The sequence below is a fragment of the Ixodes scapularis genome, unplaced genomic scaffold (assembly GCF_016920785.2).
Source record: "Ixodes scapularis isolate PalLabHiFi unplaced genomic scaffold, ASM1692078v2 PGA_scaffold9__187_contigs__length_104089568, whole genome shotgun sequence".
Lineage (NCBI taxonomy): Eukaryota > Metazoa > Arthropoda > Arachnida > Ixodida > Ixodidae > Ixodes > Ixodes scapularis.
In genome coordinates, this window is record NW_024609884.1 from 5,875,226 (window position 1) to 5,933,360 (window position 58,135).

Genomic DNA, 58,135 nt, shown 5'->3' on the forward strand with positions numbered 1-58,135 from the left:
AGGAAGAAGAGATCCAGGGGTTCCCTCTGAGGGAATATATTAATATCTTCTTGGCTCTCTTCCTTGTAATAAGTCGCAATATATATATATTTTTTTTATAAACATCATCGTTAGATGGCAAAAGTCACCGCCTGATTCAAATTAGGGCGTATTTTTAAAATTAATTTATAGAGTATACACAACGCAATATTGCTCTAATAGCATTGGATATATCCATTACGCTGCGATAAAACAATTATATAATATTATAAAATACCACTATCAAAATCTTAGGGCAGCAATGAAACGAAACCAAGTTATTAAGCTTAAAGATGGCTAGCGACGTGATGGTTGGCTGTTGAGCGCAGCGGCGCTAGGTTGTCCAGACCCTAGCAACGCAGCGACACATCGACAACAAGGTTACTGAATATGGTAGTAGATGGCGCTGTCATGCTTCAAAGCTTCAAATAATCGCGCTTCGTTTATTCTGCTCCGCTTATTCTGCTGCCGCTCGTTGACCGTAGTGGTACTGAATTTGTACGTGAGCTTGCACAAGATAATTTCATTTTCTTCCTTTGCTCAACCATGGAAAGCGGCGTGTTTCTAATTTCGAATCAATTAAAACATAGAAACTAATTCATTTTTTTTTTTTTTTACCGTTTGGGATACCCAAGAGGAAGTTTTGCAGGATCCTGAGACTGACGTCGAAGGTTAACGGGCGTGACGCGGCATGTACAATAAAACCCAAACCGTAATTGGTTCAGGCAGTGTTTAAATCAGGTTCAACTCAATGCTATGTCTGTTTTCTTGATCTGTCTTATTTCTTGCGCTGTCGGGTTACGCAGATGGCTGTGACACCAGCTCACATTGGAAACAAACATCGCGCAAAAACAGGGACAAAGTCAAATAACTACAACGTGCAATCGCATAACGCTCGACCTGCAGAAAAATTTGAATTCTTCGTTTATATTCGCGCTGTTTGTTTCAAATGTAGTGCAGTGTTTCTTGAGAACCGCCACCAATCGGCTGCGTCTCCCAAGGAAGACGGCGTTTGCTTGCGGTGGTCGCCTAACTTCGTTCTCCCCCCGACTCCACAAAACTAGCGCACAAGCGTAATTCAGCCTCCTCACAGCATCGGACCATCAACGACTGCGCGGCGCCCAGCATCGTCTGCGAAAGGCAGCAGTCTCGTCAAATTGCTGCTTTGCACCCAGCGCAGCAGCATTTTAATTTCGGAAAAACGACCGGACTTAATCACACGTCCTCAATTTTTTTATCATCGTGGCCCCAGTGCAGCAGCGGTACCGAAAGATTGACGTCGGAAACAGCCGCGAACGGTTGTTCATTTCTCCATCTTTTTCAGCTCCTCCGCTTGCTCCGCGTTTTCTTCCTCCTTCGTCTATGGCGCCACCTGTTGGAGCTCTATGCGCATGCGCGGGCCGCTCCGTCGACTTCCTGTGTGCACACATCATGTCTCACCCGCATCCCTGATTTTTTTTTTTCCCCTACGAAGGTAGGTGGTTGTCGAGCGATCCCCGCACCGCCTTGTTTTTTGCCACTGTGTGCCTTAAACGTCGCGATCGAATGCCGAGCAACGACAATCGACCACCGACGACCACGATCAGCAACGGGATCGCGGTAAGCCTTTTCGTTTCCTCGCTCAGTCGACGGGCCGTTTCCAACTTTTGTGTGGAAGGAATCCTCCCTTCGTTCTCGGTGATGGCGTCGGAGCCGAGAGGGGTTTGTGTTTTCGCCTCGGCCGCGCTGTATGGGATCCGAACCGGGAGTTCCGGGTTCTTTGTTTGGCACCAGCGCATCTCGAAAGGAAAGAAGACGACATCCGCCGCGTCTTCTTCCCAGTGCGTGCGAATCGCGACGAGCTGCGCTCGGAGGCGTACCCGGGCATCTGTTGGTCATCCTCTCGCTTTTCGGAGCGGGGTGACTCCTGCTCGAGCTTTATCCCCGGAGGTCTTTGTTGCTCTTGCGATCACCGATGGCGAGGGGACCGTGTTCCTTCGCGACGGGCTCCTGGTCGCGTTGACGCGGCGCGAACGACAGCAGCGAGAGCAGCCGGAGGGTTCTCCGTTCCGAAGGCGTGAATCAACAAGTGGCCGTCGATTCGGTTGGGGGTGGGCTCCCGTTCGTCCGCTGCGCCTCCGCTAACCCAGAGACGTAGCGGTGTGTGCGGGTGAAAGCTCGTGCCGGGAAAAGTGAGGTCGCCTTCTCTCGGCTATCTGGGGCAGGCCGAAGACTTCAGGGCAGGCAAATCGGGCGGCCCGGAGAGGAACGGCGAGAGACGAAATGTCCGAATGACATCACCTCCTTGTGCACGTTGCGGCTGTTGATTCGGGCCCCGCAGGCAGTCAGGCTTCTATCGCCGCGATTGACTGAGTATTTGGGTTCATTGCAGGGCTCCCATTGTCTCCTCCCTTTATCTGTCCGCTCCGCGCTTGCAACGGCTCCGAATCCGCGTGTGTGCCGGAGCTGCCTTTCGTGCCGTTGTTCTTTTGTTTTGTGCTTTTCACTCCCTTTCGCAGTTTCCCGGAAAGTGGCGAGGGTTCCTTGGCGGAGCTGTCCGCATTGTTGTTGATAGGCTGTTCATCTTGCGCCGGACGATATTTCGCGGAGGCGGGTAGGGCTGCCTGCTGTTGCCGCGATATTTCGTGTACCCCGGGGCGGCGCAGATTAGCGGCGCTATCCCGCGCCCGTCCGCCCGCCAGCCACCCCCTCCGGAGCCGACCGGGGAAGTTGCTCCCATTTTCGGCGTCGAGCATCTCTGCACACTCCTCGTCCTCTCTTGACGGGCTGTCGAGTGCCGCGCGAGCGTTTCGCCGCGCCGGAGGCTGGTGGTGCAATCGCAACAGGTGCTTTGACTGTGCTTGTGCTAGCGGTGACGCGGACCGAACATCGCAGGCTGACCACGAGCGATTTTCGGTTCGCAAGATCTGTATCGATGACTCGAGTTATGACACCTCGCAAATGTGTGAAGTTCAAACCCGTGCCTGCCCTTAGCTTGCGGGATTTTATCCGCGTAACATAGAACGTCGAGGACACGCCCGTGAACACGTATTACGCGTAGATTTTCTTCAGGCTCGACTCCCGAATACTTTGGCGAGCATGTTTACGTGCTTAGTCGACGAAACGTTGTCCACAAAACCTAATTCCACAAAACGTAACTGCACGAAACGATAGGGGTCCCTCTACATTTGCGAAACAAGATAGGCGAATTGCAAAAAGAGTAAGTACGCATTCGAGCTGATGGCCGCGAGGACGCTCCTCCTCAGTTACTCCTGGCGCCTGCCAACAGCAGAGCGCCTCCGATTGACGTCATCGAATTGTGCTTCCCCCATCTTGCGAAGGATGCCTGATGTGCGATGCTGCATTGCGCCCGTTGCTTGTGAGAGTCCGTCTATACTCCGTTCCCCCTGAATTGAGCTGGGACTAGAAGCTCCGCCTTCAGCGCGAAGTGCTTCCAAAGTGCTTTGGTTGCGCGTGCCTGCGCGTTCACCCTTGTGTTAGCAAGGGCAGAAAGCTGGCGCTGAAGGCGGAGCTTCTAGTCGCATCGTGAACGGAGTATAATAGTTCCTTCCTTGCACGCGCCACACCGCGCATCTCTTTGCTTCGCTACAGCTGTTAGGAGAAGGCGTGTGGTTTTATCTTGTTTTGTATTTTTTTACCTTTCCTAATGCGTCGCAGGCACGGTGGTCGCAGGTTTCTCTTTCGTTCGGAATCGAAGGCACTATCGCACTTCTGGATTTCATACCTTGGTTCCTTGTGACAGCTGCGGAATATGGATTTCACGTTTCATGGTGCAACTGTGTGTGCAGCTGAGTGCATATCATCCTTGAGGTGTAAACGCATTTATAGTTCAGGGGAAGCTCCTGGCCACCTCTTTTCACTTTAGCAGAGCGAACGCTGTGCGAAAGTGGAAAGCATTCACTCTACTAAACTGGAAAGAGGTGGGAGGAGCTTATTGACGAAGTGAGCGATCGAAAGCGTCGCTGTGGTCGGCCTGCTACGATTGACCGAATGCTGACTATGACGTCAGCAAAGAATTTCTCATCGATGGGAATAAGAGGACTGTAGGCACTTCAATTTTGACGGTGTTAGCAGAGTTGCTTTAAGAGCCCAATGATTTAAAGCTTCCACCGCGCTAATTAAAAACACCATCGAACTTGTTGTTCGCAAGGTAATGAAGTCACGTAAGGTAACCACGGGAGGCGGCGTCGCAACTATTCAAGAGAGGGGGAGGGGGGATTTTCCTGCCCCTGGGGCTCCGTATTATTTACGCTAACATTTTAAAATGTCGGAAAGAGAAAAAGGGACCCTGCTTCACCTTCCCTGTTCCGGCGCCACTGCATTAACCTAAATAATTCAACAGAGCACGCAATAGCAAACACAGAAGAAAAAAATGCAGATAAAAGGAAAACCTAAAAACGTGGCTACTCGGAAAAAAAAAATGCTATTGGAGTTTTTTTGTTTTTTTTATGTGTTAGTACAATAACTTAGAATGGTACCATCGCGTGCAGGGAGTCGTAATTCTACGAGCACGTTTTCAACCAAAATCGTCATTTTTCCATATTTCTTTTTCATATCAAGTTTTTCCAAACTAACGTTTACTGTTACAAAAGAAAAAAAAAATCTTTGGATCAAATGTACCGGTGCAATATTAGGAAACTAAGAGGGGTGCATTTCAATTGTTTTGTTGTTATTTCTTTTTTTCTTTTTTTTATTTCTCGTGAGAGAAAAAGGTTGTAGCTTTAGATTGTAGTTTATTTGTGCCTTTTTGATTTTCGGTTATTTGCCCCTCCTCGTTGGTCGGTTAGTAAAAAAAAACAAAAAAACGTTTAGTAGTTTAACAGTGGAAATGCTCGAAAGGTTGCCGCCGGCTATGAGCGACGGCGGCAAGCGGGCAACCACTCTGCACAGCTACCGCCATCTGTGAGCGACGGCGGCAACTAGAGTTTTGTGTCGACATTTCTTTGCGGGGGACACGATCCTGGGGAAACTAGCCCCTTACAGCTACGCTGTAAAAAAAAAAAAAAAAGAAAAAAGAAAAAAAAAGAGTTATATTAACACCTCTTGGTTAGTGTGGGAATGAACGGCTTGAGGATCTTTTAGAAGGAGTGACTTCAGTAGATTCTTTCCGAAAAAAAAAACAAAAAACAAAAAAAAAACGTGAGGAAACAAAGCGCGACGAAAGCCGAAAAAGTTGGGAAAGTCAAGGGGAACGGCACCGCTTTTTGTCGCGCCTTTTTTGACGCCCAACCCAAACGTTTCCTACCGGGGTTCACCTGAGCACCTTTCGATGGACCTCGGCCCTCGAGCTACATAGAGCGTGTGCCTGGGAGGAACCCACGCCGATCAGAATCGCGACATCTTTGAGGATCGTCTGAAAGGCACGGGGCGGGCCAGTGCTCCGCGAGTGACGAGAAAAACGAATGTCAGCATACGGGATGTTTTACAGATTTTATAAACAGGCGGAATAGCTACGTATTTTGCCATAGTTGTCATGAATGGCCATCAAACTCGTAAAGTTTACCTGTTTAATGCCCCCCCCCCCTGTCCCTCCTTCCCTCCCTCCCTCCCCTTCCAAAATTTTTAACACCCCAAAGAGTCTTGGACAAACTGCTGCCGTGGCGATGTTTAGCTAACATAGTTTTTGCAGTCCCGATACCTCACATGGCGAATGGCATGCATCCAAGTGACAAGGCGTGCGAGCAACCGATACCACTATGACTGCCCCTTCGAAGGCTCCGGATCGAAACTTTCGAGTCGGCCTAACGCTGGGTTCTCTTTGCCAACGTTCCAGTCTCTCGCCGACCTTTGAAGCATTGCTGTTCGCGCGCGCGCCTACCACGTTGCTCTCTGCACACCCCAGCGAGACGCCGGTTCGGCAAAAACTTGCCGACTGCGCGAGGGCCAAGTCCGCTCATCGAACGACATTCGTTGCTACATCAAGATTTTTGTGGTTGCTATTTTTTGATTGCGTGACAAAAATGACTTCTAGGTTTTCGATTTTTTTTCTCTTTGGGGGGGGGGGGGGGGGGGGGGGAGGGGGAGGGGGAGGGGGAGGGGGAGGGGGGCTTTCATTATAATTCACCCGTTATTTAATCGAAGCGGTGAGTTAACGGGGCGTGATCGCAGTCTCGAACGACGCGGAATGGTTCGAAGCCACTGCTGCAGAGTCCAGACGCGGTGCAGCGCGGCGCAGTCTCCCTCGGGGCTGCATCCGGACGGGTGTTTATGTGCGGCGGACTCTGCGGTGCGTCGTTCCGAGACATGGTTCAGACAGACGCGCTAAAGGGTACACAGCGAGTGCTCCGGCACAAACACCCACGTCATCGGGGACACCTGTACCTCACGGCGAGACAGCGCGAGAGTGACGTCGGCTCTGTTTCGCATCTTACTATTGGCGATCTCCAAATTTTACCTCTCGAGTTGAAGCTCCTAATCAGCGCCTTTCACCGCACAAGTAGTTTTAATAACGACCTTTATAGCTCGTTGTGTCGCGCCCTGCACATGCGGTTTTGTCTGGATGGACGTTTCAAGTAGGCTCGAAATTACAATTGGTTCAGATGTTTCGGTTGGGCTGGCAGAAACTTCCGGTTTATCCCAACTTGCAGTCGAATTGAGCTGTAATATATCCTTTCCCCCCTTTCCCCCGCCTCCCACGAGAACTCGAGGGAGAGAGAAGGAAGGGGAACCTGCCTAAAGCGCGAATCGACAACATTACTACCCCTTCGGGCAGGAAGACACATTTTCGGCGCTGGCGTGACGATCTCTCCAGAGTGTGTACGGAAGCGACTCCTTGGCCGAACGATAAATCGGTCCGTGTCAATCGAATCCTCGAAGGGACGACGGTTGCCGCGGTGACGGCGAAAGTCGGTTCCTTTTACGATTGAGCGTCGTTTTCTTTTTTCTTTCGCAGGAAGGGTTGATTATCGGCTGTTTTGTTCTCTCTTTTTGTGTTCCAGATTCGAATGTTTGCCTTAATCATTGCCCTGTTGTGCGCGCCTCGTGTTTTCCCCGAACGCAAAGCCAAGGCTTTCGTTATTTCGGAGTGTTCTCTCCCATTGCCTCCGAAGTGAATGAATGATAGGGTAGGCTCGAAAAGGTTGCTCGTTCGAAACTGTAGTACGGTCGAGAGTTCGAAATGAACGGTAAACGAAGCCGCTTAAGTGAAGGGGAGTGGACAGAAACCTTCTCTGTCTCCACTTCACTTATTCGTCCAGCGTCTTTTAGTGCTGTTTATTCTTTTTTTTAAATATACTTATATACATATACCGAAACTGATGTGTAGTTATGATAGGCGGCCAATTGAAGGTGATCGTCTGTCGAGTGATTAGCGAAGGGTGCCAGGCTTCCGGGATATGCCTGTTAGCGGCACCCGCGGTGCAGACAGCCTGTGCTTCGGTGTCGCCAGTCTGTGCACCCCCTCCGCCCCCCATCAACGACGCCCCGCATTGAACGCCCCTCTGTGTTGGGGGTGCCGTCTCCGGGGCAACGCTGATCCCTTTTCCTTTCGCTCGGGGGACGCGGCAGTCAGCAAGGGCGCGACATCACCGGCCTTGCTGGGGCTGCTCTCGCTCGAAGCGGCTAACGACGTTTTCTCGCGCCGTCTTTGTTGCCCGGGGAGACCGGCGGAGTTGGGGCGCAGTCGCAGGTGTTCGCCATCGTCGGCGACCCGGTGCGATTGGCCGTGTCGCACAGCGCGCGCGCGCGCCTGCGTTCTTTCCCAAGCGCATCTATCGCGCTCGTTTTTTTTTTTTTTCCTCTTTTTTTGGTAGTCGCACCTCGCGGTCTCGTCCGTTGAGGCTGCCGTTACACGAGTCTGGCGTGGCGAGCGGGCGAACTCTGCCGCCCTCCCTCCCTCCTTTCGTCACGCGCACACGCGTCTCGTATCACCACGGACGCGCGGGTGTTGACAGAAATTACGATAAAGGCGGAAGGAGAGCGCCTCATTCATCAAGCGCCGAGAAGAATGATCGAGTGGCTAATCTTTTTGTGTTGTCGAATTGGAGAAACAATTGCAACAAAGAAAGCGCGGTCAACTTCGAGCCATACGTCCGAGGCCCACTTCATCCGTTTATCCTGCGTTGGACACGAACTGATGATAGTGCACCTCTTGTTTCAACTTTTAAGCGGGGGAAAAGTCTTTTCGGATGGCGGAAGACCACGTATTCTCCTAAACGTGGTTTGAAGTGCCGGAATAATATTAAAACGCTCTCTGTCCACTTTTCTTTTTTTTTTTTTTTTTTTTTTTTTTTTTTTGTCTCTTCTACCGTGTCTGAGTTTCCTTCCCAGTCTCAGACCGCGCCCATAGGCCACCGATCACCGGTGACCGGCGGTTTCGAAGCGCCGTCAAGGAATTAAATTTAGTGCGGAGAATTACCTCCCACAATCTCGTGGATAGCCGAAGAAACTGTAGTTTCAATTTCAACGTAGGTTTAAGCTTTATCACAAGCTGCTGAGCTGTCAGATGTAGTCCTAGGAACGGTGGTTGCACTTGTCTAGCACGGCTAACTGCTCGCATCAGTTTTCGTAACAAAGATGGCATTATTTACATAATTCAACTGTATTGCGGCATATTTTTTTAGACCTCAACAGCTCTGGTAAGCATCACTACACTTTCCAATGCTGTCCTGCGCCGGCGAGCACGTTGTACGTTCCCAACAAGGAGGACAAGAATGGTAATACGAAAGAACTGCAGTCGAGGCTGTGACAAAACCAAGGTGGAACACAAGAAAGCATTCTGCTTAGGATGTGGGGTCTAGTATCTGTGTTTCACCAATATATGCATCCCTCCGTCGAAAAGCCCACCTGTTACGGAGGCTAACTCTCCGACGAATCAAAAATAGACGACGCCAGTTACAGTACACTAACTTTCAGAAATAATTGCCGTGGGTGTGGCGCATATTTTGTATATTCTGAAACTTTTTATTCTTTTTAATCTGAATAGTTGTAGACGCTTTGGCGTTTATAATACGCTTTCCACGCGTACATTGTATTTTCAAACATTAAGATTTTTAAATCTTTCCGCCACATTATACCAAACTCAGTTGTTCTTTTTTTTTTTTTTTTTTGAAAGAACAACTAATTGGCCACAATTTCATGTGTCATATTGCTCCATACGCAAATTAGTTAAGAAAATAAAAGCGTCTGCACGGCCTTTGAAAATTGCTAGTTTTCCAGTGGTCAGGAGATTTAAAGATCGTGAATAATACGCTACAGCTCGCCTGCATTTTGACCACTTTTTTACGCACAAGCTCGCCTGCACTTTGACCTTGTTTTTTTTTTTGTGTTTTTTGTTGTTTTTTTTAATTGGCGGCGGTTTTAGAGGTTAAGCACCTCTGCGGCTCCTGTGCAGTCTCCTAGGCGTTACCGGCTTACGTTGCCCCAAAATAAAATGACCGCGTTACCGATAAAAGGTAACGAACGCTAATGATTATTATTTACGAATTAAAACGTTTTACTGTTTTGACGTTACAGTTTTGCATTAGTGTCATATTTCAAGAAACATTTATGTCCATGCCGAAACGTATATAATTACCTTTCTTTTTTTTGGCGGTTCCACTGTAATGTTTACGAAGAAAAACGCAAACGCAAACTGAGTTACGGCATGTTTGCTCGAAGCTCGGTCTTGACCGACAGAACTGGAGAGAAGCCGGATTAAAGGGATGCTGCATGAACCGAAATTTTGGCCTCAGAAAACAACGCAGAAGCGCTAGGCAGGACACTACAAACCCGAAAGCATCACTCATAAAGCGATATCTCCAGCGGATGGTCGTATTTTTGTGAAAGAAGATTGCGCTTGAACAAGGCCAAAAAGGCCCGTGACGTCGCGATTCTCGTTTGCTCCTCTTCTCGCTTTGACCCTGCGAGGACGCGAAGAGGGAAGAAAGCAAGGCCGTTTCCCCTCCTCCTCAACTATTCTGCAGGAAGCGTGACGTCACCGTTCTCACTCAATCGCATCCTTATTTTACAAAAATACAGCCATCCGTTCGATATATCGCTTTAGAGTGATGTTTTTGGGTTTGTGGCGGCCCGGCTGAACACTCCTGCTACCTTATATTATGAAATCCAAATTTCGGTTCAGCATCCCTTTAATGCCCCGTCAGGATATTAAAAGTTGACCTCCCTGGTGAACGCATATGATCAAATAAGTTCATATTAGAGCATACAAGAACCTTATAAGAACAGTAATATATTATATATAAGAAGTTATAAGAAATTTCTTATATCTTCTTATATAATCTTATATGTTCTTCTAAGGTTTTTGTATGCTCTTATTTGATCGTCTGCGTTTATTGGACGAAGAAATTTCTTATACGGTTTGGATGGCGTCTATCCACCCTGCTCGACGGCGACAGCGTTTTTGACACTGGGACATAAGGCGTGGGTGTTTGGGTTTCCCTAAAGTAGGAGTGTTTGCGTGGAGAAAAGGGAAGCAAGATTTTGAAGGTATGTGGGATGAGTTCACGAGTTCATGACTCGGCGCCTTTAAACACGAAAAATATTAAAATATACCCCTTTTTTAACTTTTGGGAAGATGTAACAAGTAACGTAACTACGTTACCCGTTACTCGAAATATGTAACGTGCCTGTCGGGAGCAAAAGTTTGGATAACACCGGGGCGCCGACCGAACAGACCTTTCGCCAAACTAACCAAGCAATAAAAAGAATGCCGGGAACGTAGGTACGCGCGCTGTGCGTGCTGGCGTTTTCGGCTCTAACTGTTCGAGAGCTTGGTGTTGTTGAATTATGTTTTTTGATGAGATGAGTTATTCGGCTGTCTGGGTGGGGTGGCCTGAGACAGGAAAAGGGGGGGGGGGGGGGAGGGGGGGGACCTGGGGGTTTAGGGGGAAAGGGAGCAAAAATCGAAAACAAATGGCACTTCGCGAGCGCGTTCTACGGTCGCTTTATTTTGACTATTTACTTCGAATCTTTTCGGCAGGGAAGGCGAGCACATGCAGCGCGTTTACCTTCATTCCCAACGTTCCCTTTGATGCTTGGGTAATTTAGCGAGAGGCCTATTGCATCGCCGCGCTCCCTGACGGCGCGTCGCCTGCTGCCGAGACCCGCGCAGTGCGCACGCGCGTCTTTTCTTATCTGCTGGCCTGCTCGTTTGCTCGCTTCACAGGGACGCGCTCCGGCCTGATTGAAACGGCGATAGACGCCACTCCGGCAGCCATGACTCCACAACCTTTGCCCATTGCTCTGGACAGCAACCGAGCTCGCTTGCTCTGCGGCACGGGCATACAGTTGACGCGACTCTCGCGCGCGACTCGGTGACGCGTTAAACACAATCGTTTCCTTTTGCGTTACTTTCAACGCTTCCCATCCGCGATCGACCAATCTCACCAGCCAGTATCGCTTAAAAAAAAAATCACGTTATCCAGCAGTTTTGTTTATCATGCAGTGGTGTCCATTCTCTCCAAAATTACGCAGATCTCAGCTACGGGTCAGCGCATGCGAGTCGCCGCCGTAACTATATAGAGTATTCACTGGACGCCATATTTGTGGGTGATGTTTAGAGCGCATGCTCAGAACGAGCTCACATCAGTAGGCTGCTAAGACCGGCAATCTTGAGGGTGCGGAATGCACGTTACAAAAGAACTGTGGAAGCTCGCCATCAGTGCGTGCTCAGCAGTCGTGCACACAGCTATGGCCGCTAGTGAATAATCTCTATAGTTCACAGGATGCGGCTGGCAGCTCACAAGACCGCGTCTCGTGCTTTACCCCCACAGAGCCACAGCAGGGCTGGTCGACGTGCAAAGAAAACCACGATCCATAGAGGCTGCGGTGGCATAACGAAACTGGCTAGTGAAGTGAGGTCGTTTCATTGCAAATATGAAAGAGTTAATAATAACACAAAAGAAAAAAAGAAGGAAACGATTGTTTATAGCGCGTAGCCGAGTCGCGCGGGGGAGTCACTTGAGCTGCCCGTGCTGTGCAGGGCACGCGAGCTCGGTCGCTCGGCCGCTGTCCATGCGTGAAGATGTAGAATCGCGTAAGAATCGCGGCTGCTGGAGCGGCGTACATTGCCGTTTTAAGGAGGAGAGCAAGTCGTCTGCTTTCTGCGCAGGAGTTGCGGTGACGTCAGAACGACGCCGAGCTCTGATTGGCTGAAAGAAAAAAAAAAATAGGGGGTAGATCTCAATGCTAGATGCTTTGAAGTCGTCAAGGAGCGCGGCGATACAACTCGGTCGGTGCTCCGGTGTTATCCAAACTTTTGCTCCCGACATTACGGACGTTATTCGTTATTGTTCTGAAAATACGTAACCAGTAAATTACTACGTTACGGGAAAAAAAAAAAAAAAAGTAACGCGTTCAACAATGCTGCTGTGCGAATGGGCTTGATTAGAAATCTCACCGGCTGACGATGCTCGACCATGTTTTTTTTTGTTTTTTTTATAGTATCTTGTACGCAAGACCGCAAACGGGGCGAGCCATCTTCGCGCCCTTTTCCATTTCATGAGTCTCCTTTCGCTTATTCCAGGTAGCCTCGTAGCTGCGAGTCGCGATGATAATCGACGAATGCTCACTCTCGAGTGCACAACAAACGCCCACCGGCGCTCGCGTCATCCCCGTGTCTCAATTTAACCCATTCCGGTCTCCGCATTCCGGTGGTCGCGAGGCATTCGATGGACAGGCAGAGGTAGCTTCTTCACTCTAATGCCTGTTTTCTGGTTGTGTTCCTCGTGGGGCGACGTATTCTTCGTGGGGCGAGGTAACGACTGGACGCTCACATCATAGTCGGAACGTGGATGCGAAGGCGTAGCTTTGGACTGCAAGAGAGAGTAAGTTTGCGCCCTTTCAGCAACCTTCGGAGCCTTCGGAGGGCTACGCTGAACTCGTGAGGACGACAGGCGTGGTTCCCAATTTATGTCAGGACCGAATCGATAGGTTGGTCCGTTCGTGAATGTAGCTCTCCAGTCCCGGCTCATCGCGATTCCGATGTCCAGCGCGAAAAATTAACTTTCCCTGCAAAAAAATAAAAAGAAAAAAAAAAGAAAAAAAGTGTTTTTGCGCGCGATGGGGGTCTGTTCGTCCGTCCGCTGTTTCCCGAGAAGCGCTTGGAAGCCGGCGGTGTTTCCCCTTCTGGCACCTTCAGCCGAGAGGCCTTGCTGCACATGTGCGGGAGCTGGGATTTTTTTTTTTTTTTTTTAATTGAGGAGAGACGCAACTCGAGGAAGGTTGGGGCCGGGGAAAACAAAGAAGGCAACCTGCTGAGGATGTGGAGGACGGCTTTTCGGCGAGACGCTCCTGTCTCTCTCTCTCTCTCTCGTTCTTTACGCACTTCTATTCTGGACCGGGGAAAGCCGATGAACGCTGCGGCCGCAACGCGCGCGGACCTCTCTCGGCTACCGCCGCGATGGTCCTTCGCGCGTCGCGCGCGCGTCCGGCGTTCTAAAGTTGGGCGAGTATTCCGCTGTACTGACTGTGGGGAGGACCAACTTTACCGAAGGGAGCGGGTTTGATGGAGTGTGGCGGAAACGGCGACTGGTCTTTCTTCCGGGCCCGTTTTGAACTTTGGAAGACGCTCGTGCCGGCGTTTTTAGCGCACGACTACAGCTTTGGCGTCACGCACTGCTTCTTGCTACGCGTAAAGGGGCGACCAGAAGCGTTGCTGGACAGTCGAGAAGTGTTCGTGGTGGAGCGCTGGCTGGCAGAGGCCGGTTCTGCATCAGCGGTTGTGTACGTAAAGTGACGCGGCTGCGGGCTCTGCGCCGTCCAAGTTCGCCGGTTCCTCTCGAGGGCTGTGCGGGCTGCGGCGTGCCAGCCGCCTCCCGGACGGTCGTCTCGAGCGTCTGTGCCCCTGTGGTGGTCTCGGCTTGTTCGTGGACGCCGTCGCGACTGCTCCCGAACGAGAGGCTGATCATCCAGTTGTCTCTCCCACGCTCGCCAGAAAAGCTTGGACGCAGGCCGAAACTGCGTGTGGCGTGGGTGATCCGCCCACTGCTGCGTTCCCCGCGGTCGGGATGCGGGAGCACGCCTCCTCCTCCGGTCAAAGACTCGGAGGACTCCAAGCTGTCGGTCGGTTCCGACTGTTGCGCGTCAACTTCGAATGTACGCCTGCGCGGCGGGATTTTAGACGGAATTGTAATAAGTGATATGTAGGAACGCGACGATCTACGAGTCAAGGACAAAACGCGCTCGCAACTATAACCGTCCGCTTCATGTGGACCTAGCGGCGAATACTTTGTCTCTAAGCAAGTCCTCCACGCTGCACTGACAACTATCTGCAGAGCAAATTGGAGCACACGTTTATCGCTCCAAATACACTGGACCCGCATCCCTCCGTTTAAAATCAACGCAAATGTAAGGGGGGGAGGGGGGGGGGGACACACAAACAGGGAGATTTATTGGTGTACTCTTAGGGAATGGGTTAGCATGACCCTTGGAAACGTCACACGTCTACCTTTGGACTTTCTCTTTTCCTTGCTCTATTTTTGCTGCCTTTTTTTTTTTGGCCTTGTTTACGGGGTCAGTGTTAGCGTTTCCCAAATAGGGACATGTGTGTCGTTTCCCAAGGGTCATGCTAATGAATTCCCTAAAAAATCTACCAGTGTATCTTATCGTAATTTTTTTTTTTTTTGGCCCCCTTTTCTGTATTCTGTCACGCCGACGCGCTTGGATACGGTCATCCATATCACTCGTGAAAAGTACCACAGTCAAACCACTCGTGGAGGGAACCGCATCCATCGTTTTAATTACACACACACATAACAGCCCACGCACCGCTACTACGGAAACCCAGAGCGAAGAACACCGGCGGCGGCAGAGTGGCAACTGAGCACGCCCACATTCCACCGCGCCGCGGCGCAACGCCTCCCAGGTAACAAAGACGTAGTGCTGACTGATATGACGTCATCAGAGAAGGCCAACGCTGGGCACATATTGGACACGACGATTGCGTCGACGTTCGGCTCAGGAGCGCAGCACTCGTTTCCAATCTGTGTCCAGCGTTGACCTTTTCTGATGAAGCCATCTCATTCAGCAGTTCGGCTTTGTTATCTTGGGAGGTGTTCCACCGCGGCGCCTCCTCCTCTCTGGCCCCGCACGAGCTGTGCGCGTGAATTTGACCATGAAGAAAGGGCTCGTTTTGACGAACACCCGGCGGTGTCTGTCAGTTTGTCAGCGTTGGGGAAAGAGGGAGAGTTTGACGCGTGCTCACGTGAGCGCTTCGGACCATTGGGAGCGTCGCACGCGTCACCCTCTCCTCCTCCTCCTCCCTCTCTTCCCGGCGCTGCCAAACGAAAGGCACCGCAGGATTTTCGTCAAAACGAGCGTTCTAATACGCATAAACAAACACACACACACACACACATTGGTCGTGGGATGAATATAAGGTTTGTGAAAAACACTTCTTGATTGCAAGAAAGTTTATTTGTATCAAGGAAATCCCCCGTATTTCGATAATCGAACAATGTTACCATATTCTGAACTGGTTATAAAAACAATTCTCTCAAATTTTATTTATTTATTTATTTATTTATTTATTTTTTTTTTTTTGGCAGCATTGCGCGTTGTGGCACAACGCGGGGCCATGTGCCGTGTTGCAGCCGAGGGTGGTCATTTGACGAGGAAGTGACAAACCGAAGGACGTGCGCACACGGAGCGTGAGATTAGAAGGTAAAGACCGCCAGGCGAGGAGTCAAGAAGGTAGGAGAAGCTCCTCCCACAAGCGTGATGCGCCCGTTTCAAATCTCTCCGCAGTCGAAAGAAGAGTTCACTGGAAACGCTCCTTGTTCCGCTTCAATGGATTCCCACTTGTCTCCGATCCCACTTTTTAAGAAAGCGACCTTTGTATTCATCGGAGAGGGAACCGAGCCCCTGAAAGCAGCCTTTGTATCCATCGGGAAGGAAGCTAATCCCCGAAAGTCGTATTTGTTTCCGTCGGTGGGGGAGAACTCTAATCTCCCTCTCGTGGCTTCCACAATGCTAAGTCAAAGCCGAAAGATAAAGCAAATATGTACAAAAAGGCAAGACCCTCCTCGCGCGTTGGCCGCGACGTCACGGAAACGGTGGGACGCTATTGGATGCGGAGGTGGCGGAGGGATATCTGATTCCCTTTGAGGGGCATTTGCCGCTACCTTCTTAACCTGTAACTGACTATAGGCCGGTACGCCCGCCGACGTGCAAGGGCAGTAAGGGCATCGAATCCTCTCGGGCTGTGTTCGAATACACAGCTAACGGCCGACCGAGTGTATGAATCCAGCGTAAAGAGGACAGACGTCTCTCTGCACTCCGCCCTGCTTCGTACACCTGCAGCTCTGTGCAGGACGCAACCGGGACCGTGCACGCCGCTCGGAAATTCCCTCTGCGAGGGCAAGTCGCTACGGCGTCACTCCCGCTATCAACCTCACGGTCGTCGGCTTACGGGGAGGCGTTATCGTCGACCGGCTGAACTCGCTGAGATATCCCGACGGATGAACGTACCGCGTGCTTTTGATTTAATGAGGCGTCTGGCTCGGATGCCTATGAAAGTATGAATCACATAACCCGATGACTCTTGGCGAGTGTGATGAATTATTTTCTTCCTCGTCATCGGTATTTGGAGCATTCCGAATTTTCTTTCGCTGCCGCGTGTTGTTCGGGGGTTCAGTGGTCCCGTGTCTTAGCGAAACAGAGCTCGGAGCACATGAAGCTCGGGCTGCAGAACCTAGGAACCCTGGTCTCCATCCCCACCCCTGCCCGGTCTGGATGAGCACCGTTAGTGTACTAGTACTGTCCCAGGTTGGCAGTCGTACTGCGTTGGCTAAATCTCCTGTCTACCGCGTGCCTCACGCTCTATAAGCATCTAGCGTTTAATTTGTTGTTGTTTTCGCCTTCTGGTCGTGCTGTAACGGGGTACCTCGGGCCCCTGGTCGCGTACTTTCAAATGTATCCAATGGCAAAACGTCAAACGGAACCGAGGAATCAAGCGTATACGTTGGCGTTGCCTTCCTTCTCTCTTTGTGTCTGCCTCAAAAACCTGATTTAAAAAAAAAAGAAAAAAAAGAGACGACGAAGAACGTATTTTGCGCACAGAGATGCACACCAACAAGTATTCGAGGGTACGGTCTCACGCTTTCTTGGGCCGTCAGCCACTATGGTACATTGACAAGCGAACGAGCTTTTTGCTTTGTAAGACAATATCGACGAGTAATTGATCGAAGCGTCGCTGGATCCGTCATGAAGGCGCGTGGTCACTTTCACACTTCAAGTTGCCAGTCCAGGCAGCAGGTTCTCAGGCGCTGTCGTGATCGGAGAAGTCCCTCTGTAACCATTGTATGTGCTTTGACAGCGGACGGGATGGAACTGTCTTTTCAGGAACGTAATCACAAACCAAACGTCGCCCGTGATGAGAACAGTGCGGGAACTTTGGCTGACGTCAACATGGAGTGCGCATTGATTGATCTAACTGTTAATCTCGGTCGTCATCAGATAGATGGTCGGCCGCTTGACCGCTTCGACTCGGTGGCTCTTGGAATCAAATCCGTGAATCCTAATCTCATTTTGTTTCAAAATATGGGAAATTCCCGACGCATAATGTGAATATCATTTACAGGCATTTTACCTCGTGCCAATCACCCGTGCCAGATCTTTTTTTCCGTTTTCACTCGTCACCATGTCTTGTTGAACCGCGTTCGTTCCGCGGCGCACACCGCTCTATGTCCTCTGGAGACGGCCGGGCATGTTCATCGGGCGAACTATATGAAGGCACTATACGCATTGGCTGGTAAATCTTCTGTGTCTGTGTCGCGATATCATGTCGTGTGGAATAAAGGCCACTCGGATCTCTTAATCATCCATCAAGTTTACGCGTTTTTTTGTGTGTGTGTGTGTGAGTGATAATGGTAATTAAACATTGCTAATACGGGGACCTTTGCGGGTTTCACGATGTTGTCCTATATAGAAAGCACTTGTGGTGAGTTTTAACTAACGCACCAGTGGGAGGTATTCTCTTGTGTGCACGTTTAGGTTGCGGGAGGTCACTGCCCCTATAGGGGCGTCGGATGTCTCGTCTGTAAGTGCGACCGCTGGCCTGGCATATTTTGTACGATGCTCATCCAGAAAGAAACTGGCAGGTACGTGAATCGAGCACAAGGCTCTTGGGTGCGGACTCCAAGCTGCGGTGAATTGCAAGCTGGTGTGCGTGATCCGCGTGATCACATGACAAGACAATCCTAAACCAAACAGATAATCTCACAAATTATTTCACTCGAAGCATAAAACAAAAAAAAAAAAACAAAAAAAAAATGGGAGAGGGTAGCTTCCGTTGGCGAGATCAACTCCGCCTAGAAGACAAGGCCTTCGTGCTGACTTTTTTTGCGTCATCAGAGAAGGCCAACACTAGACGCAGATTGGAAACGAGCGCTGCGTCAGCGCTCGGCTTCGAGTTTGAGTCGAACGTTGACCCAATCGTCGTGTCCAATCTGTGACCAGCGTTGGTCTTCGCCGATGACATCTCATTCAGCACTACGGCTTTGGCGAGATGCTTCTGGCCACCAGAAAGAGGGGCGGACTGATGTCAACTGCGAGCCATTGCCGCGTTCCCTTCCCCTCCCTGATCGGCACCCCAGTCCCCGATTTTGTCGTGGGCGCCATTTTGGTGCCTATTGCAGAGCGAGCGCAGCTGGCAATCGTTATAATTCGAAAATGCGACTTCCTGGGATTTAAATACTGTGTCCGGAAACTCGGGTGATATTAGTTTGCTTTGTCGCGAACTGTTACCCTTTCTGGAGGACGGAAAAACCGTTTTCTGCGATTTCCGATTGCGCTTCAGACAACTGGCGAGAATGATTTGAAGCCGCGAGATGACTCGAGTGTGGCTCCTCTGGGGCTTCGCTTCTGTAGTCGTAGGTGTTCTGGGAACGGAGGCGGCGTCGTTCGCTCCCGCGGCTGCTGGGAGAAGCGGATGCAGGCGGCGCATCGCTGCTCGCCGTCGTCGTCGGCTCCGCTGTCGCCATGCCCGCAGGTTGCGTGGCGGCGTGCGCGCCTTGGCCTCTTTTGTGCCTGCTGCTGCGCGCCATCCCGCCGTGGGAGGATGCGGGCCCGCCTGGCCCGCCGCCCTCTCCCGCCGTCGGTCCCCGCCACCAGCCAGCGTGGCCGCGCTTCGTGACGTCGTGGGCTCTCTCGCCGCAGTCGGGACCCCCCGTCCGCACCCGCATCGCTCCGCGCTGCTGAGCGCTTTGCTCGTTCCAAACGAGGGATGATGGGGGGGGACTTCTGGTTTGCTTGACCGAAGAACACCTGCTTGATCGAAACCGAGCAGCTGATCGCGAGCTGACTGGCTTGTAGCCGCTTCGTGCAACGTCCCGCATCGAACTGGTGACGAAGCGCGCCGAATGCTGGCTCAGTTTATTAATTTATTTATGCGAGCAAATTGATGTGCCGCGCTGCTTTCCTCCCAGTGCCGTTTCGCGGGGGAATTGTGTACTCCTACTCCGCTGCGTGCCATTCGCTTCGCTGAGGCTGGCTTCAGCGTCGCATACTTCTATTATAACGGCCATCCACGTGTCGGAAATTTTTCTCCCGGCGCCTGACCTGCAAGGGCGTCTTTTCTGTCTTTTTCATTATTCCGGTTGGTATCTCTTCCTCTCCAAGAACTAGCGTGTCTCTTGCTCAGGCTACTCTTGCTTCGAGCGGCGGGGGGCACCCGCTGTTCCCAGGACAGCGGCGCGACGCGTTGCGTAGAACGTGACGATGGATCGGACGGCACGCGGCGGCGATCTGTTTTTCAACGACCAACGTCGTTGACCCCGCGTGTGAGAGCTGAGCTGTCCGCGCGCTATGCAGGAAGGATTGTTGTGCCTCTCGATATCGGCATGCCGAACATTTCTCCGCGAAGACGCGTTCTGCCTTGCCCAACAACTTCGAACGACTGGCCGTGACATTTGCCTGCATCGCGACACGACGCGTCGAATTCTTCCTCCTCCGTGGAGAGCGCTCTCGGTGCGTCAACGAAATTCCGCCGCCTCGCCCATTGCTCTCCGGCGCGTGCTTGCGTTTCCCCTTCAGCGCCGTTTCCAAAAGAGCGAGAACGCGGGCCTCCGTCGATTCCAGGGCGAGAGCGGCGTGTGTACTCCAGCCGCGCCTTGTGGACCTGCTCTTGGCACCACAGCTGGGCTGCCTGCCGCATGTCCGCGTAAAGCTCCCGAGTGTGTTTATTCAAAGAAACCACCCGCAGTACCTCGGAATGGCAGCCTACGTTTCGCCGACTTTGCTTCTCAGCTCTGCGACATGGCGCGCGCGACCGCGATTGCTGGAGAAAAAATCCGCTGTACAACGCGGCTCGTCTACGTCATCACCCAGCCTCCCCGTCTTCTCTTTCTCTCGTGTGCTCTTTCGTCGGCCGCTGCGCTCATTTCTGGCTCATTCTAATTTCTCCCCCTCCTCCTCCCATTGAGTGAGAGAGAGACAAGCGCAATACCGCGATTACGAGCGAAGATCCACGATCGCTACACCCCGCGATCTTGGAAACGTTCCAGGCAAGGAAACAAACATCAAGTAACGTGTATTCCCATCGCCAACGGCCACCGCATACATTCGGCCGCAGCTTTCTCTCGCGATCTAGTCACGCTCGCGAGAGCACGGACAACTTTCGTTCTGACGACACGCCGTTTTGTTCCCGGGTCCTCTCTCCGTGTTTTTCGTGGCGCATCGCGCGTAGGATTCTTTTTTCTTTTCTTTTTTTTTCTCTCTCTCTCTCCCCGGCTGAGCAAATGTCTTCGTACGCGTCAGCCCGCCTTTCGCGCTTGTTTTCGTAGCCAGCGCGAAAGTTGTCATTGCAGTCGGATGGGAGAGGTGACCTTCCCGATTGCCGAAGATGGTGAAAACCGAAGTGCCGCCACCCCGTCGATTCTATCTGGTCTTCCTCTCGCTTCGCCGCACGGGGAGTTTCCTCCGCATCGTGGCGGTTGGGACAAGCAAGTAGGCGGTTTTTCGGTCCCCTCTCCGCAGTTGTGGCGGCCAGTAGAGACGAGAGGCAAAGAACGGGGAAAAGCTCGTCCAGATAGCCTTCTATCGCCTTGCTGAGCGAGCGGGGGACTGGGGAGAGGGAAGTGGGGGAAGCACATGGTGCATGCCATCTCGTCTCTTCCGAATGAGCGTCAAGCGTGGTGGCGGTGCGATGAGGACTTGGACAGGCTTGCCCTAATCAGCTCTGCTCCAAGAGTCCCCTGTCTCCGAGATGGTGATGACAGCCGAACTCTGGTATTTGATCCAAGTTAGCGTCACCCGCCCTTTCTCTTTCTTTTTTTTTTCTGCCCGACGACCGTGGTATTTTTTGTTTTGTTTAATATTTAATTATACTACGTGGCACAGTGAGGGCCGTGATAGGAGAGGCATAGCATAACATCGTTGAAACATTGCAACATAGGATGGCAAGATTTTTCAAGACGTTTACAAATTTAACCAAAAATAAACTCGGTTTAATTAGGAAAGGAAGCTGTGATTCCACCAATGAGATAGTTACACGAGTGAATTTGTTAACGATGTAAACAATTTGTATCATTCATAATCAATCCAAGAAAAGAAGAATACTTGAATTTGTTGTTGATTTTTTCGCGTTTCGCTGGGAGGCGTGCGTCTCAGATTCTCGGGGATGCGTTTTTCGCTTTCGGCGCTGCTCGGTTGAGGACGTTAACTCATCCGGTCGGCTTCGCTTGGACTCGTTTAGATGGACACGAAAAGGAAATATAACAGCGAAAAGACGACCTTCAACGTCGGCGTCTTGTGTAAACAGCTTGGAGCGCTGTTGCAGTCCGTTTTGGCTCGTTCGCGTTTACTGTTCACCCTTTCCTCTCCCAGAGCTGTATACTGTAATTAAGGCGAAGAGCTCCATTTAACTTATTATTGAGGTCCGATAAAGGGAGAATTTCGGAGAACACTACGATGTTTGAAGCGGGACCCTGGTCGCTTTCAGTCCGCCTGCGAGTCGCTTTGGAAGAGACGGCACCGTTGGTGCTTGTGTGCGCGCGCCCTATGCGGAGAGCACGTCGTCTGCTTCCTGCGCAGGAGTTGCGGTTACGTCAGAACGACGCCGAACTCTCATTGGCTTTGATTGAGAGGACAGTGGGTAGACCTCAATGCTAGATGCATAGAGGTCTACCTACCCACTATTTTTTTCAATCAGCCAATAAGAGCTCACCGATCTGACGTCATCGCAACCCATGTGCAAGAAGCAGACGAACTTGTGCCCCGCTACACCTCCTGCCCGGGCGAGCGGCGCGCAGGCGTATCCCGGCGTCACCGGCGCACGCTCTTCTCGGGGATCGGGGTTGCGGAAAACACGCTCGGTTGCGACGCGTGTTTTCGTCCTCCGCCCGATTTCAGAGGAGAACGGGGTAAAACGAACCACACACACACAAAAAAAGGAACTACTGTCCAAGTACCCGCCGGCAGGAGCGGTCGCATCCGGGGACTCCCTGGGCGGATGTGACGCCACGTTCGGCTCCGACGACGCCAGCCGACACTTCCGGCGTTTGTTCCCCTGTGCCCCTTCGCTGGGTGGGATCTAATAGCGGGATCCGGGGACGGCCAACGTCGGTTGCCCCGTGTCGCTCGGGGATCGCTCTATCTGCGAAGACGGTGGGGACGCCGAAATGGGCGCGCCTTCGACGGATGCCGGAAGAGGAGGACTTTCCTCGTGGCCGCGATGTCGGCGACCCGCGGGACCGGGCGACTCGAGCGTTCGCGTCGCCCCGCCACCGACGCCGCTGATCCGCCCGCCCATTCCCGACCGTATCCTCCGCGTGCTCTATTGAGCGGGCTCGACCGGCCATACGCGACGACGCCGTCGCCTGACCGCTGTCCGTCGCAGAGGGGGCAGCGCGTCGTAGCGCGACCGCGCGACGACGGCATCGGGGCGGTCACGTGCACCGAGGGCCTTCGGGGAAAGGGGTGCTTCCCGAGGGGGCGAGAGCGCGGTGTGTCATGGCGGCGGCCCAGGTGATGTCGTCTGCAGCATTCCATCAGCGGGCGCCGTAGGACATCGATCCGATCATCCAGGGATCCGGCCGCGGTGCGCAGGTGGGGAGGGAGCACTCTGTGTACAGGATGGTCTCCCGGGCAACGGGCAGGCTGCCTTCCCGGCCGCGGGCGGGCGAGACCCCGCAGAGGGGGCAGGGAGACCGTACGGCGGCGCCGCGCCGACCCAGCTCCTCCGACTCGCGGTCTGGCCAGCAGCCCGCCGGACACACCCGAGGTGAGCGGCCACAGCGCCCGTGCACCGCGCGCTCCGCGAGGGCTGCTCCGCGCGGTCTCCGCTTCTCCGGGACGCCATCCGTCCCCGTTGCGTGCCGGCGATGGGAGAACGGTCGGGAGGGGAGAGGGGGAGAAGAAAGTGCTTTTCTTGGATGCATTTGAGGTTTTGGGGTCTCCTGGCTGGAGGATAACTTTCCAGAACGGGTTTTTTGGGGTCCGCGGCGATGAGATCAGATCCGGACCGAATGGCTTTCGCTTTCTCTTCGTTTTCTTCTGGAGGTATTCCGATTCCCAGGAAGGGAACACTTCCGGCGAAATGTGTTCGGACGTCATCTCGGTCGCAGGTGCTCGCACATGTCTCCTTCTGGCAGATCTGGGTGTGTCTCTTTCGAAGAGCACGGTGAAAACGGCCGTGCGTTGCACGAGCATCATGCCGCTGACTGCCTCTTGCGCTTCTTTCGCCCTTTCGAGAGTTGTTACTATAATTGATATCAATTGCCTGATCTGCCTTGACGTTTTGTTCGGACCGTTGTTCTTCGAACCTTTTGGAACAGCTATGTCGAAACAGCGGGGAATCCGTCCCACATTACGTCACGTCCCTCGTTGTTCGACCCGATAGGGTAAATAAAATCGGGATTACTACGTTCCGTCCTTATTTGGTGCTCTGCCGGATTCTTTTTATTACAGTACCTCGTTGAATGAGCTCAATAACTCAGCCATATTTACGTGGGTTTTAGCTAGTGTCTCATTGCCGGTTATTGCCGTGTGTTCGAGTAAAGTTGGGAGCGCCGTTGGTCTTCCACGTTACAAGTGTGAATGATGAAATTGCACGATGATTTAGAACGGCCAAGGCCAACATTCGGTGGCGGCAAGGAACAGAGACATGGCACGGCTGGTTCCGTTCCAAAACACCAACTGAGGAACCACGTGGGCCACCGTTTAATGTATAGAGCCGCCATTTCATGATCGCATTACACTTGGCCACCAGGGAATCCGGTGGTGCTACATGCCGGCCGGTCATGCCGTTGTAAGACAGTTTGGAAGATTTCTTCGGACGTGTGTTTTTTTAGGAGGTGTCTTCATACAAGTCCTTGGCTGCCTTTGGTGCCTGTAATCATAAATAACTTCTTGTCCTGATATGTAATTTAATGATTTACTATTAGAACTTACGATAAGATTTTTTTTTATTATTATTTTACGCGCATTGCTAATTTGCGGCCATTTAACCTAAACGCGCAGGCGAGCTGGTGTAAGTCCATCGTGATGTTAAAATCCGAAGCTGGGATGTAAGAAGAAAATCATACCGTGGAAGCGACGCTGTCTGTCCTCACTTTTCTGACCCTTCCACCGTGTGTTTTCTTTTTCCACCCCCTGAGTCGGGCCTTGCCATCGGCACTTTTTGAGCTCTACATTGGAAATTCACCGTACCGACGATGGTAGAAAGCCGATTAAATTGACGCGTGTAGTTCGTAACGCGAGGCATTAATCCGTTCCTAATTCGTGTCACGAATGACACGCGGAAATTGAAAAATGTATTCGCAAAGAGAGAGAGAGAGCGAAAAAAAAGAAAAATAGAAGCTAACACAAAGCATTAAGGTCGGACTTTGACGAGGTACATCTACGTGGAACCCCGTCTCATTCTGTTTTGACTTGTTGGCCGAATATTAGCGTAGATTTGACTGCTAGAGGTGCGAGCCAACACAGAACGGTGCTGCGCCTCATGCAACAAACCAGGGAAAAGACATCCATGTTTTGTTTGTTTTTAGTGTGTGTTTCTTTATTTTCAGTTTTCCTTCCGATACTAACGCATGCCACTTTTTCCCTCTTGTCCAAGTATTCTTCCTTTACACCAAAAACTATACCGACTGCGCATGTTTTTCTTTTATTCTCTTTGCGCATTTATCCCGGAGTTTAATTGTAGGCGAGGCACGCAGCCAGCTTTAAAAGTGGAAGACTTCTCTTCATGATTGGTTCAGCAACGATAGAACACGTCCAGAAACACCTTTTGACGCTGCCTCATTGGTGCCATCACCTCGTAGCGTCGGCTGCGTCTAAAAAAAAGAGTGTAGGGATGTGCGACTACTGCTTCGAATAGCTCAGCGTCATGCCTATGTAGAGCCATAGCCTCCTCAACACTCACAAAGCCTGGCAGTTCGACGGCAGAGCCATAGAGCACCTGGTCGTAGATTTGGAGCGGAACCCAGCGCACAGCTTCTGCAGCGGCGAGGACCCGAAACATGGTTTTCAAACACGACGAGAATAGAAGCGGTAGCGCGTGGGACGCGAGGAGCACGAGCGGACATTCCATCGCTCGGGACACGTGTGTTTCGGCGTCTCGCCGCAGCGGGGCGCCCGTCACCTGGCTCTCCTCTCATCCGTTGTCTGCTGCTCTACCTTTTCAATTTCGGCGGCCGCGTCTCGTGGCGATCTGCCAGGCTTTGTCAGTATAGAGGAGGCTATGGTGCAGCGCAAGTTCGTCTGCTCCTTGAGCAGGGGTTGCGGTGACGTCAGAACGCCAAGCTTGCCTCGAGGTCTACCCACTATCCTTCAATCGGAGCCAATCAGAGCTCGGCGTTCTGACGTCACCGCAACCCTTGCTTAAGAAGCAGACGAACTTGCGCTCCGCTATGCTTCAACGCTGTAAAAAGAATCGGCATGCCGTGGGCCGCTCTAGAACTGCAAGGTGTATAAATGACACGGCGCTGTTCCATTCGAACACTATTCGCTCACCCTTGGCAATAATGAGCCGATAAGATGGCCGGAGAAAAATGAGGGACGCAGTGACGTTGCACTTTCGGTGCTGGTTGATTAACTCCATTGTAGCTTTCGCTGTGCGAAGAGTGGAGACTGCATGTGGCGGGCAAAGCCCTATTCGATTCAGACAACCTTCAAAACTAAACAAGAGAAGAAAACAGCTGGAGTAATACGTAAACAGCGTTTATTGTTTGCATTGTTCAAGCAATCTACTAACCTAATCTCTCGTTCTGTGTTTTTTTTTTTCTTTTTTTTTTTTATGAAGGAATTGGCTGTCGGCTTTTAGTGTTCCTCGTTAATTCGTTTTTAACAGTGCCGACGTAAGCATTCGTAAGAGCCATAATAAGATTAAAAAATAGTACACCAGTCTCGGAGAGTCTTCTCGCATCTCGGCTTTTTTTTTTTTGACCTGCTACCTGTGTTAAATTTAGGTTTGCTCCTCAAAGGTGAAGAGGTCACTTCCGAGGTGGAGCTATTAACCGAGCCCTTTGTATTCTTTTTATACAAAATGTAGCCTCCAAATTAAAAAAAAAAAAAAGAAAAAAAGATTGTGATACAGTTTTTTTTTTTTTTTTTTTTCTTGTCCGGGTGCTTAATACGCTCTCAGTGATGATTGATTGGTGGAACACGAAAAATAGGGATGTGATGGAAGTGTGTGGAGGATATGATGCAAGTGTTCAATGGAGGAGCCCCAGCACGGCAAACATCGGCCGTCTGTAGCCGCCGGAGTTTGGCTGATGTCGCAGATGCGTGCACCGTTTCGGGTTGACGCTGCGCGAGCGATTTCGACGGAGGTGCAGGGTTGTAAAGGTCACTCCAGAAATGTACCTCAGATGCAGTTATAGTTCCCGACGTACATCGCCGATGGTTGGGTCGCTGCCGTGTTTCTTGCGCGCGGTGGCTTTTTTTTTTTTTTTTTTTTTTCTCGCTCGAATGGTTTTTGTTTAGTTGATTTTGTCAACACTTTTTATAGTTCCTTTGTGAAACCTCTGACATGAACAAGGTAAGATTTAGTTGAGACTTCAAGCATTCAATGAACCAGGAACGGTAGTAAGCCAGAAACGCAAGCAGAAACCCTTTCTTTGCATTTGAGTAAGTTCTGTCATTTTCTCATTTGAGGCGAAAATGATAGACCTTTCTATCAAAAACCGAAAACGGTAAAACTAAATAGTACAGTGTAAAAAAGACTATAACTACTTCGTCTAGCAAAACTTCCCTGGAAACCGTTGCTGGGCTATCCCGAGACGTTGAGTCTTGAAAAACCGCAAGGCGCGTTTAACCAATGAGAGCATCTCTTGAACCTGGCAACAAATTAAGTTTGATACCTTTAGAATAGTCAGAACTGCAGGCCTCGAGAGGACTAGACTGGCTCTTTCGTTCGCTTGCGATGCCTAAGAAACCTTCAGTCGCATTTTATCTAACATTTTCTGGTATGGTACTCCATTATAGTGCGGTGAAGTGGGAAAGCAAGACACGGCAGCTCTTGTTTCAGTAACATTGTCTCGTGTGTTGGTATCTTTTTTTCCGATGATGGTAGACGAGTGCGAGCTACGATGACATCCCGGAATCACGTGACTGGTCAAAGCGATCCCGCGCTGTCGCGTTTTTGTCGACGCCACGGTCGTTACGCCGGAGAACGCGGTCGGTGCATCGCGAGCCCGAGAGTCGCAGGCCCCGAAGGCAGCCCGAGTGGGCGAATGCCTTGAAAGCATGACTTTGGAAGCTAGGACACCGAGGAGTCCGCACTCTAATCCGGTTCGAAGGGCGACGCTGCGGCGCATGCGGGGAGGGGAGATGGGGCGGGGGCTTCTCGGGAGCAAATCTGCGGCCGTCGCGGAGGGGGAGGGAAGTGATCTGCGGTCGGTTGGCCGTAGCAGCCATTTCTTTCTTCCCGCGCCGGATCAATAGGCCGGGAACGAAGAAGACTGTTCGCGGGAGTCATGGCGACGGGAAGACAACACAGGAAGGACCCGGGCCCCGCGGCCTTCGCGAAGGTTCGGAAAAACGGACCCCCCCCCCCCCCCCCCCCCCCCCTCCCTCCCTCCCTCCCCTTCCGGCGGTCACGTCAGGACGGCCAAGGTACGGTCCCCCCAGTAGACACGCCGGGAAAGGCTGCCGCCGCCGTTGCAGTGGGGCGCATCCCGAACCGGGAGAAAACGAGCGGAGCTTGGACAGTCACGGGGGAGATACGGAAGGTCGCCTGTTTCGTCGGTCTTTCAACAGAGAGTTTTAGTAGATCGTTCTGATGACTCCGATAACGATACCCGATACTCCGCACCTGCCTTTGCGCATGCGTCGTGTCGTTATCGGGGATATTGCAACGATCTACTGAAACTCCCCGATGGGGCGCTGAAGGGGTTAACGTTTGGATTAGAGTGCCTGGAACGCGTTTCCGACCGCGTTCCAAAAGAGTGGTCCCTCGATTTCCGCCTGATGACGCCATACGAGTGTCATGCGGTCGCCGGTCGCGATCCTGGCGGTGTCCCCGGTGCTGGATGTGGCAGACGAATGTTCCCCTGCAGGTCGCTCTTCAGTGTGGCAGTCCAAGGAAGCTACGGCAGCCGGAAGTTAGGACGCCGCGACGACAGCGACACTCGCCTTCGCTCGTGCTTCTCGCCACCATTTCTATGACCAACCGCCAGGATCGCGACATCCAACTGCATGACATTGCGGCTTCTATGACGTCATTTGTTGCCACTTCGGGACCGCTCTTGATATATGGGCGGGATAGGACGCGCCAGTCGGAGACGCGCTGCAGGCACCATAGTTTGGATTCGGGTGCGTACCCGCCTCGAAGAGATGGATCGATTCCCTCGGAGTCGGAAGCCCCTCATCTAGGTCTCATCTCGATTCTTTTAGTTGACTGGGCTGGTGCGATTGAGGGTTAGCGTGTTGTGTACGATGCGACTGCAACTTTCCCGCCTTGTAACAACAACAAAAAAAAGTTATAGATTTACGAGGTTGTACCCTTTTCTTCTCTTCCGCTCAGTTTATTTTTTCAGCTCGAACACTAAGCTTAAGAGACTATTCTGATCGCGCTCTTTGTGATTGATTCTTTGACGGTCTCTTCGGCAGAGGCCGCAGTCTGACTGCGGAGCAATGATTACTGCGTTTCCGAGGCTGTTGAAGTTCTCATCTCCTTACTAACCGGTCCTAAATTTGAACAGAATCATTAAAGAGGGGTGCAACGATTTCCGGTCTTCGCTCAAGTGTTTGTGGAAGTTGCCCTCTGACACTTGTAAAGGTTCCCGTGTGCTCTCTCGGAGGACGCTTCATCTCCCTCTCTCTGATGACATTAGCGGGCGTTATTCTGCAGCCTGGAGCCGAGGGAGGTCAGGTAATCTTCTCGCCGTAGTTCCTTCGGCTGCCACTCGCGGCTGCAGGTAGGGGAAAAGCTCGACTTTGGGTTTGCAATTATGCAGCGGAATCGCCGCATTTTTTAACGAAGGAGTTGTTTTTCTCTGTCCTCCGGGACACGATAAGCAACTTAAAAGTGACGAGATGCAAATTCTTTTCATCTTAACGTTGTTGCGCCCCCCCCCCCCCCCCCCCTCCCTTTAAAAGCGATCGCTTAAAAATACACTATAAAAAAAAATTATGCGATCTGCGCAGGTGAGTTGTACGGCCAGGGGGACATGATACGGAGGACCAAATGTCGCGATATCTAATAATTAACTAAAATGTGTTGATTATGCTTGAATTATTGGAAATAAACACTGTTTTAATAAAAAGGAAAAAAAAAAAAAAAAACTTGTCGTCTGAAACCACCACGATTTGGAGTACCTGATAGGCACGGGAGTGCGCTAAGGTTTCCACTCGTCTCGTGCAACAGGCGCAATGCTGGCGGTCTGAAAACGCGGTTGATAAGCTTTTCATACTTGTTAATGAGCGCGTTGGTTATGATGTAACTTCAGAAAGAGTCTGTCTAAAGTTTCATCACCTTTTCATCCGCGTTTTCGGACTGCCAGCGTTGTGCTTGTTCCACGAGTGGAGACTTCATTTGCGGACCTCCGCGCTTACCACGTGCTTCGAATCTTCATACGAGTGACTGATTCTCAGTGGTTTCAAGTGACGCTAATCAAGTTTTTGATTGGAACCATGTGTTTCCTTTTACTAATTAAGGTCTCGGAGACGGTAAGGTGCCGTGACACGCGTGCCGGTCAGGTGACCAACCGTTCTTTCGAGTCTTCCGGATGGAGCTCGACGAGGTCCTTCTCCGTTCGCCGATGTCTTCTCGTTGGAAGAAGCTTAAAGGAAAGCGACGCTCCAAAAGGGACACGTTGATGATGAACTGCGGAATCGATTCTGGGCGAGGAAGACAGCGCCCGATTGATCTAGATTTGGGCGGGAGAGGGGGCGGCTGCCCAACTTTCCATGTGCGAGCGCGAGGTGACAGTTGAGAGTTTTCTCCCCTTTATCCCCGCATGCGCGCGCGCCCGCTTCCTCGTCGATAACTGATGATCCTCTTCGGAGGGTCGATGGTCCGTTCTTGGTGAAGCAAAACCGCCGCCGTCGCCCGCTCCGGAGCGTTTGGTGGAAGCCCTATGTTTGACGCGCCCTCTCGGGTTATTGACTGCCAGTTTTACGTTCTCGGAAAATTAGGTGAAAAGAAATAAAATAATAAGCTATTGCTTTTTTTTTTTTTTTTTTTTTTGGCTAGGCCTGGAAATTTTGTTTCGGCCTTGAGTTGCGTCCGTACTCGGACGCGGTAGTTCGTGACACGTAATTTTTATGGCCCGTCCGAACGCGGAGATAGAGTTCGCCGTGCAGCTTCGGTTTCTCCCGCCCGGTGTCTTGGCCAACACGGGTCGGCACCCTGATTGTGCCCGTGCTCCGGTGCGTGGCGCAGGGATGTTCCGCGGCCCAGAGCTCTGCCGCGGTCTAACGAACGCGGCTGTTCGTATCGCCAGCAGCACTCTATTCAACTTGCTCCCTCGACGTAACAAACAAAAAGAGAGCACCATTGCCCCACGTGGCCGTATTAGTAATGTCTTCGAGCATCGGCGTCACAGATTCCCTTTTCTCGCGTTTTCGCGCGAAGCATCCGCGGCTCGCCGTGGGAACCGGGCTGGCTTCGTCGAAACGAGCGCAACAACAAGCGGGAGTGACGCGTGCATGCAGTATTCGGAAGAGCCCTGCCGCCGCGACGATCGTCGGGCGAACGGGGCGCTGTGTTTATCCGTTGCCAGAGCGACGGGATGTGAAGGCGGAGCGGACGAGGGGGAGGGAAGAGCAGCTCGGAGGGGATGATACCTGCGCCGAGGTTCGCCCCTCTCCGCGCGTGCCGCCGGGTGCGTCCGACGAAAACGGTTTCGATCCGGCGGCGGTCTCTGCTATCGAAGCATCTGCGGTCAAAGACTCAGTTTGCCTGCCTGGTCGGACGCTGGCTCACTCTCGCCGTAGACGGGGGTTGCGCTCGCGTCCTTTTGTCCGCCGCGCCGGTGGTTTACCCTACGCGAGCCTTGCTTCCCTCTACCGTGTTAGTATTACGCCGTAGGAGTGCGAGATCGAGGCACGCAATACGCGGCAGTAACCACCGGAATGGCTGGATGACATCACGTGCAAGCCATATCTGGCGACACACGCTGACACAGTTGACGGCTGTCCCTCGGAATTGATGCCTGTTGCTCCTGTTCGGGTTTCTCGCGGAAGGGGCGGTAGTTCGCCTGCTTTTGGGTTCACAAACAAAGTATCCCCACCCAGTTTTAGATTTACCAAAGCGGTCCAGTTTTCTGTACAGTTGCAATACAAATGGTCGGGTTGATTGATTGGTTTGGTTAAAAGAAAATAAGAAACTGATAGCTGAGACTGCACAGCAGCAAAACTTGCCCACTGCACATTATCTCTTTTGTTGGATAGACAGACTTGTTTGTTTTCTCGGGGAGGCAGTGTTGAGACAACTGCCATTGAGCGCCTACGGTTTACGGAACATTAATCGGCAGCGTTGTGAGACGAGAGTTGATGTGTGCTATTCTCCAAAAAACTGCTGAGTAAGAGGAGACATTTTACTTGCACTTGCAGGCCTATTGCAAGATCCCGGTCGACCTGAAACTACCAAGTGCCTTGCTGCAACATCGAGGACCAAGGATGCTCGGAGATTGCTGAGTGTCTCCGATGAGATATGAATGGAGGCCCGGAGAAATCGCCTCCCGCATGGGATCCCGAAGAAAGCAATGTGGTAGATTCAAAGAGAGGTACCCTATCTTAGCTGGCTCAAATTTTGGACGCTTCTGATTCCATTTTTGCATTGCCTTTGGTTGGCTGTAAAGGTTCTTATGCCCGAGAAAATGGTGATGAGACCTTAAAGGGCAACTCCGCTTCTTTTTCGGTAGTGCAAAACAATACAGTTCTCTTTGTTATCATCCACAAAGCCCACACGGCAAATATTACGACGGAATTCCGCCTAGAAATTAATTAAAATCGCTGTCAAAGTTTGACAAGCGTGAATCCGCTGGTCTTGGATGAGATGTGCGGACGGACAACATTGCCCGGCTGCATTTCCGCTTCCTCCAAATTCCTTCTCCCAGCATGTCCGTGACGTCAACAAGCATGTACAGTTTTTTTTGTTGTTTTTTTTCCCGGGCAGAGCACGGGTGTCGCCATGCATGGGTGTCGCGAGAGACATGAGCGACACGCTCGGCCGGCTCGGCGCTCGACTATTGATACCCTACTGAAAGGCCCACAACCTCGTGGAGCGCGGCTTGTGTGTTCAGTGCGTATTGACGTGCGATGGCACATGCTTTGCAGACGACGCGACGATGACTGCGAAGCGCATGTCCGCGCGATAGATTACGTGACCCCTTGTATATCACATGGGTGTACATGCTTAGTGATGCCGAAGATACTAGGTTGTCCGGATTATCCACCGTTTCGGTTTCGGTTTGCGATAATGGCTAGAGTAAAATTGCACGAAAAATATTTTATTTTTTGCAAAACAAAAGATTGGGGATTGTTTTTGATTTCCTCTCAAAGCAAAATTGGCCACTATCTCGAAATTTTCAAAATTGAGCGAAGTTGCCCTTTAACAATCACGAACCTGTTGATTTTGTTTTGAAAGAGGTCGAGCAGGAATTTTCCTTATGTTGTCCATCTTTTAAAGATGTCTCGATACACAGCAGTTCATTTTATCCTCAAGTTCCAGCCAATGAGCGGGGTGATGGATTTGAATGACGCCTAAAAAATGCCGTGTCCCCCCGCAGACGAAGCTGCTGACGACGAGACTTTGCTGGCCAACCAGACGACCTGTTCGAGCGGATCCAACGATGCACCTTCGAAACCTGACAGCGAAAGCGGCACTGGCTCCACCGAGCTCTCTGCCAACGAAAGCCAGGAGGGCCTGCACGATGAGGATGGCCAGCGTGATGCTGGACTGACCAGGAGGAAGTCTGCCTTGGTCAGTCAGCTGTCATTACTATTTGCATTCAAACATGCACCATGGCTGGCCTTACCAGCATGCAGTAAAAAAAAAAAATACACACTCTAGAATCGTCTAGACAGAAAGGAATGACATTGTGCTTTGGAATTTTGCTCGGAGGTATTTAATATGTCTCATACATATGAACAGCGCTAAAATGAGCCAGAAACGACGCGTCTAACGAGCAGGAAATTTTCGTCAAAGGCATCTTTAGTGGTCAGTTTTACTCAATCTACATGCTCCACAACACCTAAAAAATCAAGTGAACCACTTTCATATTCCACTTAAATAAGAAGTTTGATTAAGGATTCATCACCGAATATGCAAAGGAAGGAGTGGATGGAAGAAGCTGAGATGGTAAGGATTTGTGTCGGAGGTAGCACTAATCCTTGTCTTTGTGGCGTTGACACGTCATCAGAGTAAGTAATGAACAGCGACTATTTCAGCTGCAAGAGAAGATAGCAATCGGTTAAGGCTAGTGCTTAAAAAGGCACTGACATCCCAAAGGTCGTTTTTTTTTTATTGTCTAAACCGATGCAAGTTGTATTCATAGACACAAAAAAAAAAAAAAAAAAATCATTGCGAAAAAAAGTTTTTTTACGGGTGCGCGCACCTTTTTATTTTTGCCGCACTTCTCTCCCGCTCCTCATCTCCTCGCTTCGGGTCGCGGTAGTTTGGAGCGGAGGTGCGAAAGAAAGTCGACTCGCAGGAGATTGCAAAATTTGACGTCACTGCACTTGCACGGATCATGCGGTAGCTTCAAATTCGGCATTTGGAAATTGTTTTTTACTTCATAAATACTGAATTCCCAAGTTTCGAAGTTTGAGGGTAATGTCCCGGCATCGTTTTCAATCGTTTCAGATAATAAAAAAAATATATGATTTTGATGTGTCTGTACCTTTTTAAAGTCTCCTGTAAGTTGGGGGGGGGGGGGGGGGGGGGGGCATCTGGGCTTTTATTACATGTACACAAAACTGACTTGATTAAAACATGTGTAACCTGGCATGGTGCTCAGGAAACAAAACCGACCGACAATGTGAATCTGATTATTTTTCTCGTGAAGAATCGATAGTGTTCCTGAAACATCAGTCATTTTGCTCCACACGAAATCGACATGGCTACTCACAACATAATTTTTTTCTCTAAGGGGTTGGGTACTTAACAGAACTTGAATGGGGAAAATCCTACATTTCTGGTTACAGGATTGAGTACTTATGATTGTGTTTTCTCTATCACCAGAGCTCCCTCGAGATGCCCCTGACTGTTAGCACTGGTTAAAGAGGCACTGACAGGTCAAAATCATATTTTTCTTTATTATCCAAAACAGTTGAAAATGATGCCTGGACATTACCGTCAAAATTCAAAGCTTAGGAAATCAGATTTGTGAAGTAAAAAAAAAAAAAACAATTTCCAATAATTTGAAGTTCCTGCACGATCTGTGCCAGTGCCGTGACGTCAAAGATTGAGTCGTCCTGTAACTCGAGTTTCTCTCCCGCCTCCGTGATCAACTGCGCTTCTCCGTGCGTGCCACATATCGCTGTGAGCAGACGACGCTTCACTTTCGAGTTTGAAGTTCTTTTAGGGGTCTTTTAGCGATCTCGAATTCTTTCGAACGGTGTGAGGTCTAAGAGGACGCGCAGTGGACTTTTGTGAGAAACGTGAGGGGCTACGTCGCGCCGGTGCTGGCGTGAAACGCTGCCCCAGCGGAGTCGTAACCAAAATTATGGTGCTCGGGCAGCGAACCCAGTTGTTTGGACTGTCGTCGGGCGCCGAAAAGAGAACTTTGTCCAATTCCCTGACTCCCGATCATCCTCTGTGCTATATGTGCCAAGCGCCGCCATGTTTTTCGAAGGAGGATAAAAGGGCAAGAGGCGACATCATTTCCGGACTTTGATTTTCAATATTTCAAAACAAGGGGCATAATGCATTCGCAATTGCATTAAAATATGTGCTTTACGAATGCAGTTATTAAATATTATAAAAATATCGCTTACAGAGCTTTTAAATTTCGTAATCAATTACGTCACAGATAAAAAGAAGTGAGGAGATGAGAAGAGGAAGAGAAACGCACCAAAAATAGAAGGGTGCGTGCATTGGAAATTTTATTTTGCATTGTGGTATTTTTTGGCGTGTCTAGACAACTGGCATCAGTCTAGACAAAAAAAAAATGACCTCTGGGGTGTCAGTGTTCATGATTGACGGGAGGCCGTGGGCACCATCCAACAGCTTTGCTTTTCTGCCTCTCAGGGTCGAATTAGGGTGAGGGGGGCAGGGGCAGGGGGCAGCTGCCCCCTAAGCGTCCCAACGTCAGCTTTTTTTTTTTTTTAATTAAAAAGTCACCATTTACTAACTATTTTAGGAAAAATGTTTAGTTTTTGGTGAAATAGCAAATTTTAGATCTACCAAATAGACCTGGGCGATGTTTCACCTGTGATGTCGTCTTTCTGCAAACCCCCCGCCCCCCCCCCCCCCCTTCCCAAGCCTGACCCATAAATCTGCCCCTGCCGCCTCTTGACAGAAAAGTGGTATGAATGTTTAATTGCAATTTTGATAAGGGAGCAGGGCATGAATGGAAATATTTTATAGATTTTCTAAAGAATTGTTGGAGCACATAAATCAAGTTAGCGGCTTAAAAGGCCCCTGCAAAGGAAAAAAAAAATTTTTTAACGATCTGGTTGGGACACGCGTGCAAAATAATGTTTAGAGGAATATTGACGACAACGATCACCTCCTTTCCACTTGTTTTCTCTCGGAATTTCGGGTGCGTGGAGGAGAGGTGGATTGGCTTTGCCTTCACATTGAGGTGGAAGGAGCGAAAAACCGAGATGGTCATTCCGTAATGACCCGTGACATCATGGACTTTGCACGCAGAATTTCAAATAAATCTCTCACCGTCAATATTTCTCTATAATTTTTTTTTTCACTTGAAATTTATTTTTTGACATGCGTGTTTCAGTCAGATTGTTATAAAAACACATTTATTTTCTGTTTAGGGGCCCTTTAACGAGTGAAAGTCCAAAGCCCCTTTGGTGTGCTTTTAAGTGAGGGTCAAAAGGAAGGTGAATTTTTTGGAGACATGAGATTTATAGGTTTGTGCAGTTATAAAAACCTGTTTCTTTGTTACCATTTTGTAGGGATGTGCGAATAGTAGCTCGAATTGATTGGCACTGCATCATTCATAGCATTCACAGAGCTAGGGAAACCCATGACATACTGGATCCTTCTGTAGTGCTGAAGTTAAGTATGGTTATGTGGTTGGAAGCGGTATTCGCACACCCCTACTATTTGTCCTGCTATAAATGCTCCAGAAATCTGCCAGTTCTTCTTTTATTATAATAGTTCTTTAAGTGTGAGCAGTACTTTGATCTACATCATAGACATTTTTTTACAAGTGAGAAGGTAGCGGAGATTTCGCATTTTCTATACATGTGCAGGTAGAGATGGGAGCATTGTTGTTGCCTTATGCATTCACATTGAGGTACCCTTACGAGGCCTTATTTTCGGGGAATTCTGTAATGCGTTTTAAGCAAGTGTGTGAATGACCTTGGACCTGCAGATCGAGGCGGTGCGCAACCAGCGAGGCGACTACGTCTGCCCTGTGTGTGACGAGGTGACGGACTCGTCGCACGCCTTCACGCTGCACATCCGGCAGCACAACCCGACGGACCACTCGCACACATGCCGGCTGTGTGGCAAGACGCTGAGCTCGGCCAGTTCGCTCGACCGGCACATGTTGGTGCACTCGGGCGAGCGGCCCTTCAAGTGCGCCGTCTGCCACATGGCCTTCACGACCAATGGCAACATGCACCGCCACATGCGCACCCATTCGGTGCCCGAGGAGGCGGCCGACACCCTGCGCTCCCCCAAGGTGCCACTCAAGCGCAAGCCCTCCGTGGAAGTGGACACGCCCCCCCTGTCACCCAAGGTCCCCTGCACCGCCGACGTGAGCGATGCCGTGCCTTGCGAGGAGATTTGCTGCCCCGTGTGTGGCAAGTCGTTTCTTTGTCGCTCGGGCTTGGCAAACCACATGAGCACACACCCCAACGACCCGATTCAATGTAAGAAGTGCTGTGAGGTGACGGCCAACTATGGCGCGTACGTTGACCACCGCTGCGACGGTGCCACAGACCCAAAGGCGGCTGCGGAGGACGGCGAGGCCGTCGCCAAGCCTGGGCCGCCGACCGGGTTCCACGACCTGACGTTTGTGGACTTCTCGACGGGCAAGTTCTCGCTGATCGCCAAGGCAGTGTGCGAGAGCAAGGTCCGTCGCCCGAGCAGCGCCTACCACGTGTTCGAGTGCGAGCTGTGCAAGCGGGCGTTCCCGTGCGGAAGCGCGTTGCGCCTGCACGCCCAGTCGCACGGTGGCCCCCGCGGCACCTTCTGCCCAAGCTGCAGTTGCGACTTCACCAGCCCCACGTTCCTCGAAATGCACCAGCTGAAGCACCGCAAGGCAGAGCAGTGCCACTGGGACGATGTACGCTGCAATAAGGAGGACTTTTTGGCGTTGTTTGAGCTGCAGACCAACGCGTCGCACGTTGCCATCCGCGAGGTGACTGCCCGGCCTCGTGCGAAGGAGGAGCACTTTGAGAACTACGCCTACTTCAACGGAACGAAGCAGCGAGAGCCGGAGAGGGAAGCTGGCCATGACTTTGCAGACATTCAGTCCATCATCTCGGTGACATCCAAGGCCCCGCTGGCGGCCACTTCTCCGGGCCAGACTGGAGCCTCGCCCCGGCCGGGGTCTCCCCTGGTGGCCGACTCTGCTGCAGCCAGCCCGGAAGAGACTCCTGTCAACACGGTGAAACCGGATGACTCGGTTGCAACGGACGAGAATTTGAGCACCGGCTCGCAGGAGGAAAGTCAGCCTCTCTTCACATGCAAGCTCTGTAAGATGTCGTTCCGCAGCCTCGGGGTGCTCAGGAAGCACGGGCAGCTGCACTCTCACGGGGTGACGCCTTACGCCTGCAATGTGTGCTCCTACACGAGCATGGACAAGAGCACATTGATCCGGCACTTGCGGACCCACAATGGAGAGCGGCCTTTCCAGTGCTCCATCTGCAAGTATGCCTTCACGACTAAGGCCAACTGTGAGCGGCACGTGCGCAAGCGCCACAAGAAAATGACCAAAGGTGAAATTCGGGGAGCCATGCAGTACAATCCCCACATGGCAGAGCCCTCGCGGGGTGCCTCCGAGGTACTGCCGCCCGAGGTGGGTAGTCTCGAGACAGTCTGCAAGTACTGCAACGTTGACTTCAAGTTCAACCGGGTTCTGCGCCACCACCTGCGCTCATTGCACAACAGCTGCAGCCGCAAACCCTTCTGCTGCAACATCTGCAAGCTGGGGTTCTCCACCAAGAACAACTGCATCCGGCATGCCCTCAAGCAGCACCCGGACATGAAAGACAAGCTTGCGCAGGTGGTGGCTGCCAAGCCCATGGCCCTGAGTGACTCGTCGGAAGAGCTCACGACAGGAAGCCTGGAGGAGAGCCCCAAAAAGGGAACGCTGAGCCCCGCCTCGACCCCTGTCCCACCTCCGCTGACTCCTCCACCGATCCAGCTTGAAGCCCCTCTGGACGAGACTGAGGTGATTGAAATACGAGCGGAGGAGTGCCTAGACCTGTCTTCACAGAGTGCACCCGAGAAGACGGCAGAGCCACTCAACCTCACCTTGAAGCCAGCAAAGGAGCCAAGTGCGGAGGCTTCTGACCTCAACAGCACTGATGAACGGGTCACAGCTGCAAAGAGCCTTATGTCCTTAGCTGAGTTGCCCCCACCCCAAGAGGTGCCCCTGGATCTTGCTGTTCATGCTCTAGACCTGACCTTGAGGACTTCGGACGAGTCCGCCCTCATTCTCTATGTTGAGCCTGCTAGTCACAGCGCTGTTGTTCCAACCCACTCCACCCCAAAGAAGACACCGCCTCTGGGGCGGCCCCCCGTGAATGGAGTCTCCTCTTCTCGGAACCTGGCCATCTTGGAGTCGTCGAGTGCCACGGACGACGTCTACAGGATGACTTACAGGATGGTCAATGACAAACTGTCACCAAAGAACCAGAGGTCCTTCAGCTGCATCTATTGTTCAGCTGGATTCACACTTAAGTCAAACATGGAGAGACATATCAAAAGAAAACACCCCGAGTTTGCACGACCGACGCGAAGTCGGAACTTCATCCCAACACTGAGTAACCCTGGAGTCCCCAAGCCTTTCACGTCGACACTGTCAGATGAGACGCGGACGGCGCTACGGGTTGTGCTCAATAGCAAAGCGAGCAAAGTGGCCGACAGTGCCGAGAGCCCGACTCCCGCCACAGGGCAGGAACAATCAGCTTCCAAGACAGACTTAACTAAAGACGTCGAGGACCTGTCGAACCGAGCCATTGAGAATGCGAGCGACGTGAGCGAGGGATCGGCAGACCTGGCAAGTGTGTTATCTGTCATCAACACGGCTAACTCGCAGGTGTTCCACAAGTACCTCCTAGATGAAAAGGCCCCCACAGAAGAGGCGCAGGAAGTTGCAACGAGGGAACGCAGCGAGAGCGACGGCGGGACGAGCACAACAGAGCAGCGGGAGAAGAAGCGCAGCTCGTACACGGACTCGCCCAACAGCGTTTCGTGCCAGTACTGTTCACGCAAGTTTCCCTGGACGAGCTCCCTCCGCCGCCACATCCTGACTCACACAGGCCAGAAGCCCTTCAAGTGTGAGCGCTGCCCCATCTGGTTCACAACCAAGTCCAACTGTGAGCGGCACTATGTGCGCAAGCACGGTCGCAACGGGGACTTGCTCACGCGCTGCGTGTCGGAGCGGCCCTTCAAGTGCAACGTCTGCCCCAGCAGTACTTTCTCGACACGCGGGAACTTGCGCAAGCACTACTATCTCAAGCACTGGTCGCGGAACGGCGCCGATAAGAGTGCCCGCATGCCAGCCGTCGACGACGACGACCGTGAGGGTTGCGAAGACGAGCACCACCAGGAGGACTCACTCGACGCCATGGACGATGCCGGCGAGGGGAGCTCTGACAACGGGAACCAAGACGTGCACGAGTGCCCCGACCGGCTGCACTGCCCGTGCTGCGAGGCCGTCTTCTCGACGGCGCTCGAGGTTGAGGAGCACATTGGGCAGGTTATCGAGACCCCTTACAGGTGTCACCTGTGCGACGCAGGCTTTGTCAAGAGGCAGGACTGCCTCGGCCACCTTGAGAGCCAGCACGGGACGGAGCACGACTTTCTGCGGGGGTCCCAGGACGGTGAGCATGAGGTGGTCATTGCACACATGAAGAACCGCTTTGGGGAGTCCGAGGACGACAGCGACGAACTGGGTGGCCGGCCGGGGGACTATGCGCTGCGGACCATTGCCTGCGTGTTCTGCCTGCGGCGGTATGGGTCGACCGACGGGCTCAAGCGGCACGTCCTGAGCTGCCACGAGGGCGAGGACGTGTACGCGTGCGAGGTGTGCGATCAGAAGTTCCCGTCAAAGAATGGTGTTGCCCGCCACAAGCGGAAGCACCACGGCCTACCCCCCGTGGAGGGGAGCTCGGACGAGGAAGAGGAACAGCGGCCGCCCCTCCACAAGCATTCCACGAAAAAGTTGCTCAGCAAGGACAAAAGGAAAGCGGTGGCGGAGGCCCCCGCTACGCAGGCAAAGGACCCTCAGGGTTGCCAAGACAACGATCTCATTCAGAACCTCTTGGGCATCAAGGACTCGAAGATAATCGACGAGATGCTCGACTCTGCCGACTCGGCGGCCAGGCTTCTCGGCGTCAAGCAGATTTGACTCTGGAACCGCGTGCGAGAGCTGCTTGTACATTGACGGGAGTCGGGCGTGTGTGGTTGTGTTGGTTTGCTTACTTTACAAAAGCAATAGGTTGCCCATAGCACCGAGCCATTCCCAGGAGCTAACGAGGGACTGTAAATCTGTATAGACACATTAGCTGATTGTTCATGCAAGTCATTTTACTGCTCAAAACTTAACTTGTGTATTTGTTATGAGTTCCTTGGGGTCAAAGTTGATACACACACTCTTTTGGTAGTCAGAAGAGACAGCAGTAGTCTGGGCAGTTCTGTTGTGTGATACATCATTGCACCGAGCTAGGAGGCCAAGGCCGGCCGTCTGGCTTGCTTTTCTCGACGTCCATTTTAACTCCAACCCAAGCCACTGTCCGATAACCTTTTTGTTTTGTTTCTTGCACAAATTGTAAATATTTGCACCCTCTGTGATTTTAGATGTCCAAATGTGTGTATGTGGAAAGACAGGTTACAATAGCAATATAGTCAAAGAATTTTGTGTGTCACTCAAAGAGCAAACACAATCAAGAGAATGCATTCCACGCTTAACCATAGCGAATCACTAGTACAATAAGTAACAAAGTGCTTGAGAAGAGCTGTAATTGCTATCCTTGCATTGCTTGCCCTCTAGTTTTAGTGTACATAGTTTGATATTTTGCAGCCATCAGGGACCAAGTTATTGGAGCATATCAGTGGACCTGTGGGACCATTTGTTGACAATACCTTTGCAAGCACCATCAAAGTTTACTCCCGTCAGGAACTCGACATATCAGCTACATTCCCAGTCAACGTATGCGCAGGACCCCTTGCCGGGCGTTCGCAGTTGCTGCCTGTGTGAGTGCAGGCCCCGAGCACGGCTGCACTCGTTGCCGGGCTGGTCTGCAACTTTTGCCTTGAACGAAAATAGTCTACGGTGCTTATTCCAAACATGCACTGCAGAGGAAATAGAGATAGGCCCACATTCCATACTTCTGGGCAAGCATTGTGTATTTTTTAAATGTCTGTAATTTATATGCATCTTCATATACACACTTGCACCAAACAGTGCTGTAGAGCTGCACCACACATTGCTGCCTTGTACGCTTGCCGCTATGCAAACTCACGCGCCGCTCTCTTAGTGCCTTTCACATGCTGCTGCTGTGTTCAGAGTAGTTGATGCATTCAGGAAAGTTCCTTTGCCTTTACTCACTGTTGCCGTGCGCTGTGCTTTGCATCCAGGTGCTCCCGCTTGTCCTGTTGTTGTTGACCCACATGACGCGCCGTCCGCTTCAAAGCTTCCAACAAACGACACCTTTCCACATGTGCATTATTTACAAACGCCACCGTCCAGGCATTGCCCACTGGTGCAGTGTTTTGGGCCATAGCAAATGCTGTGAGCATTCCAGTTTTTAGAAACTACTGAAAGACAATAATTCTCCACAACCTGTTGCTGAAGTGACGATGGCAAGACCAAACAGTTGAAATGGTGTTACACATTCCTGAATTTTCTTTTTTTTTTTACAATGAGACAAATGTGCAAAGCACACCCATGCTAAAAAGATTTGAATGGGTGATTGGGGCTAGGCTTTTTTTAAATTATTATTATTGCACATGACACATTTTACTGAATGCTTTCCAGTTTGTGGAACAAGCTGTAAGGATGTAATCCGGCATTGAAAATTTAGACAACTGGAACTGATTTGTTCCTTGCTGGTGTAACTTGGCATTGCAAATGCAGTAAGACTGGAAAAAATTTGTTACATGCCTGTTTGGAGGTTGTGCCTGTAGCCAGAAAGAGATCACATTCTGCGAGTGTCCGTTTCTGACGTGTTTCCCCCAAAGTGCACTGCCGCTGCTTGACTCTGCCTTGTACTTAAGGTTATCCAGCTTTTTTGCTATTGCTTCTGTCGAGAATGTGAAATGCTGTAAAATTGGACACCAAACAAACCTTGTACTTATTGAATTTGATGAAATCAAGTGGAACTTGCAGACCCCCACTGTTCATTGTGTGCTCACATGTGATTCATGTGTCACATTGCAAATCTCGTGCACCAACATTCACACATCGACCTAAACATTCTGCCTTGCTTGAGTGCCTATGAGTTTTAATATGCAGTCATCCAAGATTGCAAGACTAGTCGCACTTTTGCTGTTTTTTTTTACACTATTGCCTACAGCCACTGAGTATCTTACTTCACTGTATTTTTGTTGACAGCATATACATAATGCCTATGAATATATACATAATGTATAATTTTAGAGGTCGGCAGATGATGCTGACAAGTTTTTGATTTTATGGACAAAATGTGTCTGTTTGTTTGTTTGGCAATAAATGCGTTTATACAAAACATGCTCACAGCTTTCTCACTTTGCAAGTGTGTACAAGTATGACATGCCTCAAGGATGTCTCATTCACATCGAAACTACTTTAATTTTATATGCCTGTAGAAAATGTAGATTTGGCCTATTTATTCCACACTCTATCGAGGCTGTGGCGAGGCTCTATCCACAAAAATAAAAAAAAAAAACCTTTTCATAATTTTTCTTTGAATAAAAATGCAGTGTTATTTATAATAAATTGTTTAGAGATGGACTGTACATACGGTTTTATATTTTTGGATAACTCCGGAAAACATGGCCTGTAAATTGTTTGTCTATTTAGATCTATCAAAAAATACAAAAGTACTTGGACAGAGTACAGGGCAAGGAGGTTAGAAGTACAAGGGGGGGGGGGCACGTTGCAATATTGGTGAAGCCTAGTCATAAAAAGTTCAAACGATTTTGTGCCCAGCGTGACCGCAGATCTCTCTGGCGATTGGTGCGCGTGACATGTCACGTGTGAGATGGATGGTTGATTGTAGAAGAACTCCTTGCAGGCTTGCGCGCGCTCCGTCCGGTAGGTTTTATCAGGTCGAAGTCTAGACTGGTGTATTCTAGTACCCCACAGCAAGACGAAGTCTAGCTACGGTCACGTGATGTGGTCACGTTGGCATGGTAAGTGAGGAGAGTAAGGAGGAAAATGAGAAAGAGGCGAGGCGTCGAGGGAGCATGGCTTGTGGAGGCTACGCGGCCGACGTCATGCCCTCTCCTACCCTTCTATTCTCCATGGTACAGGGCCAGTGGTCCTGAGGAGACTTAACTCCAGTTTCAAATTTGAGTGCTGAGAACAGGGGGTTTACCATTTATCTTGTCAAAAGGTTTTTTCAGAAAAATGGATTGTCGGGTCACGACGAAAGCTCTGTTCGGTTGCCCAGTTTGGACCACTATTAGTGCTGTTAGAATTGTGAAAGCTGCCCAGACAACGCAGTTGGTCTTGAAGACGTCCTCAGCTAGCCGAGACGTCTTCATCAGGACGAAGACGTCGTCGGGACGTCCTGAACTAGTTGGGACATTCTGGCCCTTTCAAAGACGTCTTGAGGGCGTTTTCTGGTTCCCTTCATCGGGAAGACCTAAAAAGTTTTTTCTTCTTTTTTTGAATGATTTTTAATAGTACAAAAGGTAAGCAGTGAGAGAGTGCAGGCGAGCTGGTAATCAATCGTCATCTTGTAAACCCTGAGATGGGGAACGATAAAAAAACGGACGAACACAACAAAATCTCAAACGCTGCGTTTGAGATTTTGTTGTGTTCGTCCGTTTTTTTATCGTTCCCCATCTCAGGGTTTACAAGATGACAAAAGGTTTCCATGCCGGGAACTGAAAACGAAACTAGAATGAGTACGAAAGTATGGATTGATTATGATTATTTTTACTGAAAATTTCAAATTATAAAAAAAGAACTTCTCTGCAAACTAAGTAACCTTGAAATTATTTTATGGTATAAAAATATACATTTTAAAGCATTTAATAGATACTATACATCGGCCTTGTAAAAGCGGATGAATCGATGTCCAGCGCGGCACAGGCTGCGCGGGAAATAGGAAATGGCTGTTTTCCGACCACTGGACCGGCGTGCACTAGACTTGGAAATGACAGAAAACTGTGAAAAAGGTAAGCAGTTAATCTCTTTGTTTTCATATTTCGGCTGCATTATGTAAGGAAAGGTTTGAACTTTAGGTAAAAGAGCGAAATAAACAGTAACATGGGCCGGAAAGCGCGGCTGCAGCTCGTCGTTTTCGCCGTCCGCTAAATCAAAGTGTTGATGCAACTTTTTCCTTGCTCGCTGGTGTTAGAGAGATTGTTGATGACGTGCTTAGAGGTTCGAGCGATCTAAATGTTGATGGAGGCGGCGGAGGAGAGAGTGCCGCTGGTGAGGAACGCGGCGCTGGTTTATGTGAGTTGAATCAACGCTCCTCTTGGGTGGCGGTAACATCGCCGAAGAAAATGCATTTGAGAGCCTGCGCTTACTCGTAGAAAACGCGGACGCAGTTGAAGGCTCAGACTGGGAGGGCTGCTTGGAGAGTTTCAAAAGGAAACTCTAGGAATGGGTAATTCATCATTCTGTCTCGCATACCATTGTCACCGCTCTTTTTGGCGTTCTCCGCAGTCACTCGTGTTTTTCGGCACTTCCGAGCTCTGCAAGAACGCTGTTGGAAACGCCTCGGAAAGCTATGGATATCAGAAACATGGGCTCTGGCAAGTACTACCCCTTTGGTTTGGCTGCTGGTTTGGAGGAACTTCCGGCTTTCAGATCACCTCATCTTGAACGCATCGCCGGTCTTCCTCTTGCAAAAAGTTCAAGAAACCGGTTCTGGCCTATTCTTTGTGAAGTCGAGAGCATAAAGAACATCGCACCATTGTGTTTTGCGTGTTTGTGGGCAGAGCAAGCCTCTAGATGTAACTGATTTTCTGCCAGAATTTGTGCAAGAGTTGAATGAACTTCTTCAAGGGATCTGCATTGACGGTGCAAACATTCCTCTTCGTGTAGGAGCCACAACACCCGTGGCTCTTGGTGTACCAGGAACAGCTGATGATCCAGAAGGCGACCGTCAAATTCAGCTGCTGGGTCAAAGGACGAAGATGAAGTTGGATGAGCTTGAGTACCCGGATGTCAACTACAGTAAGTGATGTTATAGTGCTGTATGCTTTAATAGTGGTTATGCTGTGACAAAAAGGTAACTGTGGTGATTTCTGGTGTTGCCAAGGGCTGCTTTTAAAATATTGGGCTCTTTAAAACTATCAACTCAAATGTAAAATTATTATGGAGGATCCCCAAGTTGTAATTAAAATAAGAGCACCGACTTGACACGACAGAAAAAAAAATTTCATTTGACGTTTCGCCTCCCATGCGGGAGGCATCTTCAGTAGTTGCAAAGCAAATGCAAGGTTCAACCTCAAGCCAACGCTATTTATCACGAATGTCCGTATAAGCATCGTGGAGAGGGCCGCGGTTTTTGTTACACACGGATATGTCCCTGCGAACAAACCACGATTCTAGAGCTTTCGGGGCCTCCATCTGTCCTCTCTCGCCAAGGTCGTCGCGGCCGGAAAGTCAAAAGAATGCCCCATTTGTCCACGCATTGTCCACCAGTTCAGTCTTCAGTCGCGTCGCGTGGGAGTCGTACGTGACGTCACGCTTGTGTTCTTTGAGTCTGGTCTCTCTCCCCCGTCCGGTTTCATCAATGTAGGACGCTGGGCAGTCACTGCAGGGGATCTTGTAGATAGCCCCTCTCTGGGCGTTCGCCGGGGTTGGGTCCTTTGGTTTGGAAACGGAATTTCGAATAGTCCTGTGTGGCTTGAATACAGTTCGAATGAAGGGGCCTCAAAGCGCGACTAAGAGTTTCGGAGACTCCTTTGACATGGGGAATGCACACTACATTCTTATCTCTTTCCCTTCCGCACGGTTGCACATTTTGTTTCATTTGGTTTTTGACCTCGTCAACAAAACGCTTTGGGTAGTGACGTTTCATTAAAGCTCCCTGTAAATGAGTCATCTCATTTGCGCCATGGAGCTCGTTAAATGGCACGGTATTTGATCTCTGTACAATCGATCGCACTACTGATTTCTTGTGTTGCACTGGGTGATGGGACAAAAAAAAAATTATCGGTTTCACATGGTTTGCGGTACACACCCGTTTCAATCCTGTGTTTCGGTTCGCCTGTCCTCATTACAGTACATCTAGGAAGGGCAACTTGCCCTGCTGTTCTGCCTCGCAAGAATTAACTCCCGGTGAAAATCGTTAGCATGACTTTTATCTAAAATGACGAAAGTCTCATCCACATATCGGCGGTAAAATTTGACCATGAACAGAACTTTTTTCAGCACTTTCTCCTCAATATGCTCCATAACTAGATTGGCAACATTGACAGATACCGGGCTTCCCATCGGACACCCGTTCACCTGATGATACGTCTCCCCACGGAAGGCCAAAAAACATTGGTTTAAGCAAAAACGCAAAAGTAAAATCATATCATCAACGTGAAGTGACGTGGGTGCTCTCAGGCTTGATCATCAAGTAGACGCTCGCGTGCGACATCAATGGCAACATCGTTAGGAACATTAGTGAAAAGGGAAACTACATCAAAAGAAAACATGCCTTCATTCGGAAGGAGGGTTTGGGCGCGGACTAACTGAACGAATTCTTGCGAATTCTGTACACAAAAACCATTTTTGCCTGTCACCGGCGCCAGTAGCTCTACCAAATATTTTGACAGGTCGGGCGTGGGGCTACCGATAAAGGATACAATCGGGCTCAGATGACATTCTGGTTTGTGCACTTTAGGCAGGCCGTACATTTTAGATTTGCATCCGTCGAAGGAAAAAAGGTGGCGGTGCAGAGAATCATTCATCCTACCCACCCTTCTTTTGAAGTTCCCGGAGATGATCAACTAACGAACGTTCGGTTTTCCCAGTTGGGTCGCGGGCTAGGTTGGCACAACAAAGGCCACATTATGAAAACCATATGCAACACAAAATGTGAGTGGTCCATTTAATTAACTGAACACAGAGTTAAAACTTTCATGCAGTTTGTTCTAACAGGGGGGGCACCGAGTTTTTCTCTCTGTTCACGGATACTGAGCCGAAATTTCGAGCTCACAAAACGGCTGGCGAAATAGGCGGGACGCTGCAGAACCCCAAAACACCACTCATACAGCGTTATCGCTAACGGATGGCCGTATTTTGGGAAAAGAAATGTGCAATTGAACACGGTCGACGATGCATGTGACGTCACAATTCGTATTCCCTCTCCTCCTTGCTTTGGGCCGTCTAGCTGGTGAACCGAAGCGAGGAGGAGAGAAGTGAGGCCGCTTCCCCTCATTCTCAGCTGTTTCAGGAGGACCTTGACGTCAAGAGTCCTCGCTTTGATCGCGTCCTTCTTTTCCAAAAATACGCCCATCCGTTTGAGATATTGATATATAAGTGAGGTTTTGGAGTTTGCAGCATCTCGTTCAACGCTTCTGTGGCCTTATTTTGCAAAATCCAAATTTCGGTTCAGTACCCCTGCTGACAGTTTAGCAGAGGCTACAGGCAGAAGACTGCGGTTTTGAGACATGTCTTCGCTGAGTGAGTGCCCGGGGCTAGAAATGTCCGTTTCAGTGGTAGGTGCATGTGTTAGCTCGCGTTCTAGCTTTAACTGCACTATCAGTTTAACATTGAGTGGAGTTACTACAGTCTTTTCATGTAGAAATCAAGATTATCCCATTCCGCTAATAGTTTTGACAACTCACTGCGCAGTAAAGGCGACAAGTGCAAGCTAACCTGTGCACCCTGTATTGAAAAGGGCATTTCTGGACGAGCTCCGCTACACGAAAACATGTATCAGTCTTGCATTTTCCTGACACCAATATTTCCCCTGAGCCTTCTCAGCTCAAACAAGATAAATGGCGACCTAATTGCACTTGTTATAAATTAAACGGATTTGGACGTTTGATTTGTCTTTGAGCTTTCATGACATGCTTATACATACAGTGGCGTCACAATGGGGGGGGGGGGGGGGGGGGGGGGGCGGCGGGCCACGAGAGGGAGTGGGGGGATGAGAGAGATTTGGAAGGGGTGGTGAGAGAGGATTTGGAAATGGGTCATGGTGCCTGGCTTGACTTTTGGAAACGCAGTGCTATGCTTGAAATCCGAAGTGCATGCAAGACTAGAAATAAAACAGCGCGGAGTAGGTAGGCTGGCTTTGGGGGCACATTGCAAAACGCCAAACCAGGGAGTACAAGGAGACATGAGGTGGGCGTCATTTGAGAGCAGGGAAGCGGTGAGCAAGATAGAATTTTAGGATCTTTTGAGGCAAATGGATGGGGAGCAGTGGGCACGAAAGGTTTTCAGCTATTTATACATGAGGAGTGTAGACACAAAGTGGAGACAGCGCACTAGGAAATTAAGAGGAAAGTTTTTAGGCTATAGTGGAGTTACGAAAGAGCAGGTTTCAGTTAAGAAGAAAGTTAAGGCCGCAGAAAGAGATCGGTGGCTAGAGGGAATGCAGACAAAGACGGCTCTGGATAGCTATCGATTAAACAAAACAGTTATTGCCAAAGAAAGCATTTATGACAATTCCAGGGGAAGCTCATTGTTGTTTGAGGTGAGAACGGGTGTTCTGCGGACCAGAACATACAGAGTGAAGTACCAGGAAATGAATACAGTATGCACTGCTTGTAGAGAGGAGGACGAGACGGCTGAGCACTTGATACTCTACTGTAAAGGGCTTCACCCTATGCCTACCGAAGACAACATAGATTTAATAAAGTCATTGGGTTTTAGAGACAGCAAAGGGAGGGTGGATTTCAAGACTCTAGAGGTTACCAAGCAAAGATTAAGTGAATGGTGGCAGAAAGCGAGGGAAAACTATGTATTTTCTTATTAACTGATGGCAAGGGGGTTTTATAGCCCCACTTTCTTTGCAGTGCGGAGTGAATATAGATTTCGCATTTAAATATTCTAAGCTTAAATGGTAAAACGAAATGGCTAGGTGGCGTAAGCTACCGCCGCCCGATCCAAAGGGCTCAGCCGGATTTCACTGGCCAAATGGGGCGATCACAGGGGGGAACAGCCTAGAAACAAAAATTTTTTTCATGATTTTTTTCAGTGTGTGTTGGAAGCTTGGGTAAATTCAGCAAGTGGTTATTAGTGTAAAAAGTACAGTATTCACCCAATATTGTCAAGCTTACGAGCAGCCCAGGCTGAGGCTACAGTTTTTATTTCCCTCAATTAACAGGATTTTAAATGGAAGGTTGTAGTGAAGTAACTTGTGAAAAGCATTTGGTTTTTGGTAGCACATTCAATTAATAAAGAAAGTTTTATTTTAAATGCCCAAAAATATGAAACCATATCAAACACGGTTTCATATTTTCAAAGTTCACATAAACAACTATGTTGGTTCTTTTACATATCTGAGAAAATTTCAAAATTCAACTTTTTAAAGTCTTAGCTGGACAATTCTTTGCATATACTTCCTAGTCATATTTTTAAACAACCTATGCAGCTACTCCCTAGTCTGTCCATCTCTCATTTACCTGTTGAGAAAACCATTTTTTTTTTAACATGAGAGAGATCCTGAGTATATTTCTAGTGAAACTGCCAATATCGTATATGGCAGTTCTAGTCAAAAGGTTAACATTTTTTGGACAATTTTAGCTCCCCTTTTTTCATAAGTTTTGGCAATCTGAAAGCAGAGCAAAGGTAAGTATTCTATACTCATTGGAACTATCTTTGTTTTGAAGGTTCAATAAACTCTATTGTCTTGTGATGTTTTACTCGTTCCTTTCTAGATGACTAGTCTTGTTACCTTACATATGACTGGTCTTGTTTGAAGAGTCTATCTATTCCGTTTCACCTTCGGATGAACTGCATCCGTTGTTACGAGTCATTCCAACCACCCATGAGGGTATGTTATGTTACTGCACCCAAGTGGAGAGTGGTAAAAGCATGACATGCTTTCACCACTGGATTGACTTGTAGCATTGGCTGCGGTACATCAGAAGGCGAAACGGAGTAGAGTAGATACTCTCTGGGCGTCCTGAAGACGTATTGGAGCTGGACCAAAATACCTTTTGAGGGTCACTTGGAGACTACAAAAAAACGTCTTCAGAACGTCTTGACAAATTTAACATTCTTAAAAGACGTCCTCAGAATGTCATTGTCGTCTGGGAAGGACTTCCTCAGGACCTGCTGAGGCCGGACAAATGGACCTTTTGAGGCTCACTTGAGGACTTCATAAAGACGTCCTTGAGGATTTACATTCATAACTGTACGTCCTTAGGACATCCTCAGGATGACTGTGTGTTGTCAGAGTATGAACCCGTAGATTTCATTGGGGGGGGGGGGGGGGGGGAGGAAGGGAAGCAGCTGAAGCTGCCTTATGTTACTAAAGTATCCACATTTATTGGAAGCAACTCTTGTTTGCAAGTTCTGTCGTGGGACAGTATTGACAATGCCATGGGTGCCTTATTTATTTTTAATTTTATTTTTGGAAACTTGGGTGGGGAACCTAGAAAAATTATACTCCGAATTTCGAAGAATTCGGAATCAAACAAAAATAACCTGATAAACGCTGAACAAATTTCACGAATACATGACATAGTTGTCCTGGCAGGTTTTCAACGTTTGTGTGTATGAGGCGTGCTCTTTATGGCGCACGTGCTGGGCTGTGGATTTGTAACCATTGAAATGTTTGTCAATCTAAAATCTTTACGACGTAGAGGGTAGTGTAGTTTTCACAATGATCCGTCACTGTCCAAGCTACTTGAGCGAGGGCACGGGCAAATGAGATGCACGACATACTTGTTTAGCAATGTGGGGGTGCAGCACTGAAATCTATTTTAGCTTTGACACCGCACACAAGATTTGACGCCAAGTATAGTTAATGGAGCAGTGCAACGACTTGTAATGTTCTTTACCAGGAGTTTCTTTGTTGCAATCAAATTTCAAGGATAAAAGCTCACTATTTATTTCAGTCGTAGTTGCAGGGATTACACCTTGGTGGTGATAATCATTTATGGATTGGGCGTGACTTGGGCTCGTGACAATGCCTTGGCTATCACTGCGGTGACGAGAATACCCAAACTCTAGCAAAGTCTGGAGCTCAACACATACGTGCCCTGTGCTTCGCCCATGACCTTGCCAATTCCACTGCGTGGGCATGGGCGTACCAACCGGGTGGGCAAGGGGGGGCACTTGCCCCCCCCAGTTCTCAGAGTGGGGGGGCAAGGCATGCGTTTTGCCCCCCTCCCCCCCCCCCCCCCCCCCCCTGAAACGGCCGCCACTGGGCAGAGCAGACACAGGCCGGCGGCGCCCAAGGAATACCAAGGGCACTGCCCCCCGACCCGCGCGGGCATATTTTTAACGCGCAGGCGATACAAACCCTAGCAACGGTGCTCACGCACGCCGGATTGGCTGGTTTGTGGAGCCTTGCCCCACGAACAAGGCTACACGGTAACCTAACGGAGTCCATCCGCGAGACATGGGCCGGACGGGCCGTCCAGACCAGGACGTAGGCCCTTACACAAAATAAAGTTTTGCTTGCTTGCTTGGAGATAGGCGCTGCCGCCGTCAACATAGGCAGCGGATGCAATGCGAGTTTCCGAAGAGGTAGCGTAACTTAGTGGTGAGATGTCTGCCTCATACGTGTCAGACCCGGGTTCTATTTATGGTGTGGGCCGGCTTACTTCTTTTTATTTTTTTTCTCGAACATTTTGTTTTGTCGAGGCATTTGGCGATATTTACATTTCTTTTTTACCATTAACACTAAAAAAACGAATGTTGTTGACGAAACATCGCTAAACTAAATCGTATCGACTCTATTTACGGAAGTGCATGGGGGGCAGCGGGGCTTGGGTTGCCGACCGGACGCCGCAAAGCGGCGTGTACGGGGGGTGGGGGGGGCTAGGTGGGTTAACAGATTTGTAATTAGCAGCCGCACACCGTCACCGCGAAGCGGCGTGAACGCAGGCGCGGGGGTGGGTTAACGCGCTTCGAGTGATACACGAGCAGCCCATCCGGCGTGAGCGTCGTTGTTAGGGGTTCTTTCGCCTGCACCGTAAAAGGAGCAGCGTGTGCACCTCCTGTAGTGGGCAAGAATTCCTACATTGGAGAGAAGCGGGGACAAGCCCTTTCTTCAAATGCGTCAAATCTCCTTGAGCTTCGGAATACAAAGAAACGCCACTATTCGGAGCTAATCCCACAGTTACTCGACCTCTCTTGCGTCTTGTCTGTTCGCTCCCCGCGCCTCGTAGCAGTGTTGTTGCAGTGGGGGGGCTCGTTAAAATTTTGGGGTTTTTTGGACTCTAAATCACTTTCTTCCTTCCCATCCCCCCCTTTTCTACTCCGCATGCTTCCCCCTCTGCAAATATCAGCTGACCTTCCGACATCTTTTCTGTGTTGATAAGCAAAACAACCACTAAAATTAGAAAGTAATTTGTAATTTGAGTGGAAGTCACTCGGAAAAGTAGTTAAAGTAAACTACGAATTACTAGAATATAAATGTAATTAAAAGTTACTAAACTACCCAGAAAAGTAGTTAAACTACAGTAACTTGAGTAAAGTAGTTGAACTACGTACAAGTCTGGCCCGGCAGGCGCTCTGCGTAAGGGTTTTCACCTATCTGCATAGCCCCGCACACCATCACATGGGCCAAGAAAGGTGTCGTTTTACTGCAGAGGAGAAATCAGCAGGGTCCAAGATGGTGACAATGGAGGATGGGGGACTGTTCCAGTGGCTGATGGCTTGAGAAAGGAATGACCAATTGAAAGCGTTAGTAGAGTCAGAAATGTGCTTGATGGTGCAGACGTTGCTGAGGCGAGAAGATGTTCGGTCGGGGGGTAATAACAAAGTGGTTTTGAGGTCGGGAATGTGGTAGTAGATTTTGTGAATAAAGCACAGCTGAGAGACTTTTCTGCGAAGCTGCAAAGAGGACATGGTTAGTTCAGTTTTTAGCGCTGAGACACTGAAAAAAAAAAGTCATAAGTGGATGAAATGAAGCGAGCAGCTCTGTTCTGAACTGCCTCTACAGGGTATTGATGAGGTACAGTCGATGGGTATTCCAGATGGTTGAAGCATATTCTATTTTTGGTCTGACGTACGTGTCCAAGGTTAGCTTACGAACAAAGGGGTGGAGCCCTTTTTAAGTTACGTCTACTTAGTCCAAGAGTTCCAGATGAATCGGCAGTAATGACTTCAATGTGGTTATTTTAGGGAAGGTCAGATGTTAGTCTTACACCAAGGTATTTATACACAGTAGCGGTCTCAATCAGATCGGAGTACAAGAAGTAATTAAATGACAGTGTTTGTTTTTTTTCTTGGTGAAGTGGATTAGTTTGCGTTTATACTTGTTTAATGACATAATCCACTCTTTGCACCAATTGTTAATCTTCTCTAGATCTTCCTGAAGCTGGTTATTATTTTGCACACAAGTTACTTTGTTATGGATGACGCAGTCGTCGGCGAAAAAGCGGTTTTTTGAAGAAATCCCAATGGGGATGTCATTAATAAATATTAAAAAGAGTAAGGGCCCAAGTACGAACCCCAGGGGAACACCAGGAGATACATTTATTAAGGAAGATTCATGATCATCATGGACGTGACCTGTACACGGGAAAAAAGAAAGTCACGAATCTATGCAAACGGTTATTTGGTCGAGGCAAAAAGATGATAGCTTAGAAAGAAGGCGTTGATAAAAAAACACGGCCGAACGCTTTGGAAAAAAAAAAAAAAAAAAAAACTGCGTCAGTTTTTTTATTTCAAGGTTCAAGGTTCAAGGTTGTGCAGGTCATGGATGAAGTCGCAGAGTTGTGTTTCGCAGGAAAGTACATGTACCTTTTTGAAAACCGCGCTGCTGTTTAAAAAAAAGAAATGGGATGATAGGTGCCTCATGATATTGGAGTAGAGGATATGCTCAAGTAGTTTGCAAGAAATTGAAGTCAATGAATTAGGGCGATAATTAGATGCGGAAGAGCGGCTGCCCTGTTTAAAGACTGGGAATTACCCTTCCCACCTTTTGGTCAGATGGAAGGCACCTTTGAGATAAGGACTGAATAAAGATAAGTTTTAAATACTCACTCGAAATAACACTGGTGTTTCTTTTAAATTTTAGAGTTGATGTTATCGGTTCCAGCGGACGAAGTAAGTTTTAGTTTATCAATCAATGTTATAATACCGGCGGAGTTAACGTTAATAGGATGCATGCGCTCGTAAAGCTCTTCAGGGAGAGTGGGGACGGAGTCCAAGCACTCGTTAGTAAACACTGATGAAAAATATTCGTTAAACACAGAACTATCATGGTCGACGTTGCACATCCGACCATTCCTAACTCTCCCCATCTTCCTAAACGTCCGTGTGTGTCCGAACACCAGAAACCGGAATTTTAAAGGTTAAAAACGGCACGTTGCGAATATGGAACGCGCACTTTCATGCAAAGCTGACGTCAAGTGACTCAAATCGAAAAACATGCATATTTATAATATTGTTATCTCTTCTGGTGAAGGCTCAGCAACCGTTGCATCCGTTTTCGCGCACGAAACGGCGACTACCAGAGAAAGTAAGAACGCAATTATTGCCTTTATTTTAACAATGTAAACACACTTGCAGGCGTGCGCTGATGAAGCCTCAAAATCAAAGCTCTCGTAGTGTGATTCGTGACTGTGCCGGCTACTACCCAACCTCGTTGTCACGCCACATTCTGGAAGCATACTCCAAAATTACAAGTAAACACACAAAAGCGACATCGATACAATTATCTTCTAGAATATCACCTTATTTAGTCATAACTCTTTCAATAGGCACTACAAGTTGTATTTATTTTAAGAAGAAGAAGCAAAATTTTTTTCGTGAGAAAAAACAAAATATTAATGTTAAGTCTGGTAACGTTGTAATTTTGCCGAATCATTGCCAAATCTTTAGAAAAGTTGGACAAAAGTTGCGCCGAATTTTCGATTTGGGGGGGGGGGGGGGGGGAGAGGGTCTGGTTTGCCCCCCCACTCAAAAACAAGTTGGTACGCCACTGTGCGTGGGTGTGGCTATTATTGTGGACAGTGAGGCAATCTTGAGGAAGTAAACTCTGCTCATTTTAATGCAGGCTTGCATTCTTGTGGAAGCTAACTCAGATTTCGCGAGCGTCTGTATGCATGTGTGGCGCGGCACAGTGGAAGGTACTAGAGGTGGCCAGCTGCCAAAAGCTTTCTGAAAAAACAAAAAAAGAACAGAAGAGGCGGGTGTGGAGGGCAAGGAGACGCTACGAGAAGACTTGGCCAGCTGCTAAAGACTTTCAAAACCAATAAGAAAGAGAAATAATAAAAAAAAGAGCGGTAGTTGAGAACCAGGCCATGCTTTGACCACACTGTGGTGCATGCCAAGAAGGCAGACTCGATGTCAGCAACCGCTGTGTTCCTCATAAAAGTGTTGGACTTTTTTTTGTGCGACCGCCACTGCGTGGTGAGAAAGGCTAACGCATGTTTCTTCGGTTTACAAACGTCAAGGATTACCTACCTCCAAGCGGTACCTACCGAAAGTTAAAAAATCGTTGCGCTGCCCTTTTAATTTTGTCACTGCGTCAGGAAGAGTAGACGACCAGCAGAGCTCGTCATCTACTCTTCCTGACGCAATGAGTCAGCACCCCCTGAAAAAAATTCCTGGCGTAGCCATGAATTTTTTTAGGGGGGTGCTGAGGTGGCTGGGATGTCCATGACTTGGGGTGTGGAGATGGGGAGGTTGGGTCAAAATGCATGTGTACATTATAAAGTCCACTGGATTTTGGGGGCGGAAGCTGAAGCCCTATAAGCGCACCCACCTGCACCAACCCACCAACCCAACCACCAACCAACCAACCCCCCCCCCCCCCCCCCCCCCCCCCCGGGCTAGGGAAAAGCCCCCTTCAGCAGAATGACCCACCATCATGACACGACCACTGGCTCTGCGTCCCGAGGCCGTGGCCACGATAGATACCAACACCTAAAGGTTTCTCCAGAACGCGTTTTCAGGTTCTATTCCAGACATCTCTGGGTGGTGCTAAGGACAGCCCGAAGACACTGACCACCTAGGCTCTAGGCAGTGGTGGAGCCAGGGAGCAGCCACTCGACTGCGAAATCCCAGCACCAAAGCACAGCACCAAAGCACAAACTCGAACGGTTGACTACGATTCCATGGAATATCGCTTAGAGAACGTTGGCGTAGGTGCGAACTGCAAAATTGATGCAAAGGGTCCGTGTCCGCCCCAAGGAGCCAGTACCACAGTGGCCAGTACTAGAGCACTATATAGCTCCTACGGAGCAGAGTAGCGCAATCCTCTAAACCCCGTGTTTTGCCGACAACAAGGCCGACAGAGCGGCTCGGCGCGAGTCACGTGGTACTCAGGGTTCCATGAGGCGGCCCGCCCAATGGGAGAATACATGGAGCTCGACACAACACGGTTGATTAAAAAATGAACGGCGAGTTTACACTTTTCAAAACTAGTCTGTCGTGAATCGTGAATTTAGTAAAGCACTAAACACTTTATCAAAGTTTTAATAATATCGGATGCGTGTGCAAATTTTGAGAATGCAATTTCCAAGGCAATGGCGTTTGAAGCAGACGATTTTTGCTCGCAGCGGAGATGGACTTTATGGATTGGCCGGAGCGGGTCACGTGAATGGTGTGACGTCACCGCGTCGTCTGCTGCACAATGTTGCTCAGGCAATTAAAAAAAAAAAAAGTTATTTCATGGTGCACAACTTAGCGCAAATTATTGTAAACTATTCCCTTATTATATCAAAAACTATTGTCGTTCCATAGATCCCCAAAATAATCAGGAAGCAGCGATTTTCTCCCGTTCCCCATGCATTTGTGGCCGGAGTTGGAACCTCCGGGCGTTCGCCGCTAGTCGCCGAGAGACGGCGTTAATACGCAATGCAAAGGGAATGCAGACAAAGACGGCTTTGGAAAGCTATAGATTAAACAAAAGACTTAATGCCAAAGAAAGCATTTATGACAATTCTAGGGGAAGCTCATTGCTGTTTGAGGCAAGAACGGGTGTTCTGCGAACCAGAACATACAGAGTGAAGTACCAGGATATTGATACAGTGTGCACTGCTTGTGGAGAGGAGGACGAGACGGCTGAGCACTTGATACTCTACTGTAAAGGGCTTCACCCTATGCCTACCGAAGACAACATAGATTTAATAAAGTCATTG

At 49.8% G+C, this 58,135-nt stretch overlaps 1 protein-coding gene across 3 annotated transcripts; it reads left to right on the forward strand.

Moving 5' to 3' along the window:
• Positions 1-1,403: 1,403 nt before the first annotated feature.
• LOC8034343 (ras-responsive element-binding protein 1) lies at positions 1,404-43,451 on the forward strand. 3 transcript variants are annotated; one of them, XM_002408891.5, is made up of 4 exons: positions 1,404-1,617; positions 31,951-32,123; positions 33,129-33,322; positions 36,900-43,451. In XM_002408891.5, the coding sequence occupies exons 2-4, from the start codon at positions 32,051-32,053 to the stop codon at positions 41,109-41,111; spliced, it is 4,479 nt and encodes a 1,492-aa protein (XP_002408935.4). In that variant the 5' UTR covers positions 1,404-1,617; positions 31,951-32,050; the 3' UTR covers positions 41,112-43,451. The 3 variants fall into 3 exon arrangements, with proteins under 3 accessions (XP_002408935.4, XP_029848862.3, XP_040355303.2); XM_029993002.4 differs by lacking the exon at positions 1,404-1,617 and adding an exon at positions 23,002-23,176; XM_040499369.2 differs by lacking the exon at positions 1,404-1,617 and adding an exon at positions 31,339-31,408.
• Positions 43,452-58,135: the final 14,684 nt, after the last annotated feature.

Excerpts from the sequence above, each read along its gene's own strand:
- LOC8034343 (XM_002408891.5), top strand. The coding sequence starts at position 32,051 with ATGAATGGAGGCCCGGAGAAATCGCCTCCCGCATGGGATCCCGAAGAA. Across the intron at positions 32,124-33,128 it reads TGTGGTAGATTCAAAGAGAG|ACGAAGCTGCTGACGACGAG; the intron begins GTACCCTATCTT and ends GTCCCCCCGCAG. Across the intron at positions 33,323-36,899 it reads CCAGGAGGAAGTCTGCCTTG|ATCGAGGCGGTGCGCAACCA; the intron begins GTCAGTCAGCTG and ends TTGGACCTGCAG.